The 69,241-nt window shown below is 44.1% G+C and overlaps 6 protein-coding genes across 7 annotated transcripts; 3 read left to right on the forward strand and 3 right to left on the reverse strand.

Moving 5' to 3' along the window:
• Window positions 1–9,458: 9,458 nt before the first annotated feature.
• tmcc3 (transmembrane and coiled-coil domain family 3) lies at window positions 9,459–12,714 on the forward strand. The gene is made up of 4 exons (XM_068755470.1): window positions 9,459–9,662; window positions 10,130–10,890; window positions 11,301–11,436; window positions 12,412–12,714. The coding sequence occupies exons 1-4, from the start codon at window positions 9,459–9,461 to the stop codon at window positions 12,712–12,714; spliced, it is 1,404 nt and encodes a 467-aa protein (XP_068611571.1).
• Window positions 12,715–16,448: 3,734 nt separating this feature from the next.
• On the forward strand, window positions 16,449–18,742 carry eri1 (exoribonuclease 1). Its single transcript, XM_068755370.1, has 7 exons — window positions 16,449–16,639; window positions 16,862–17,043; window positions 17,427–17,643; window positions 17,729–17,812; window positions 17,895–18,004; window positions 18,102–18,216; window positions 18,500–18,742. Exons 1-7 carry the CDS (start codon window positions 16,553–16,555, stop codon window positions 18,740–18,742), a joined length of 1,038 nt encoding a protein of 345 aa, XP_068611471.1. The 5' UTR covers window positions 16,449–16,552.
• A 1,171-nt stretch (window positions 18,743–19,913) lies between these two features.
• lamb1b (laminin, beta 1b) lies at window positions 19,914–37,444 on the reverse strand. The gene is given in 32 exon segments (XM_068754979.1): window positions 19,914–20,490; window positions 20,612–20,771; window positions 20,864–21,040; window positions 21,216–21,357; window positions 21,450–21,657; window positions 22,148–22,292; window positions 22,369–22,575; window positions 22,759–23,000; window positions 23,199–23,383; window positions 23,462–23,831; window positions 25,400–25,496; window positions 26,019–26,236; window positions 26,469–26,998; window positions 27,199–27,430; window positions 27,507–27,650; window positions 27,801–27,987; window positions 28,240–28,360; window positions 28,439–28,569; window positions 28,798–28,956; window positions 29,037–29,172; window positions 29,362–29,441; window positions 29,544–29,656; window positions 30,067–30,243; window positions 30,332–30,520; window positions 31,152–31,272; window positions 31,529–31,731; window positions 32,248–32,311; window positions 32,458–32,646; window positions 33,115–33,188; window positions 34,772–34,907; window positions 36,873–37,045; window positions 37,411–37,444. Coding segments are annotated over 32 exon segments (5,481 nt in total). The 3' UTR covers window positions 19,914–20,353.
• Window positions 37,445–37,804: 360 nt separating this feature from the next.
• On the reverse strand, window positions 37,805–43,260 carry dclre1c (DNA cross-link repair 1C, PSO2 homolog (S. cerevisiae)). The gene is made up of 15 exons (XM_068755231.1): window positions 43,152–43,260; window positions 43,010–43,061; window positions 42,572–42,656; window positions 42,406–42,465; window positions 41,979–42,034; window positions 41,639–41,740; window positions 41,191–41,263; window positions 40,907–41,047; window positions 40,724–40,825; window positions 40,339–40,475; window positions 40,150–40,204; window positions 39,881–39,969; window positions 39,453–39,547; window positions 39,105–39,191; window positions 37,805–38,997 (listed from the first exon to the last, which is right to left on the reverse strand). Exons 1-15 carry the CDS (start codon window positions 43,258–43,260, stop codon window positions 38,234–38,236), a joined length of 2,007 nt encoding a protein of 668 aa, XP_068611332.1. The 3' UTR covers window positions 37,805–38,233.
• Window positions 43,261–47,801: 4,541 nt separating this feature from the next.
• On the forward strand, window positions 47,802–49,821 carry tmem243b (transmembrane protein 243, mitochondrial b). Its single transcript, XM_068754992.1, has 4 exons — window positions 47,802–48,022; window positions 48,593–48,643; window positions 49,218–49,322; window positions 49,490–49,821. The coding sequence occupies exons 1-4, from the start codon at window positions 47,945–47,947 to the stop codon at window positions 49,607–49,609; spliced, it is 354 nt and encodes a 117-aa protein (XP_068611093.1). The 5' UTR covers window positions 47,802–47,944; the 3' UTR covers window positions 49,610–49,821.
• Window positions 49,822–51,887: 2,066 nt separating this feature from the next.
• On the reverse strand, window positions 51,888–63,056 carry LOC137910615 (CD9 antigen-like). 2 transcript variants are annotated; one of them, XM_068754990.1, is made up of 8 exons: window positions 62,924–63,056; window positions 56,644–56,746; window positions 54,083–54,180; window positions 53,538–53,612; window positions 53,307–53,408; window positions 52,780–52,869; window positions 52,604–52,687; window positions 51,888–52,468 (listed from the first exon to the last, which is right to left on the reverse strand). In XM_068754990.1, exons 1-8 carry the CDS (start codon window positions 62,990–62,992, stop codon window positions 52,403–52,405), a joined length of 687 nt encoding a protein of 228 aa, XP_068611091.1. In that variant the 5' UTR covers window positions 62,993–63,056; the 3' UTR covers window positions 51,888–52,402. The 2 variants fall into 2 exon arrangements, with proteins under 2 accessions (XP_068611091.1, XP_068611092.1); XM_068754991.1 differs by lacking the exon at window positions 62,924–63,056 and adding an exon at window positions 60,636–60,765.
• Between the last annotated feature and the right edge of the window lie 6,185 nt (window positions 63,057–69,241).

Below are 69,241 nucleotides of genomic sequence, written 5' to 3' on the forward strand. Positions count from 1 at the left end.
TTTACCGACTACGGCGAACAAAGCTTCTAACGAGGACAACAAACCGGGAGGTCCGTTTTTGGGATCATGTCCGGAGCCTTTTGTTCTGCGGCGGAGAAAAGTTCCTCAGAAGTAACGTCGGGGATTCGTTTACTCCGAAGGCGCTAATATGGTAAATATGAAAATGACTTTCTGCGACCACGAAGTTCGCTAATGTTAGCTGAGCAGCCTCAATAACAAACGGAGAGACGCGATTCATTCATTAAATGAACATTCCATGCGCTACTAGTTATGCCATTTGCCACGTCAATGTCCAACAACAAGTTTAATTAATATTTAATATTTATTTATTATTTATTTAATGGACCCTTTTTCCCATTATCATAAATTAAAAATGGGCAAATATAAATTCTAAGTTCTTATGCGTAGGTAATTCCACCGTTCCTGATTGGGCGTACGGAAGATTTGAATACAACGACGACTTGCACGGTAAAAACGGTGCTATTTTTCAAACAGCGATGAAGCACCTGCAATAAGTTTTTAGCAAATTGTAGCAATGGGTTGCTCTGAAACTACCTTCCATGCTCAGGTTCTTGTGACAAGGAGTGCAGAAGCACGGAGACCTCCTGGATAAATCATGCAGATTGTTTACAAAGCACGTTTTAGTTTTAGCACCCGCAGCCCAAAGCCAAGTGGCAAAGCGGGTTTGTCCACCCTGTCCACCCTGTCCACCCTGTCTCCTCCCCCCCCCCTCATCATGTCCATCCGTATCTGGATGCATCGCATGCTTACGATCAACAAACCTTTTGCTGGCGTGTTATTCTGCTTGCATACTTTAGGTGAGAGAAAAAAATAAATAATATTCTTCCTTGGCTTGCAGGAAGCTCACATGCAGCCCAGGAGGTTATACGAGAGCTTCCGAAGGGGGACGGGGGACGGGGGGACGGGGGGACGGGGGTGCACTGACATGCGTTTTGCTCTGCAATTCAAAGGTCTTGACTGAACCTTAATTTAAGTGAAATTGCTTTCATGATCATAATTTTCTTTGACATTTTTTTTGGAGAAATTCAACTAAAATCCTCTCTCAGGCTGCCACATCTTGGAGAACCAATCTGAACGGCGTCTCTTGCCAGCTGACACCCACATGGCACCCCCTGTGAACCGTGACCCCGTGGTGCTTTATCCTGCTGATGCCCATATCGCTAGCATTAGCATTGCTAGTCTTAAACATCTTGTTTGTGTCTGCTCCTGCTCTGTCTCTCTATCGCTTCCCGATCCATCTCCTTGTTTTTGACTCTCCTCCGACCTGCCGTTCTCTCTCTCTCTCTCTCTCTACCCAGCCGGTCAGACAGATGGGTAGATCCTTATAGGTGCGTCAACTGAGCTCTCCGGCTTCACATTCACACCTGGGAGCCTCTCGGGATGAGAGCGTCGCTAAAGGAGCCCCTCGGCGGGAGTTTTTCTGAAAGAATACAGCAGCATACGTCCTTTTCCTCAAGCGCATTTCCCCAGACACTCGTTGTAAGTCTGAGAGAGTGTAGCGTCCATTTATTGACTGACTGGGAGAAACACCGAAGCCCTGCAGCCTCCGTCTTTGTCAACTTTCATTATATCTCGCTTACTGCTGATTCTCAGCTGCTTCTGAAATGACAGTAAATTCAATCAAGGCTGCAACTTATTCATGCTTTTAGTTATTGATGATTCTGGCGAAAATTGCCAAAAAATGTTTTAGTCACCTGACCGGTTGCCATGGTAGCGTGCTGCTTGCTTTGATTTCGGTTTCGTTTTCGTTTTCAGAGGAGAAGGACGCTGTCCTGCAGCATCTGTCTGCTGGTTTGACCAAAGACTGTCTCACATATTTCATACACGTGCCTGAGAACTGCGTTAACTTGTGGGAAAAGCCCATAATATGTGACCTTTAAGCCCTTTTTGATCATTTCTGGTTCTCTTTCCAACTCTACCGTAAATTATTTGATGGATTTGAAGTGATCTGTGGTTTTTTTTCACTATAATTTAGAGAATATAATCTTATTATTCAGGTTGTGACACTTATGTTTTTTAAATCTTGTATCTTAATGCTATTTCTAAACCTTGATTTTTACTTGATGGGATATTCTTCCAAGGTTGGGGGGGGGGGGGGGGGGGGGCTACGTTATTTTACAGCAGGAAGCAAAACATGCTGCATGCTGAAACGTTTGGCATTTGTTTAGTTCAGAGGTAGTCGGGGTGTTCTGCGGTTTGTCATGTTAACTGGACACAGTGGACAGTTTGGACAGTTTGTCCTATCTCTCAGATACAGGAGACATTTACCTGTCCTGTGATGAAAAGCCCATTGTTGACTGGGTTTATTCAGCTATCAGTGGCTCTGTATGGTTCTAAAAGGTCATTCTCAGATGTGTGTGTGTGTGTGTGTGGGAGTGGGAGTGGGAGTGGTGGTCTGAAATCAGGCAACCCTTTCTCTTGCTTTGTTTACGACACTTTCAAAGGGGGGGGGGGGGGGAGATTTCATCCTGGACTTTTGTTTTCGTTCATCCGTAGGAAAGAGGATGTTTCCTTCTCTGAGCCTGAGACAGTAATTCCCTCAGGGGCAGTTTAAATTCTGTTTTGTGTGTCGAGAAGAAGGCGACCAACCTGCCCAAAGTCCACTCTCGCTTTCTTGACGGAGACATAAAAGGAATTCTTCATGACTGTTTCTCTGTATACTGATAAATACAGGGAGAAAAAGGATAATGTGATTGAAAGGAATTTTGCTTTGTCTAAATATATTGATTTTTACAGAGGACAAATAGGTGTGCTCTGACTATTCCTTCTCCAGATCAGTTCAGTTAGATGAAAGTTGACTTTTTTTTCCCCCACCATGTCTGACGATTTGCTTCTTCTGTCTCTTTCTTAATTCATAGGATTTCTGCAGAACATTCTTCATGAGCCAGTGCTTGATTGAGGGGAAATTGCTTTTGAATGTGTTTTCTGAATAAATGATTAATCAATTAATCAGCTCAAGCCGCATGTGAAAATGTTTGCGCACAACAGAAACACGAACCAAAGGGTGGAGCATTCTCCACTCGTCATCTTCTACGTTTGGTCTCGCTAGTGATCTTTTCTGCTGACGCCAGATCAGTCCCGCTGAATTCACACATTTCCTTTAAGCCCCCCCCCCCCTCAAATCACAGTGATGAACTGATCTGAGCCTATTGTTTGGCCATTGAGAGAGAGAGAACAAAACGGGAGGACTGAATGATGTTGAATGGGAGGTGACGGACTTCGCCTCGCCTCACTGGTTATCATGGAAAGGTGCAGTCTTACTCGGGCACATCTGTTGTCAGGGGCAACGGGCGGAATCTGTGCGGCATCCAGTAATAAAGGAAGCCTGACGAAAACGAAATGAAAACGAGACCGACCGACCGCGTGTTTGTGAGGATGGAGGGAGCGTGCAAGCGTCTGTGAAATGTAAATGAAGGAGGCGTCTTATCTCGCTGCCGCTGGATTAAGGGCTGTGCGCGCCAAACTGACAGCGAACAGACACACAGCAGCGGCGACGTGTGCGTAGCGCGGGGTGGATTAACGTGCACACAAATAAAATCAAAGAGACACTCTGTTGGCCTGACGCACACGAACAATGTTCACGTCTCTGTCTGCACCTAAATTCTTTCCTTCTGTCGGACCAGAGCGCTGAACACAGAATGGATGCGTTTCGGCACGAACCATCTTAAAGCATCTTGGTTAATTATAACACGTCTGGAATATCAAGACATGTGAATTTGGAGCGCTCAAAGGGGTTCGCTGGGCCACGGCGGCTGCTCTGTAATCTGTCTGCCTCTTTGCTGCTTTTTTTTTTTTTTTTTTTCCGTGAAATGGATTTGAAACCAAAGTCAGATGGAATTTAGATCATTTGTCCGTTTTATATAATACTTTTTAAAGGAAGCTAATTCAAACTAATCCAGCATCATCATCATCATCATCATCATCATACTAAGATGACGAACATGATAAATATTATACCTGCCGTGTGTTATTCATTTTCACTCTACTCCCACAATGCATTGGGCAAACAAACCGGAGAGGGGCGGCGGCTAATACGTTAATTAAACTGTTTAATTATAAGGGGAGAGCGAATAATGCGGGTTTTGTTCTACGTCTATTTTCCGTGTGCTCTTATTTATTCTCAAACGTCTTGGTTGTGCGAGTCCTTTTTCAAACCTGCAGAGACTTTCTGTGCGACGCTTAGATTTTCGGTTTTGCTTGTGTGTGTGTTTCTGCTCGTGCAGCTGCTGTGCTACCAAGTCATTAAATGATGCCATGCTCCAGAGATCCAAAATGGATTGCCAACAGCTCATTGATTTCTAACTCGATATACACTCACGCTCGCCCATGTGGGGTTTATTGATTGACTGTATTCCCTAGTTTCTCTGTGGTTTAATCAAATGAGGAAAATACGGACTAAATCACCTCAGAGTTCATCGCCCAAGACTGCCGCTCTTCGTTCCCGGAAAAACGCACTCTGTTCGGGCAAGACGCCGCTTAAATGCCCCCCCCCCCCCCCACAAAATGTTTCATATAAACACAACTCACAATGAAATAAACTTTCATTTGACTGACTTGAAATAAATTAGGTTATTAGGTTAAAACAAATAAGCAACAAATAAGGTTTTAAAACAAATCATGTTGAGCTAAAAAGCTCTATTCATTCCGCAGCGTGGGGGGGGGGGGGGGGGGGGGGGGCAGACACTCTGCAGCGTCCTCTTTGCTCCAGAGGCTATAATAGAGTTTGTGGTTTGAATGTTCCGCACGTACCTTATGTGAGAGATGTGGGTCGTGATGTTGGCTGCACTGCACAGCTTCGCATAACATTTTGGACATGCATTCCACATTGCTCGACAATGAGTGTGCTTTGCCCCCCCCCCCCCCCCCTTCCCCCTCTGACCGGTGCCACCGTGAGCTTGACAGCTTTGCTTGCCCCAGAGAACTCCAGTGGACGGAAGCCATGAGGCGCCACGTTGTCTCGTCTAGTGTGTCATCAAACCGTATTCATACCAGGACGGTTCTCCCATCCTGCCTGACTGTACTGGGATTGTCTTATTGCCTCCATGCAAGTGTGTCGGGTACGTTTCACAATGTTCTGGTGTTCTAGTGCAACACCTTAGCTGTCTAAAGACTTTCTTATTGCTGTCTTGCTGTGTTTTCCGACACTAGGAGTCCTCACGTTTCCCCTGGGCACGTCTTTGCTCGTCGTTGTTCAAATTAGCTGGGAGTATAAAGTGATGCGAGGATAAGAGTGTGCCCTCCTCCCTCTTCCCTCCATCTGTGGTTTGCTAATGGGGCTCTGGGGGGGGAGGGGGGGGTCTTTATGGGCCATCTTACTGCAGCACATTTTCATGCTGCATGGATATCTGAAAATATTCCACAGAGAATTGAAATCTTGTTCATGAAGTCGTGTGATGGACGAGGGACAAGATGCAACAGTCGCAGAATGTAGATCCGGTTAAATAGCCGTCAGTCACCAACAGGAGTTCGCCCAATTATCAGTATTGATCTGCTTTCAAATGAACCGGACCTTCAACGGCAGTAGAAACATTCTGTGTGTGAACAATCCTGGAACGTACTTATGCCCGAGTCATTTTGATGTTGTTTTTGGTGCGTTACTTCAAAGCTCAGGTGCATCAGGTGCATCAGGTGCATACATTTCAGAACAGAAGTGGCTCAGATGAGACAGAGAGACAACACAACTCGAGAGCTCTCCGACGGCTCCAGGAGCAGAGTGAACGACGACGCAAATGGAGTGCTGCTGTTCAACTCTGCACCAAAGTGATTCGTAAATGATTGTGGAAAAAGTGATAAGACGTAAAGCAGCTTGGTTCACATTCCGTCCAGCAATATGTTATCACTTCTTACTTCTTACTTAAGCCACGAGATATTTCGGCCTGCTGAGCTGTTGCATCGTGTGGGTGCGTGAGAGCGGCCTGTTGGAACTTGAAAACTGTTTTTCAGGCAGTGCAGTGATCGGTGACAATCTGTTTACTTCCTCTCTGCCCCACCTTGGGTTTGGCCTCCGAGTGTGTGTGTGTGTGTGTGTGTGTGTGTGTCTCAAGCTACATGTCGTACTAACATGGAGCCTCTTTGTGTTACTTGCTGCTTAAACCTGACAGCATGTGGATCCTCTTTCTCTGCGACAAAATAATTGGCATAAATATGCATAAAAATAGACACACGTTATGTACCGGCGCGAGTTCCTCTAATCGCTACCTTTGGTGTTGGTATGCTGTGTTTGCGCTCGCGGCGTTAAGCGCTTGTTTGCACGCGCCTTTGTTTGGACTAAATGTGGACGAACGTTAGTCGGATTGGGTGGAGGCATGTGGCTGGACATGACGTATTTTAAATTTTTTTCAAAGATAGTTCCTAAGCACGCACGTGTTTTTTTTCTTTTTTTCTTGGCCAGAAAAAACAAGCAGTCTGAATAAAGTTCAGTCATTCATCATCATCATCATCATCACGTTTTAGGGGTGTTTTTCCTCCGTATTTGTGAAGCTTTATGGAGCAGATTTGAGAAAGTAAAGGCTCCTTGTTGTTGCAGCTCTCGTAAACGTCATGTGAACACTTTCTCTGCATCCTTAAACGTCCAACATGTCTGTGAAACCCCACTTTGCAGTTTAATGCAGTCAAATGACTTTTATTGTTATGCAACAAAACTTTTCGTGAGGCAGAAACTTTTAGCCTCAGCCCTGGTTTGTATGCTGAATATGTCCTTCCCATGGGAAACGACGCTCGCCTGCAGCTTCTCTTTCCCCACAGGAGGCTCCTGTCTCCTGTTCACACCCGACTGACCCCCCCCCCCCCCCCCCCCAGGCAGGAGCCTCTGCAGTCAAATTCACAAGCCATACATCTCATTTCACTTCAAAGCAACCTGCTTTTTCATTGGTGACCTGAAAACTCTTTCGTGCTTCTGCGTGCGCTTCTGACACGCCTTATTTCTTTATTGGCACATATAGTTTCCGAAGTATTTGGTCTTAATCAAATATTCATTATGCTGTGCGATAATTTTACAGACTGAAAGTATATTCAGCGTCGCAAAGGGAGACTCGGAGGTTTCCATTTAATTCCATATGTGAATACAGAGTTTGATTATTGAAATAGATTTCACAGCTTGTGAGCTGAGGAGACGAGGAAGAAAATAAATGCAGATAAGAGAAGCTGTGCAGGAGGTGAAGCAGGAGGTGAAGCAGGAATGACGGAGGTAATGGAATAAAAACACGTGAGGATTATACAGGCTGCACAAATAAATAAATAAGAAACAGAACAGTTAGAGACCCAGTCTCTTTTATTCATGTACTGAATTGTACCCCTATATAAGTAAAATGGACGTCGGAGGGTCGTTCTGTCTCGGAGGAGGAGATCCAGCATGAAACCCAGAAAATGACCAGCTCCTATTTCATCTTCATCCCCACCTGGGATTGTGGCGGCTGTGTGAATGTCCTCTTGCTCTTTGTCTCCATATTACGTGTTTATATATGAGACAGATGCACATCCTGCTTCGGCTGTGTAGTTTCCTCTTGTTCATTGGTTTTAAACATCTCTTCTTCTAAATCTCTTGATCTGGTTTCACCCAAATCCCATTATTTCCTCCCCGACTCTCGAACAGACGTCGGTTTAATTCGGCCCACGCTAATCTGGTGCTGCTCCACGATGAGACGGAGCCGACTAATGGAGGACTAATGTGGTATAATCTCAGCGCTATAATCCCAGTTAAGTGTTTTCCAGCACAGAGCACCCCATTAAGAGTCACGGATGCCTGATACATTCTATCCTTTGCTTTTTATCGTTTTTTTCCTTTTCATTCAATCAATATCATTTTTATTTTGTCTTTATAGGCTAACAAAAAGCGTACAGCCTTGACCTTGATGGATCTTAGATCCTGACTCGCGTTAGCGGGGAAAATAGATTGATGGATTGGATGAGGGAATAAATATCTTGTGTCGGGAGGCGCACAAAAACGGTTTCCCGCTGTAATTTCCTGTGCTTGCGTCAGGCCGTCGTCTCCCTTCAGCGAGATCCGCACTCCCCAGCTCAATCGATGCGATGCCCTGATGAATTTGCTCTGGGGGGGGGGTTGGAGTTGGGGCGCCTGTGGGCCAGTCGCACGTGCACACCGCCAGCCAGCGAACATCACCGGTGCATCGGCCTCGTCTTCAGGGCTTACCTGCTGCTCTAGTTGTTTTTGCTGCAGTTTAGTCCTTTTTATTGATTGTTCCTTTCATCAAGCGCTAATCTATAGTTTTTTCGCCGTGCTAGCAGCCTGGCTCCAGGAAGGTCAGTCGGTGCGTCACTGGTTCGGGCTGGAACGTCCACACCAGATGTGTTGGCACACATTTTCAGCATTAATCCCAGTGGGCTGGATACCCCGTTGTGTTTTTGTGTGTGTCCACCTTCCCTATGATGGACCTCAGGGCCGGCCGGGGTCACGGGGTTACCGTGGCCCTTACGCCGGCTGCTATGTGAAAGCAGGCACGTGCGTCCTCATGCTAATAAGTCCCTCTCTCTCACCCACTCCCACTTTCCAGTCGATGTGTGCGGACTGTCCTGCAGCCAGCTGATTAATGGCCGAGCCTGATGTGATCTGGATTTGTTTCATAAAGCGCAACCTTGAATGTGAATTCAAGGTCCCAGAGCAGAAGGTGTACGTTACGCTGCTTCGTTTGAGCTTTTTCTTCTAAGTCGGCCTGCAAAAGCCGCTAATCACTTTTTAGATGATTATTTTACGGCACGCTCGTTGCATCATGTCATCGATTTAGCGTTGCTCCTGTGTCGTCATCAAACTGTCGGCTTAAAATGATCAAAACTGACGCAGAAATATTGTCCTACAACACCCACAAAGCGACGAGGCCGCTCTCACAGAACGTATTATATCAGCTCAAAGCAGAGGCGAGGGAGTGTCTGCGTCTGTTTAAAATCTCATCGCTAGCTGCAGGAGGGTGGATCCGCGCTCCAACCGTTAGTAACGGCGTCCTCCTTTTTTTAAAAGGAGAGGGAACTGAACACAACGCCGGTTCATTCCTGTGGTCAAAGCGATCTTCTAGCCATCTGTCAGGATTTCAAGAATTAGATGGAGGAAAAATAGAGGGAAAAAGGTCAGAGGTTACAGTTTATTTTGTGCTCATTATTCACGGCTGGGATGATGAACGTTGGCTCTGCAGGATTTTTCGTAGCTAAAAGACTCGACGCACGTTAAAAGCAAAAGGCGGCTCGAGGTCATGTCAGCTGTTTGCTTGTGTGTGTGTGTGTGTGTGTGTGTGTGCGTGTTTCATTGCTTTATCTGTGTGCACTTTGCTGACATGGCAACGAGAGTTTCCACGTACAAATGTCTTGTGTTGTCATACAGTGATCAGATTGTGTTTCTAAGAGGCACTGGAGGCCGTTTGGAGGCCTGAGCTGAACGAGTCCTCCTCTCACTGACCGTTGAGCGGCCTTCAGGGAATCCTCTCAAGACGATGCACTCGGTAACATTCCCTCTGTCTCTTGTTTCCTCAAAGGCCGACCGCAGCGGCAGCGATGTCAACATCCTCAGCATCCCGGTGCTTATTCGCCGCGGCGGCTCAGAGTCCAACCTGGACGTGGTGGACAGTCTTGGCCTGGACCTGGATTTCACCAAAGGAGCGCTGGGCATCGACAGCCTGCAGCAGAAGATCCTCAAGGTCAGAGCGGATGCGAGCCGCCTCGTGTGTTCCGCGGTATTTGACTTGCAAAGGGGCGGGGCTCGCACGCAATGATTCTCGGTTTGAGATACGACCAGGTAGCTGGTTCCGGTTCAGAGTTCAACTGTGGTAATGCAGATGCATGCCGATTGGATGAGCTTATTAAATCAATTTGTTGTTTAATAAGAAACTTGATTCCGCCTCATCTCCTTCACAGCCCTTGTTGTCTCGTATTACAAATGTCTTCCGAGAGTGGAATTATTTCCCACCTTAGGAAGATAAGGTATCGGCGCAATATTCTTTGATCACTCTCAGGCGATTCATTGTCTTATTCTCATTTGAGAAAGCAAATTTATGTCCGCAATTTAACACAAATAGAGAGACTATGACAAATTATGGCTCTCGGGTGCTAACGGGTTCCAAGCAGAAGCTCCAAGACTTTCTTCTCCCTCTTCTTTTGCCTGCAGGTGACGGAGCAGATAAAGGTCGAACAGACCGCTCGGGACCAGAACGTGGCCGAGTACCTGAAGCTGGTGAACAACGCCGACAAGCAGCAGGTGACGCGGATACGCCAGGTGTTCGAGAAGAAGAACCAGAAGTCGGCGCACAGCATCGACCGGCTGCAGCGGAAGCTGGAGCAGTACCACCGCCGCGTGAAAGAAAGCGAGGCCAACGGGAAGCAGAGCCAGAAGGACGGCGCCGGCAAGGAGTCTGAGGGTCACAGCAAGGAGGGCAGCCTGCGGGACGTCAGCGCCGCCGGGCGCCACCCTGCGCTCGACAAGGTGAAGACGATCGGACCCGGCGTGTCGCTGTCGCCGCCGTTTTTCTTCAACAAGTCGCGGGAGTTCGCCAACATCATCAGGAATAGGTTTGGCAGCGCAGACAACATAGCCCACCTCAAGAGCTCCATGGAGGCGGGGTCGGGGCTGCATGTGGACGGTGGGGGGAGGGGTCTGAGCGGGAGCGCCAACACCGTATCCAAGGCGACCAAGTACCAGAGCGACGACGAGTGCTCGACGGGGACGTCTGCGTCCGCCGACTCCAACGGGAACATGGCCGGCGGCCCGGGGAGGGCGGACCCCAGTGGGCGTCTGGGGGAGGTGCTGGACATGGTGCGGGACATCAGGGAGGCTCAGTCGCAGATGGCCGAGGATATGGACACTCTGAGTTCACAGTTCAAACGAGACTACAGCTACTTCACACGAATGATGCAGGAGGAGCGATACCGGTGGGTACGGCATCGGGAAGCGTGTGGGGGGGGGGGGGGAAGCCATCTTCTGTGAAACCTTCCCAGTTTCTGTCATCTGATTTTAAATAAAAACGGTTTAGTCGTTCATCCTCATGAAATCAGTCCTTTTCTCAGACTTGACTAATGTCTTCCAAACCCCACAGAATATGTTGAACTGTTTTCACCAGCTGAGTTAATTCAGATTAAAGAGCTGCAGGACAGGAAATCACGTTTATTTTTCTTCGGACTTGTCTTGCAACAAGCTTCAAGTATCGAATCCTTTAATCGCCCATCAAACAGACCATCCAGACGGAAAGCTGTACGGATCTGTGAGGGAGGGGGGTTCTTTCAGATCATCTGTTTCTCGCTGTGGTCGGTTCTTACTCCTACTCTCCCTCTTTGCTTGTCAGGTATGAGCGGTTGGAGGACCAGCTGAACGACCTGACGGAGCTCCACCAGCATGAGACCGGCAATCTGAAGCAGGATCTGGCCAGCATCGAGGAGAAGGTGGCCTACCAGGCCTACGAGAGGGCCAGGGACATACAGGTGAAGTGTTATCTGTAAAGTAGGGCTTATATAACACACTAGACACGCACGTTTAGCCTCTAATTCAGCTTTGAAAGTAATTTATTCAGGACGGCAAATTAAAATTTCTTGATTTCTAATTGTGAAGATTTGCGGAGTCTCAATTTGTCTTTACGTAAGTAAAGTGTTGTTTCAGACGCTCCTCCTCCTGGATATAAAGGTATGACTTTTATTTTTATTTTTTTGTGCCGCTGGAGACAGTTGAAGCAGTTTCCCCGCCCCTGATATGATTCGTAACTCACAGCTGAAGTATCACAAAAGTTCAGCTGTGGCAGAAATGATCTGCTGTTTGGGTAGGAGGAAGCGGAACATGACAGAAGTCAAGTAGGAATGCCTGAAGGACGTTTCTGTAAGAATTAGTCACAGACCGCAGAGCTTAGAATGAAAGTAGGAGTAGTTGAGTTCTGCAGAAATGGAGCAACGTTCAGATTCTGGGTCAGTTTCAATATTTCAGATCAATAATTAATGGAAATAATTGTAAATGTATCGCAAATTATACATGTATTATTTTCCTACTGGTAGCACAATGCCTGTTATTTCCTAGCTGGTTTAGCGTTGGCTGCTGACTGCAAAAATTAGGACATCTGCCCAGTGGAAGTATAGAAATATTCAAAATAAACCAATAAATGCGATTAAAATGAAATCCCATGAATGCAATCTGAACAGCAGCAATGCTAAGCTAACTCTCAGGAGCACGATCCCAAAAAAAAAGAGATGGTCATTTTGGCCCTTCCTGCAATCCACTCCACCAGAACAGGGCAAAGAGGCCAGAGTGACAAGTTAGGATGCGCTTGTTCAAAAAGAGGCCTGATCAAGCATATAACGATCTAAACACCTGCTGGCTTTGTCATCAGTTATTTTAGTTTCACTGGCCTTCCCTAATGACTCCTGTGTGTGTGTGTGTGTGTGTGTGTGTGTGTGTGTGCGTGTTTGCAGGAGGTCTTGGAGTCATGCCAGACGCGCGTGTCTAAGCTTGAGCTGCAGCAGCAGCAGCAGCAGACGGTTCAGTTGGAAAACACAGACGCCAAGGTGCTGCTGGGGAAGTGCATCAACATCATGCTGGCCATCGTCACCGTGATCTTGGTCTGTGTTTCCACGGCAGCCAAGTTCGCCGCCCCGTTGCTGCGGAGCCGGGTCCACCTGGCGCTCACCTGTGTGGGCGTGTCCCTGTTGGCATTGATGTGGAAGAACTGGGAGCATTTGCAGTGTGCTTTGGAGCGATTGATCCTCCCGCACTGAAGCTAAGAGACTTTTGGTTGGCCCTGGGGTCCACAAACACTGTGTGTGTGTGTGTGTGTGTGTGTGTGTCGCGGGGGGGTGTTTACATGTAGCTTTACACCAGCCCCCCCCCCCCCCCCCAGTTTTTTTTGGCGCCGTGGAAACTTGATTTATGGCTTCCGGCATGTCTAAAAAAGAGTCCTCGCAAATCCACAAGCCTTTCCCAGAATGCATTGCCACAGACGGAAGCTGACCACAGCTGTGATAACCCTCTCCAGAATGCTGGTGCCGACGTACAAGCACTGCCCATAGTAGTATCACTACAGTCCCCAAAGCATCGGAGCGGTCACAGACGATCAAGCTGCGATCGATCGATCGAATGATCCGTCACATCAATAGATTCTGAGGAAACTGAAATCTAAATACAGACGAGTTGGTTTTAGTGGGCCGTGGAAATCGGGCTATTATTTTCTGCCCTTAAAGGGAAGTATCGCGGTCAGAGCGCCACCTCGCTCCTCCGAACAAACACTCTGTGGCAACACAAAGACACCTGAAGGCTGACGCGTACAGGTGTGTCCGTCCCTTTAAATGTCCTGTCCTTTGACATCTTGACGTTTTTTGAAGCTGTTGTTTAAATCTGTGCGTTCCTGTGCTTTACACCTGCTTGTGTGCGTCTGTGGTTGTACGTCCTTAAAGACATCATTTCACATTTCGTGAAAGTGTATCTCTTGGTTCAGAGACGATTAGAGAACCATGTCTGAAACCAGAACCAGGAAACGAGAAGACTGGCCAAAATCCATTGACCCGGGACCAAATAAGATATTAAATTAACACTGTCGACATGAATTCATCGTTATTGTTTTGTAGGAAAATGTGACGTAAAGGAAGAGCCAGACTTTCTATTGATCCCTTACAGACATGGCAGCGATATCAACCTTCTAATTTTAAGTTAAGTTAAGTTAAGAAAGCTTTGCAGGAGATATTTCAGAGGCTCCAGCATCATGTAAACTGTTTCGTGCGGTTTTTTTTGGGGTCGCTTCTCGCTGGGAAAAGGCGCACGTGATCTGTGAGTTTGACGTGCTTGACGTGTTTCCAAAGACTTGCAGCTCTAGTCGGACACCAGGTAGCATGTGAACTGTGAAAGCTCTAAACGTGAGCATGCTTTGACTCGTACGTCATTATTTTACTGACTTATTTTTATATATATAATATATAATATATGTATAAGGTGAGCAGATCAAAAGAATGTGTGAAGCCTTTGGTTCCGCTCGGAAGGGAAGGGCAGAGCTGCAACGGCTCAGAGTCCTGACTTGAAAGGATTCCCACCTGTCGAAGCTCGTTCTAAAAGCCCGGCGAGACCGCGGGCGATCGCTGCTACTAACGTTTGAATCGCTCCTTCAGTGATTCCTTTCTGCCTTTCCACGCCTTTTCCCAAACTAGCAGGGAGAGCTCTGCTCTGCTTCTTTTTTTTTTTTTTTTAAAGCTTGGTAAATCCTTAATGACTCTGACGATGAAGATTTTAGTTTTACTTGAAGTAAGTCTGCTCTTGCACTAAACTTCTGAAAGTCAGCAGCGAGCTCCGTCGCCCCCCCCCACTTAAGGAATGCAGCATTCTACAGGGGGGGGCTGATCATTGTAGCTCCATGCTCCCCCCCCCCCTATCCTGTATCACTGTGATGAAAGGGATGAAATGGAACTGATGCCTTTTCAATGCAGATTATTTCTTCTGTGTAACTTTTTTTTTGTTTGTTTAAAAAAAAACAAATATTGACATTTTTAAGGCACCGTAGCCTTTTTTAAATCAAGTTACTATTTTGTTTTCTTAATATTGGTCTTTGATGTTTGTTTGTTTTTTTCCATATTGGCTCAAACTCTGTCTGTGTGCTTCTCAGGAGAGACAAAGCAGCTCCTCTCCAAAGCTGATTGTGTAACACGTAATGTACATTTTCACTTGTTTTTCAACTGAGAAAATAAATCATTGTTTTTCTAAGATTCTTCCTTCTTTTTAACATCTCATTCATTACACATTGTCCGTCTGTCAGACTGTGTGATGTGAGATCAAAGATCAAACCACTCTGCTCGAAGCAAAAAGGAGTTCATACAGGAATCGGTTGTAAATTATTTCGATACCGCCAGCTGCTGAGCTCGATATGGTTGAAAAGGAAAACCTCTGAAACGTGTTTGTTGTAGTATTACAAATAATATTACAGATATTTACTATTACAGAAACTCTAAAAGTTATGTATCTGTGTTTTGCTCATGTAAATTTTAGGGATCCTTAAACAGCCCAATCCAATTGCCTCTCTCCAATAGCTGTTGAAAAGACATATTATTGACCGTTAAATCAAATATTAGTAAACCCTCTCTTCTTATTGTACTTTGAAACAAAGTTTCAATTTTTTTTAAAACACAAGTAGTGGCGTAAACATTTATTTTATACTTGTTTATCTCTTTATGCTACTTTATACTTCTTTTTTTAAAGATTTGTGGAATTAATGTCACACTACAGGACCAATTATGAAATGAGCCTTTATTAGATTTGATAGCCAATCAAAACATAACAAACACTATCACAGCTGTTTATTGGATAATACATAATTCACACAGGTTAGCTGGCCTCATTCATTATTCAGGTGGTGCGTTTCTGCCAGCGTTTTCTTCAAAACACACGGCACTCCCAGGCATTTGGCCAGGTTTGGTTCAAACACACTGAGATTTCCTGTTTATTCAGCGCATGCCACAGAATGAAACAAGCAATCCACTGCCACCTAGCGGTCAATCAAGAGCAATGCGTCCAAAATTCTGCAACAGCTGTAACATTTCACTGATTTTAAATACAGTACTGTGTTAGTGTTAATAGTAGACGCCGATTGACATTTAAATACTGTCATTATACCAAAGCAGATAAAAGAAAATGTTTTTGCAAAATTACTTCATAATACACGACGAAAAAAAAGACCAACAGTGAGAACAGAAAGGAATGATATACTGTACGCGCTAGCTATCGTGTTAAATTCATAGCATGCACAACTGAAATATGCTGCTATTGCAATGTAGATAAGTTTCATAGTTTTTGTCCATTTCTTCCTATATAAAATATAAAATATTGATGGGTTATTTTTAGAGGTGTCATGTAATGCTCCTCATTAACAAATCCTATTTAACAATGTTATCTCCGTTTAGCCCTGTATTTTTACATTATTATTATCATTATTATTTATGGTCCGTGTGTGGTGTATCTTTTGTGTTCGTTTCAGAAACGGATATATATATATATATAAACGAGTAGTTGTTTGATTTTTTTTTTTTTATGTTTCAGATTTCAGCAACCAAAATTGAAAACAAAGTGTTTCTTTATAAAACGAAACATAAATAAGGACTTGTTTTTTTATTACGAAACTCGGATTAGCAAAAGACACGCGGACCCAAAGTCGCGTCGGCGTTGGATGACGTGCCTTGTTTCATCCACAACGCAAGGTGGCAGCAGCGAGCGGCGAGCTATTTTGGCGCAAAACGGAAATTGTCATAACTGTCTTCTTATGACGTTTAACTTTGCTGCGGGAAGATTGCGTTTGTACTGAAATAGAAACACTTTGGGTTACACGTGTTCGTTTTCAGTTGTGATATACGTAAAAAAAAATAACGTAACAAATTTCTATTGTTGTTGGCGGCTTCAAGAGTAACGCGCGAAGAAGTCGCCCAGGATGTTTACTATTGTTTTAGCGCGTGTTAGCACATAAACCTGCTAGGACCGCTAGCGCCACTTAGCTTGAGCTATTTCCATGGATGTGGTTGAATTAATTCATTTCGGGTTATTGTAAGATTTGGATATTAGTACCTGGACGAACCCCAATTTTAAATGGATGAACACAAGGAGAACTCAAATGCCAAAGACGTCAATGTGAAGATGTCTAGTTCAAAAGAAGAGGAAGATGAAGATGAAGAGGTATGTGTAACAATAGGCTTTTACTTCGATATTATTAAAGATGCTCGTACGAGATGTTTGGGAGGCATAGAATGTTCCCTGGACCCCCCCCCCCCCCAAAAAAAACAATAAACAAAGCCACTATTACAGTTTTCATTTGATCTGCTCATACTCATGATCTCTGTTTAAACACTCCATGTGCTGCACTCTATTATTTAATGACTGACATTCATTCCTCTTCAGACAAAGCCTGAGAGCAGAATTCGTGCTGCTGCAGAATCGGATCCTCCGGCGTCTCCTCCTCCGTCGAACGGTGACTTCAGTCATCCGGTCTACAAAGAGATCGCTTTGGCTAACGGACACATCAACCGCATGTCCAAGCTGGAGCTCCGGAGCAAGCTGTCCCAGCTGCAGCTCGACGCGGGGTAACGGAACCACGAGTTCTGCCTTTTTCTGCATAAATCAGACACAAAACAAACATTCCTCTCCGTTTGTAAATGTTACTTAATTGTTTTGATTGTTTTTTTCCATGACTAGTATCCCAACAGATAACAGTTGTATTATGGGGGTGGCATTTAATAAGTTTTCTTCTTCCCACTCCTTTTCAAGCACTACATAACGTATTACTTGCTATTCTTGTGTATTTATTGGGTTTTTGTTTCTTTGGTCGACATATGGTTTCTTGTACACGAAAAGGTATTATTTATTTTATTTTTCATTTTTTATTCTGCTTGAAACAAACAAATAATCAGTTTATTTAAAATGAGGAAATGCTGAACTTTTTTTTCCTTTTTCTTTGTATTTAAAGAGGTGTAAAGGATGTGATGAAGAGGAGGCTGAAGAACCACTATAAGAAGCAGAAGCTGCTGCAGGCCGCGACAGAAGGAGGCTCCACCGACACCTACTACGACTACATCTGCGTGGTGGACTTTGAAGCGACGTGCGAGGAGGACAACCCTCCCGACTTCCAACATGAGATCATCGAGTTCCCCATCGTCCTGATCGACACGCACACCTTGGAAATCGTAAGCGACTTTGCAGGCGTTTGCTTTTTTTTTTTCGCCTGCCAGCCCCGGGTTTTGTCTCGAAGGTGTTCCTATTTGTTTGCAGGTGGACACCTTTCAGGAATATGTGAAGCCAGAGATCAACCCGCGGCTTTCAGTCTTTTGTGTCGAGTTGACGGGGATCACGCAGGTTGGTTGGCAGACGATCGTTTTCTGGAGGATCAGGAATTTTTGTGAACCAAAAAAAAAACAAAAATGTTTTGGTTGGGCAGAAAATGGTCGATGAAGCAGATTTGTTTCCGGTGGTCCTCGAGAGGGTCGTCTCTTGGCTTCGTGAGAGGGAGCTCGGAACGAAGTACAAATACGCTTTTCTGACTGATGGGTAGGTGCCGTTTCTCTTGCCTGTGGAAGTGGATTTCATCTCTTGTGCTAGTGAGATTTACATTTGGAATTTTTATTTTATTTTTTTTTATCTTCAGGGCTTGGGATATGAGCAAGTTCCTAAACATCCAGTGCCAGATCAGCCGGATCGCGTATCCCCTGTTCGCAAAGAAGTGGATAAACATAAAGAAATCGTACGGAAACTTCTACAAGGTTTGAGTTTTTAATCATTTTAAGACGAGGGGCTTGATTTACATGTATTTTTTTTTTTTTTACAGTTCTTCTTCTTCCAGTATGACTCTGTGTATGAGTATTGTCTTTGTGGTAAAATAGTCCGTTATTATTTTTAACAAATTGCTGACATTTGTTATGTTAATCGGACTGACAGCCTCGGGACACTGTAATAACGAAGAGGTTTACGCTTTACAATGATGAGGATGGAAAAACCGTCCGAAATGTTTCTGCAGTAAGTTCCAGCTCTCCTCTCTTCCTCCAGGTCACCCGCACACAGACGAAGCTGAGCACCATGCTGGAGAAGCTGGGCCTGACCTACGAGGGCCGGCCCCACTGCGGCCTGGATGACTCGCGCAACATCGGCAGGATCGCCGTGCGCATGCTGCAGGACGGGTGCCAGCTGCGCGTCAACGAGCGCATATACGGCGGGCAGCTGCTGTCCGTTCCCAGCTCCGCTCCCATCGAAGGAGCCCCCGCACCTCGTAACCCCCGCAGCAAGGACTAGGCCGAGAACTGGCGCCACAGCAGTCTCCACTTTTTACCTTTTCACACTCTGCGTTTTGTTGTTAAAGCCGTAATTTGTGAAAGATACTTCCGGCTGACTCGTAAATGGAGGCAAAAGTTTTCATTCACATAAGAAGCGTGGGTTTCTGCCCCCCCCACCGACTGAGCAGAGATCCTTCCATTGTGTTGGAAGATGCTTTTCAATAGCTTCAGTAACGAACCTCCGTCGTTTTGCTTCATCGAGCCTCTAATAGCCATCGAATAATTGCTTTGACCCATGATCCGGTGACTTAGTTTTGTGTTGTGTCCAGAATATAAATCTGCAAATCACAAGATAATTTTATGGCCCTACAGTATTTATCTTTACATCAATAACATTATCAGGTTTGGGTTTCTAAATCTCATACCTACCTAACTGTAATATCCACAGGAATGTCGCCGCTGCTGTTGTCAAGGTTCTACATAATAAATCTAAACGTCACTGTTGTGGTGAGAAACAGTCCCGTAGACTCAAATGTTCTGTGGCTCCATTAGTAAGGAGAATAGCTCACATAGGAGTCTGACAAACCAGCTGAACAAGTACTACTGCAAAATAACCCTTTTGTATTTTTGCTTCAATGTTGAATTGATTTTATTTCTTTGAGGATCGTCTATTTTGACATGAACTATTCTGAATGCCAAATAAAATATTTCTTAGATCTTGTTTCTCATCTTCTTACTTTTTTTTTTTTTTTACATTTTGATGATTTCTTTTTTTATTTTGGTTGTCAGATTGAGACAAAAAAATTAATAAATACAACTTAAACAAAACTAAACATACATTACAACCAAAAAAGGAATAGGCAGAAGCAATGCTTTTTGAAGCCTATCCTATTTTCCTATTTCACAACAGCTATAGAGCTCTGGGCGGTGATTATTCAAGAGGTGCTGAGTCATGTTTAAGCGCATTAAACATGGATAAAGCTAGCAGGACAGAGCTGTGATAAGATGTTACTGACTTCTGCATTCAGAAATACGATTGATCCTTATTCACATTTCAGTCAGGTTCAATGGCAGCTTATAAATGTTGATTCTCCATGTAATAGTGAAAACCTGGAAGATGAAATGAAAATAAAAGCGAAGCTTTATAATCTTACAAAGAAAATAAGACCATATGGATGCTTCAGTAATTGTCCAATCAGATTTATTTATTTGCCACATAAAAATAGTTTTTAGGTCCAGATAGAGATTCGTATCTTTGTGCAATTTCAGTAAACGTCTACAAAAATGTTCATATATTTTCATGTCAAATGCTTAAATTATAGGTGAATAATTTCTTTGTAGTTTCTAGCGTTGAGGCCACTTTGACTTTCGTGGTTTCCTTTGATATTCATTCAGTACTTTAATGGTTTTTGACAACTTTACAAATACTTCTTGTCATATATGGGTGGGCGTTAACTTGTCTCCCACACTATTGAAAAACTTTGGTCAACGACAGTGTAAAATACTTCACAGGGGTTCGGTCCTGACAGCCGTAAAATACTCGAGGAAGCTCTCATGAAGCTCTGATAACACTCGCCCCCCCATTAAAACCCCGGCCGGCTCCCTCTAGGACGGCGTGACGCCTTTGCCATCACAGACAGGTGCTGTACAGCGTCACTTTGTAGCTGATCTCATCCAGGATCCGGCGGACCTTTTGCTCCAGCTCGGCCAGCTCTGCAGCTTTGGACTCAAGGATTTGCTGGTTCGACTCGTACGACCTCTCCAACTCTGCAAAAAAAAAACAGAAACTCAGGGAGTGATGTTTGACAGATGATGAATTTTCACATTTATCTTGCTTCATTCGTTAGAACGTCAACAAAAAAAAAAAACATGAATATTTTAGCCTCACCCCCGAGTCGCTGCAGCTTGCTGCTGCTCTGGGCGAGCAGCTCTTTGGCCTCCTGCTGCAGTTCATCCGCTCTCCTCCTCGCCTGCAGCACCACTTCCCCTTTATCCTCCACCAAGTCCTCCGCCTCCTCGAATTTATCTTTCACTTCTACATCAAACTCCTTCGCAGAAAGCAAAGCGTCACTGTCGATGAAAGCATTTCTCCAAAAGGGGCAAGCCTGCGTAAGCGGCGCCTGTTTGATGTTTGACAGACCTGCCGAGCCTCCTCTGCGTTCAGTCTGGCTTGGTCGGTGATCCAGTCGGCTGTGTCCGCCACGCGGCTCACCTCCAGGTTGTTCTGTCTCAGCAGCCCGACCTCCCTCTCCAGCTGAACCAGGCGGCCCGTGGTGTTGCTGAGCTTCTGTTCCGAGGTGGCCGTTTCCGATTCCACCTGATCGTAATTTAAAACCAGTGGTCAAAAAGAAGCTATAAATCCTCATTGGAAAAAAATATAAATAAAAATTTAATTTATGAAACCAGCACAATTTAAAGGCAGGAAGCCAAAAATAGACAACCCCAAATCAGAATCTGACTAAATCATTCCCACCAAATCTAAACTGACTTACAGAGACCAGCAGATCCAGGGTTCCCCTCGTGTTGTTCTGCGCCAGTTGAATGGCGTCCATTGCGATGTTCTGAGCGCGCTCAGTCTCATCCAGGGCTGCCTTCACTGCCTCTGCTCTCTCCGTCACGTTAGACGCGAGTTCACTGAGGGACAGGCGGTGTAAATGTTAGCCCATTTATCTTTATCCATTCACAAAATGAAATAAAAGCTAAACAAAGCAAAACACGGACGTTACCTGGCAGCCTTGGCTTCTCTCAGGAGATCCTCAGCTGCCTGGATGTCCTCAGCGCTTTGACCCAGGATCGATTCCACGCTGGTCAGGGTCCTGACCTTCTCCCTGATCTCCTTCGTCAGCTCCTGCAGCTTTTCTGCCGAGGTCGGCATCTCCAGAGTCAGCACCTCATTGGCCACCGCCTCAATCACGGAGACGTCCGCCTTGTCGTCTAGGTTATCAAAGACAAAACCGATTGATCTTTTTTCTTGCCGTCAATCTGACCTTAATTTTTTTTTATTGGATAAACTTCATTGAATATTGACAAATCTAAAAAGTAATTGTTGCGTGCGAATTGACAATAAACATTTCTTTAACCAACCCCCGTTGGGATTATGCATGCAGTTCTTTCATCTTTTCTTTTCTTTCTCATTCTTTTTTGGCCTCAGAATGGAAAGAACAACAAATACTTGTGTGTAAATAGTCATATATAAAATTTGGTATCCTAGAAAAAACAAGAAAGTAGCAAAAATAAGATTGTGCTACCGCAGCCGTCTGTTCTGATGGATAATCATTTGGACATTTGGAGTCCAGTTCTCCGTTGTTGTAAGATTTACCTGCAGCCTATTTTTTTCAGGCCTAATATTCAAAGATGGCCTTACGATTAAATCAAACTAAAATCGGTTAGAAACAAAGAGATGTCTGCGTCGTGCTGAACTTACTGGTGAGCAGGTCTCGTATCTCCCTGATGAGGTTGCGGAGCTGCTCGTTGCTCTGCTCCACTCTCTCCTTGCTCCGGTTGGATTTGATCAGAACCTCCATGGCGTTCGCTTTAGCCTCGCTTGCACGGCTGTTGGCCTCCCACACCTGACCGCAAACGGCATCGATGACTTGCTCCCATTCATTCGAAATTACCGCTAAAACAAACCGGATGTTCGCTCACCATCCTGGAGAGCTTGTCCACCTCCTGCATCGCTGCGAGGATTTCCTGGTCCAGGTCTTTGGCTGACTTGAGAGCCGTTTGGGAAGTGGTAGCGAGGCCTTTGCATCCTTCGCCACCGCATTGAGGGCCTCCACTTTCGCCAACGCAGCCTAAACCACCGCAGGGGGAGCCGGGGCAGTCGTCACCCTCAGCTGCGCCACCACAAATCTGCGGAGACGGAAGAAGCGTCATCACCAACGTACCGCACCTGAGGGTGTCGGGTTGAGCTTGGACTTCTGTCGTTGGGAAATAGTTTGTCAGTAATGATCCGCAATAAAGAAATAAGACATGGATTGAGTTTTACCTTTGATTTTTTTTTAAATCAAGCTGCACTCCTTCGGTGTTTCTCACCTGCTCACTCAGACCTGTCAGGTCAACTTGGTCCAGATCGGTGGACAGCTTGTCCAGCTTCTTTGTGTGTCTTTGGTGCTTGCGATCAAACTCCTTTTGATCAGAGCTCATTTTGTCCTCTGCGGCTTTCCGTACTGTGGCTGACTGCTCCACTGTGCTTCCAGGATCAGCGGTGGAGGCGTTGGCACGGAGCTCCGCCATTATGGACTCTGACTGTGCACCTGAAATGGTGTCCATGGCGCCTGAAAACACACATGCGTGCCTATCAGAGTTTGTTGTACTGAATTCTTGAGCGTAACTCGGATGTGAAGCGATATGCCGACGACACTCTGGTGTAATCCTGCAGTCAAAGCACTTCACAAGCAAACAAAACAAAAACAAAAACAAAAGCACTCAGATGACAACACAGCATCCTTGGCCGATAGCGAGCCGCGTCTCACCCTGGATGTTGATGTTCTTGGCATTGTAAACCTGCTGTCTCAGCTCCTGGATGCTCAGCTCCAGCCGGCTTGCTTCGTCAGTCAGCGCCTGCAGCTTTGCGTCGGTGGCGTTGGCGTCATCGTGGATGAAGCTCAGTGTCTCCTCCGTTGTGTTCAGATTTCCATTCAGGAAAGACATCACACCTCTGAGGACAAAACGTCACAATAATGAATTCAAAGAAGAAGTTATCGACGGCAGCTTGCTTGTTTCTTTCTGAACGTACGTGATCTGATGCAGCAGCTCCTGGATCTGCTCCAGCGTCGCCGCAGCAGGGTTCCCCGCTAAGATGTCGCCCACGGCTTTGGCGTTTCTCTCCAGGCTGCTGACTAGCTCTTTATACGGCGCCGTCACCCCGCTGTTCTGGAGCTCCTTCACTCGGCTCCCCAGGCGGCGCGTTTGATTGGTCAACTCGTCGACCACGTTGTCCCACACAGCAAAGCACTGGTGGCAGGGTTCACAAGCGGGGAACTCACCCTGGTAGCCTCTGGCGCACTTGTCACACCGCGGGCCAGAAACGGCCTCCGCACAGGTGCACTGGCCCGTCGCACGGTGGCACTGCTCGCTGGAGATTCCGCGAGGGTCACAGTCACAAGCTAGAAAACAACCAAGCGGGAAAGATCAAATGATTATACGAGAGGTTTTACAGATTTAAAAGGGGGAAAGAGCCACCTGGAACCGCAGTTCATTCCAACGCCAGCATGTCCGGTAAATAAACGTGGAGATGAACCCGACCTTGATGGTCACGATGAGACACACTGAGCTGCCCTCCCCAGAGGGGAAAATGAGGAGGAGGAGGAGGAGGTGCAAGTCAGAAAGAAGGAATGCAGCATATGAGATCAGGCTGCTGCATTTATTTGTGTTTTATGGAGCAGAAGAGGAGGGTTGTTTGTTTTAGTCAGGGTGAAATATTACACCTTTGGGTCGGAGTGTAAAAGGTGATTCTGAGCCATTTATCGGGTCACCTTGTTTGGTCCCCGTAAATCACATAAAGATCCCGACGGCGCCTAAACGGGGCATAAAAGCAGGACAGCCTCTAAAGGACGCTTTAATCATCATAGCTTTACTACCACACGTCTCAGGAGCAGTCACGGTGCTCAGATTCTCCATGGCGGTGCGTTAGTGTACATTCTGTGCTGATGGAAAGTGATGGTCCAGATGCTTTAAGAGCTTTAGGGAAAACCGAGGTCTCCCGGATCCTCTGGGCGTTGGTGCATGACCAAAATGGGATGCCTGGGAGTTCTGAGGAACATCTGGTTCTCATGAGCATGAAAGGAGAGGTCACCCTCAAATCCCCTCCTTCTCCTTGCCTCTTTTTTTTTTTATCCTACTCCCTCACTCTCATTCTCTCTCTCCCTCTCTGAGCCGCTGTGAGCTTGATAGTTCTGCAGATGGAATAGAACTGCTACAGACGTCTAATCACTGTCTGACAAAACATAATATTTCAAAAGACATCCTTCCTCGTCTTTCATCATATAATCCTCTTCAGACACAGACACCAAAAAAAAAAAAAAACCCCAGCAGAAACCATGTTAAAACAATATATGATTTTTTTTTATTCCAGCATACTGAATAAAAGAGCCCTCCTAGAGGAACTCTGCATCTGGATCTGTTCCTCTTATAAACATATAAACAGCACAGCGAAGGAGCTTTTATGGCATCGGCAATTAGAGGTCTGTTCTTGGTTGTTCATTTTTCACCTCACCTCAGGCAAACTTTAACCACCGTCAATGTAAAAAAAAAAAGGGAGGAGAATGTGGCTATACTCATTAAAAACCTCCATTTACTGGTTGTATTCATTCATGTATTTATTTATTATTGACTGGTGCAAGGGGAAATGAGCTGCAAACACGACACAAATATAATTGGCTTTTTTTGGGGGGGTCTGGCTGCCTCTGATGAGTTAATTTCGCAACTATGTGTGAAGCAAAACAGAAACAGAGCTAAAAAAATAAATAAAATAAAAAAGCTAAAAAGCTCCATAAAAAGACAATAGAAAATAGAGATTAGAGCACCTTTATAATGACGTCTTAATGGAACTTAATCATTTCCTGACATGGTTCAAATATTTCCGTTATGTTCATATCCACAAACTATGGAGGGATAGACGCGTGTAAGAACAGACTTGAGGGCTCCCCTAAGTGTGCCAGTGTTTTTGGCCTACCGTGACATTTGACCTCTGGATCCCCCCAGAAGAGCTCTCTGCACTCCCGACAAGTCTTGCCACCAAAACCAGGCTTACAAGAACACTGTCCTGTGACCTACGGAGATAACACAGCGTCAGAACAACAACAACAAAAGAAGATTTTATCAAGCGATAAGAACTTGATAAAATCAGTATTTTAACAGTGTGTTCTGAGACTTCTTTCCTTTGATGGAAAGCAGCCAGTAAACACAGAAACCAAATGTTTGCATGTGAAGAGAGAGTGTGTGCATGTGTGTGTGTGTGTGAGTGGGTGCATACACATACTCATTATGTTTCCATGTATACACATGCTAGTTAGAGTGCATGAGTGATGCAGAGCTGCAGGAACAGGGAGAGAGTAGTAATTCCCAAGCAGCTGCAGTTCATGCATCAAATACAAAGAGGCCTCAGTGATTAAAGAGGCTAATCACACCGAGTTCCTGCCACCTTTTCTTTCAATGGGAAATGTCGGCTGGTTCTGATGTGAGCAAAGCTTTGGTGACGATAGTCTAATGGGATTCAGTTATTCATCCTAACGAGGGAGGGCAGATCGCTGCAGGAATCCTCATGGAGGATGGGAGGGCATGGCCATTGGCACCTCATTGCACGAGGATCCATAGGAGTGGACGAGGTCACAGTCGCAGCTCTGGCAACCCGTCCCGCTGGCGATGTTCCACGTATCAGTAGCACAGCGGTCGCAGTTCTGGCCGACCACGTTCGGCCGGCAGGGACACTGGCCGCTCTGCTGACTGCACTGGCAGTCATCGGGGGAGGAGCAGGCCTGAGCTGCGGTCCCCACGGAGTAACACGTGCACTCTGCGGGGGAAAGAAATCAATCAATCCAGGCTTCCGTCAAAAAAAAGAGAGAGAAATGACAATTTGTTCTATTGGAGGGGGGGGGGGGGCTGTTCATTTATGAATTTTAGTAAAAACAATATGTGGGACCTCAAACATTAAATCTATTAAAAAAAAGGTTACAAACATGGAACAAGGAGTCAGAATAGTTTTTTTTTTAACATGATGGTGCCACACTGACAGTTGCACTCACTCCTGCAGCTCTGAGTGGCAGCGTTGCCATAGTAACCAAGTTTGCAGTGCTGACAGGCGTAACCCTCAGTGTGGTGCAGGCACTTCAGGCAGGCACCCGTCCGGGGATCACATGAGCCCGGGTCATGCATGTCTATGTTGTCGTTACACTGGCAGGGCAAGCAGCGCCCACCGGGCACCAGAGGGTTCCCAAAGTAACCGGGAGCACACCCGTCACACCTGGCACCTGGGCGAGGACAGGAAACAGGAAGCGCAGGAACGTCAGAGAGCTCTTCAATCCAGCAGATTGATTCGAGTGATGCTTATGTAAAATCTGTCATTACAGCATGTGTGTGTGTGTAGGTGTGTGTGTGTGTGTGTGTTATACCTTTGTAGCCAGGGCTGCACACACACATCAGCTGGTCAGTATTTGGCAGAAGGTAACAGCTGTCAGAAAACTGGCGTCCACTCTGCGGGCCATCAGGGCACATACAGGGGCGGCAGTGGTCACCTGAACCCAACTCTGGGTCACCATGGTAACCTTCCAAACACCTTAAGGGTGAAAGCAAGAGAGAGAGCTGTGTAAAGATCCTCTAACTCTAATCCTTTACCGCTTTAATACTTTAAAAGTCAGTCACTTTTTCAGTCCGAGGCTTTTTTTTTTTTTTTTTTTGTAATTGCTTTGATTTGTTTGTTCGAACAAAATTATTATCGACTTAACAAGTGACCATGAAACCTTCTGGTCATCTTACCGCTCACAGTGGTGTCCGGCGGTGAAACCGCTGCAGGCCTGACACTCTCCGGTCTGAGGATGGCAGTCCTCGCTGTGGCCGTTACAGTGGCACGGCCGGCATATCGGGAAGCCCCAGAAGCCCGGCAGGCAGTGGGAACACTGCCGCCCGGAGGCCCCCGGGACGCACTCGCACTGTCCCGTCGCCTCATGGCAGAAGACGCTCCCCGAGCCCCGAGGATCGCAGTCGCAAGCTGAAGGGGGGGGGGGAATCGCCGTCATTGCACTTCCTGCTCCTGGCATGAATGAGAATCATGCACCAGCACTGACCTCTGCAGCCGGAGGGGCTGAACAAGAAGGTAGCCGGGGCGCAGCCGTCGCAGTTCCTGCCCACGACGTTGGGTCGACAGCGGCATTGACCTCCGCTGGGCTCACACACAGCGCTGAGCGAACCCTGAGGGTCGCACTGGCATGCTGGGAAATAAGGCGAGGTAGAGAATGAAAGCATTTGGTGTGTGTTTCAATGTCTTAAAATTAACCCCCCCCCCCAAAAAAAAATAATATAAAGAACTCATATTTAGAAGTTTCTACCATTCAAACAAAAATATAGGGTGAAAAATGTACCCATGGCTCCTTTGTGCAGCAGAGCAGAGACGCTGAAGATGTAGTCATCGCAGATGTCCGTCATGGGGCTCTTAACCACGCTCTGGCTGCTCCCCAGACAGCGGTAGCGCTGGAACGTATCCCACGCTCCCTCACCGTCGATCCCATGGAACATGTCCAGCTCCCTGACCCGGGGTATCAGCACCAACTACAAAGGGAGGGAGGTGGATGAGGAGCGGCCAGTGTGAATGGGAGCCATAATGAAAACACACAGGGCGGAAGGAGCAGAGCTGAGGGGGTTATTTCAGATGTTCAGTAAAATGATCCAAAACGTCCCCGACAACGCTATATTTCGGTTTGTGGTCGCAACGTGACAAAATGTGGAAAGGTTCAAGGGCTAGGAATACTTTTGCAAACCCCTGTAATTCCGGATTATATAAACGGATAGAGTTTGACCTACGGAGTCGATGAGCGTGTACGGGCTCTGGATATTGCTGACTGGCTGGTAGAGAGGCAGACTGAGGCGGACGGTGTAGTTCAGTCCTTCCTCCAAACACATCGGCCTCAGCAGTAACACGTGCCTGCGAGACAGCAGAGAGTCAGTGCGTGTGTGTGTGTGTGTGTGTGTGTGTGGCGTAGATGTGGAGCTAACGCTTTACCTTGATCCCGGTGGAAGAGATGTGGTATGGTCGTCTCCACCCGGGACGGAGTTGCAGTGGCCGGTGTAGTCTGGAGGCTCGTAGACAGGCCGCTGCAGCCGGACGTCCACCTGCTCCCACTGCTGCGGCAGCTGCCCCACATACACACACACTCATGTTATTTATTAAGCCAGGGAGTCAGCTGAGACTGGGTTCTGTCATGAGGAGCCATGCCGATCGACCTTTTACGGAAAGCTAAAACGTGCTCCAGGGCTCTGTCTGTATTTTAATAGAATAATAAATGTCATTATTTCCCTGGAAAATATAAGGTTACATTTTCCGCACAAATACAACATTTGATTAAAGTCTTTGTGGCTCACCTGCGGCTCATATCGAATGAGGACGTCGTAGTCCATGGACTCGGGGATGTTGTTGATGATGAACTCTAAGTAGGCTCCCTCTGGCACATGAACAAAGCCCGCTCCGGTCCACGTGGGGCTGCGATCCAGAGGATAAGGCCTCTGTACCAGCGTCACACCCTGCCAGAGAGGAAGAGGTGAACAAAGCCACGCGTAAGAGCGCCGCTCCGTAGATGTGGTGGTGCAATAAATCCACTCACAGGGCCATGCTTGGCGTCCTCCGCCTCATAGGTGTAGTGGTCCAGAGCGATGAAATAGAAGCCAGACTCCACCTGATCACAGCGTCGCCCAAGCAGGTGCTCCCTGCACACACACTGTCCCGAGTGAGGATCACAGCTGTGGAGACAGAGAGGGGATTCAATTTGACATTTTACTTGTTTAAACAACAATGAAAGTTGTAAAACTCCTGTTTTATTTTGATTTTTTACTCTGCTGATGTTACATTTGGCAGCTGACATATAAACACAAAGAGATAATGTTCAATGAATCAACTATTTAATCAATAAACCTGGTCTTCGACCATACTTGTTGTTGACAGCTCCGCCCTGGTCGCAGTCACATGGCCTGCAGCCATCCATGTCATTGGACAGACCCCAGTACTGTGGCTACAGCGGAAATAATGACGTGTTCATAAATACTGCACACATATACAAGTACATAAAGTGTCGAATATCCAAAGTAGCCGATTGTTAGGTTTGGATCCGTACCAGACACTGATCGCAGTGGTGTCCTTCAACGAGCCGCTTGCAGAAGCAACGTCCTGTTTCTGAATCGCAAGAGTTTCCTCCCGGCAGCGTTCCCAACTGGTTGCAGGTACAAGCTGCCAAACGATACAAGCAGCACAATGAAGCAACAGTCTGGCTCGTTTGTAACACGGGCTTGGATGACTGTATGAGCATTATAAATGATTTTTAAAACAAAGTGGAAACCAAAGGAATGTCTTTTCAAATGAAGGATATTTGAAATGGTTCAAGTTTTGCAATTTTAGATTAATTTACAGATGGAAGGTTCTAAATGAACTCATATTCTAGATCATAGTGACTTACCTGCAATATATTCATAAATATCCACCCTCTGTCCTGTGATTAGTTTGCCCTCAGCAAATGTAACTACAACATTTAACTCTCACTTTTGTTTTCCTGAGTAAAAAGGTGACAATAGATATTCTAATGCAATATTTAAAACACATTAAAATTCAGAAACTGTTAAGTTTAACGTGTATGGACTTACACAGACAGCCATCAGGACCCTGTCCCAGTCCAAAGTGTCCCTGTCTGCAGCGGTCGCAGCGCGCGCCCTCCACGTTGACTTTGCATCGACACTGGCCTGAGATCAGTCCAGCTACCACATCGGTCCACGTGTCACACATTCCCCCCTGCAAGGACCCGGTCGGGTCACAGTTACACGCTGCGGAGACATGAACAATTTAATCGCATGACTGTCCGAAAGTTGGAGGTCACTCAGAGGTCAGAGGTTACGGAGGGGGGTGACTTACGCTCGCACACATTGGGGTCCCGCAGGTCTCGGTTCGGGTGCTGGTAGTAGAAGGCCGCACACTGCTCGCACTGTCGCCCCACGGTGTTGTGCTGACAGTCGTCGCACACGCCTCCACTGTTGTTGCCAGTCGTCATGTAAACAGCCAGGTCAAAGTGACACGATGGGGAGTGTTGGTTACACTCGCACTCTGAGGAAGGAGACAAAGTCGTATTTACCGTTTGAGGGTCCTTGACTTTAATTCTCTAGTTTTGAGTGCGTCTTTACAGATCAGTCTGTGCAACACAATCTTTGTTTCAGCCTCACATACAACTAAATGCATGTGTACTATGTTCACACTGAATCCTTTTATGTATAAAGCGAATAATGCTAATCAGAGTTAGCCAGATGTTTTATTGCATCTGAAGAAAAACGTTATCTTTTTTGGTTTACTGCGATCATTGCCAGAGAAAGCTGCACACCCTCACATTTGAGCAACTGGAATAGAAAAAGGCTCGCTTTATTTTTTTATTAATGTTAAAAACTGTTTATTAAATAATTCATTAGAATAATTCCATGTTTGGGATTGGGATAATGTCAATAAAATAAAACCTAAATGAGGCTAATGCCAATAACAGTTTGCTGTTTTTGGAAAAATAATTGTGTTCACCTCTCATATTTTACAAAGTGAACTTTGGAGCTGGTTGCAGATGTTTTGGAACTAGCCAAAAAAATATGGAGAAAAGTGTCATGGAAATATTCTCAGTGATCTTTGAGCTAGAAAGCTAACAGGCTTGAACTAGAAAAGCGAGTGATGAGTGAACTGCTCATTGGGTTCGTACCCTTGCATGCGTGGGTACTTTGCCCCTCTGCTGGTCTCCAAGGCGAATCATGGTAAAAGTCTTGACAGCGTTCACAGTTCAGTCCCTCGGTGTTGTGATTGCATACACAGCGGCCATGGACCTACTCGCAAAAAAAATAAAAATGATCACCAGTTGTAGCACCAGCTCTGTCGGATTGGGATCCGATAATTCAATCATACATCTAATCTTTTTTTTAGGACAGATAATCACCATGACACCATTCAGGTAATACTGTACTGGGTAATGTAAGTCAAGTATGGCCTTGAAAGCAGCATGCAAAACAAGATAAAACACAACATCCACTAAAAAGCTATTTGTTAAAAAATTAACAAAAAATAAATATCAGGTTGATGTACCATGCCCTCAGCGCCAGTTGGTGCTCCATCAACCGGGGCGCACTCGGAGGCGTGGCCGTAGCAGAAGCAGTTACCGCGTACTACCATGTCGTAGAGGGCGTAGTAGTACTTCTCCGTCACCTCTTCACGGGAATCGAGCAGGTTGTCGCCCAGCGTGTGGAGCATCATGAAATTCAGCCGAAGGTTTGTGATCTTAAGCATGTCTGAAAACACGTAGGAGATCAGGGTTATAATCACACAGGTAATGTGTGTGTGTAACCAGGAACGGTTCAGCACCTTTGTCATTGGCAGCTTTAAAAAAAGGCTTCTATAAAGCTAAAGGATGTCACTTCTGTCCCTCACACACCCCATACTTTGCATAATGTGCCTCAGTCTGGACTTATGTGAGCGCACAAAGGCCGAGTCACATCCGAGTATGAAATTCCCTGCTGCCCTCTTCCTGTCTGACTTCTGAGCACTGCATGAATGTTCCAGGTGGGCGTTGCCTGGACTACAGATCACTGAAAGTTACCAGAAATCATCGGAATATGCATGAACAAGGACAATATCCTGCAAACTGAAGTGAAAATAAATCCTGGATCCACCCCTGTATTTTGATCCACAATAAAACTTAATAGATTATAGGATTCAAAGGAAAAAAATATATAGGATGGAGGGCTGAAATCCATTTCCTTTCACTGTTTTACATGTGTCAAAGAAGCTTTTATTTTGAAGCTTACTCTGTATCTTCAAGCTGTAGGGGTCGTCTATCTCAAAGGCGGGGTCCAGCACCCGAAATATCACCTACAATAGAAGGACGAGACTTCTGTGGACCATTTTCTATTAAATGTGCTAATGTCCCTACATAATCCACATAATCTGACGAGTATGAATCAAAGATTATAAAGAAAATAAATAAGTGAAAAAATAAAAATAAAAGTCCGAGTCACCTCTCCCTCGGTGGATGGCTCGATGTCTGAGTAATGGGAGTCACAGATGATTTCGTCCACTTTAACCAGCGGTCCGGGCGACACGCCCGGGAAGGAAGACTCGCAGCCGTAGGCGAAGTAACGATAAACCTGCCACGTCTTCCCAAAGTCCATTGAGCGCTCGATCACCATGGCAGCTGGCCGAAAGGTCTGTCAACGGGGATGGACAAAGATGTCGCTGACTCACGAGTAACAATCATCTCTAATGCTACTAGTTCGAACGTGATGGTATTCATTTACTGTCAGGGTGGAGGCTGTCAGAGGCGTTTCCTGTTATCTGGTTCCAGAACAGGATGGGGCCGGACGCACATGGAAAGTATCTATTTCAGTGTGATGTCGAGTTTAAAATGTCAAAACGCACGCATGCAGCTGGCTGCCATCATGGACGACCATGTGACGGCTGTAATGGTTGTTGTTGGGTTTTTTTTTTGGTTTTTTTACTGCTCAGACCTCGTCATCCTTCAAGACCTCCAGCTCTTTCCACCGCTCTCTAGAGACAGAAATCATTTCCCACATTCCTCTGCCACAGCTGTCTGACGCCGTGCCAGCGAACACCCGGAGTATTTCATCCGATGCATGTGTCTGTCTGTCTGTCTGTGTGAGAGAGAGAGCAGGCACCTTGAAGGTCATGATAAGGTGTGTGAAATGAAACTCGGCCTCCAAGTCCAGCTGGATGGTCACATTCTCCACTCCTGCAGAAAACACACAGGAAATGAAGCATTAAGTCTCTTTCTCTCTATTAGCATTCATAAAATCGCATTTTTATCTTTCAGCAGACCTCCTCGCACACTCGAACGTACCTCCTTTTAAATATTTACAGACTCAGAGCATATGTTTATGCAGCTGAACTTCTACCATGCTCACAAATGTCGATGATGTGTGTACGAAGGACTTTCAATGGAAACAAGACCGCAAGGGCTTTTTTTAAATGCTCCTCTTAGACAGGATGTGTGACTGTACTTGTACTGTAATACATGCTACTGTTTGACTGTACTTGTATTCTAAAATCCTCGCAAATCTCACAAATCATCGCCCCAACATGTCAGTTAGTTATTCCAGATGTTTGTTTTTTTTTTGGGGGGGGGGGGGGTACAACAATTGCCATTATTGTGGAATTTATTTATTTATTTTTATGTAATTTTATGTTTAAATTATGTTTATGTTTAAATACATATTTTGACAGCATTTTGTGTCCAGTTTCATCTCAGACATTTCATTCACTTTTAATGCTGCATTCATGACACACTGGAAATGAGGAAAATACAAGCTCAAACTAAAAAAAAATACAAAAATGTATGAATGTATTTTAATCATTAACAAAAGAAATAGCAGCTTCTTGCACATGAATTTGGTCAATAGTAATTTATGTTTTATTTATCTCTTCAGAAGAACTCATTTCAATTTGATCATCTACACATACAACTGGCCTAACTTGAACTTGGAAAGAAAAAAGAAAACAGCTGGTTCATGGAAAGCCACGGAATGCTGGGGAATTAGGAAATCCCAAGCAAACCTGTTGCGTATCTGCGGCTTCCTGCCTTTTCGAAGCCATCTGCAGCGCTGGCTGTCAGTCCCTGCATGACTCACGCCACTGACAGTTTCCCACCACTGAGAAGGAACTCCGCATTAATATAGGCGTAGGGTTTGCTAGTATGGGAACCTGCTATACCTTTCAGTCATGCAATGGTTGTATGTGTTAGTTCAATGCATTACTATTATGTAAGTACAGTATATGTGTATTTATGTGGGTACATTTACACTGGCTGATCCATTGACAGAAATGACATGAACTTGAATTGATATGCTACTTATGTTATAGTCAGCATAAAATTATTCTCTAACCTTGTACAGTAAAATTATGATTCATGCAGACTTTGGTGGCAAAAAAGGCGAATGGCCTCTATGAAGAAGAGTAAAACAGCATCTAGAGTTTTATCGTTCTCCAGAACAGTTTTATAAGTAAAACTGTATGTAAAACTATAAGTATGACTCATTACACACTTAAAGATCCACCTAAGGCCTGTGTTTGTTTAAGCGATGGCACATCTGTTTCCTATGCACACATCTGTTTTCCTCAGCACACCTGTGAGCCCCGCCCCACAGGCCTGCTGTGATTGGCTGCAGTGACTGGGCCCTGTCATCTACTCTCTCGTCATTACTGAGCCAGGTTCCCGTGAGAACAGTGTGATCGCTGCTCTTCATTCATGTAGTCTGTGAACAGGACCCTTTTATTCATGAACACCAAAACCTCTTGTGTATATTTTCTCTTCCTCACCGTTCTCCGACTGCCACCAGGTCTTGAGACGGTTGTGGGCAAAGGTGGTGACCAGGTTCTCGATGGTATGGCTGCTGGGGTTACTGTCCTCGTCGTATAACTCTTTGGAGTCGCAAGTAAAACATTTCTTCTCCTCCTGATGACAGGACAACAAAAATGTTCAAGTGTCAGCTACGCTCTATTTGAGTTAAGTGGTGTCTGGGAAAAAAATACGCAAAGTGGATCCAAATCACGGATGCATGGTTGAGTCGCCTGGCTGGGCTGCGACTGTTATATATTATCATGCTATAATGCATTCACTATGTTTGTCGGAAGAGGCCTCGCCTGCACAGCAGATGGTTTGGCACGCACCCCGTTTCACACGCATACCCACATACGCCTAAATCTCACAGTCGATGCAGCGTGTGAACAGACAACGCGGGATTCTCAATTTTCAAGCTCTCGCTGAGATTGTGTGTGGAAATGCGAGCTTAGGAGAGAAATGTTTGCCACTAGAGGCCCACTTCCTCCCCTATTTTTTTTTTTTTTTTTGTGCAGCTCATACTCGAGGGTCGTGCTCATCCTCAGGAAGCTCTGTGTGGCCGTGACTTCATAAGGACACCATTCACACTGCCAACTCGCCAAAAGGGTATGTGATAAAGAGAATACCCCCCCCCCCCCCCCCCGCCTCGCCCCTGGACCACAGCGAAGTTATTGTGAGGCACACAGCAGTTTTATTGTTGAGAGGAATGTCTGAACTCCCACTCGATAAGACAGAAAGCAGGAGTTGCTGCACATGTAGCCGTCTGGGAGACAATAAATCTGCAACTATCTGAATTCTCAGTTACTCCTTTCGCCATTTTCTAGCACAAACGTGCCAAAACCTTCAACATCGCGACTGCGTTCGTCTCATCTACAAGAAAATGGATGGATAGATGGGCGGCGGATTCTGAGACTGGATCAGCTGAACCTTTTCTCATGTAAGAATTAACAAGCAATAAGTTAGAACCATAAACCCGCCGCGAATGAGGCTCGCCCTGCTTCACTTTAACGAGTTCTGTGAAGAACAAAGCGAATCCACACTATATTACAGGGGACGTGGCATAATTAGTACATTTTAAAATCAAAGACAGTGTTTAAATGATTTGCTTGTTTATGTAAAAATGTCAGTGCTGATAATATTATAATAAAAGGCTTTTTCTTTCAGGGTAACTACACTGTGGGAGGAACAGAAGGTCGGCAGCGCTGGTGCATAATCAATGATTCCAGGCTGCCTGTCATCCAAATTAAATGAAAACTTCATATCAATCTATTGTGAGCATGCAGACAAGACATTTAGAAGAATAAATGGCACAGACACAAATAAATACAACGTTTAAAATACTGTGTATATACAGGACATGTGTATATAAAGTCAGATTGTGTACTGTACAGTCTGAATATATACTGTATGTACTGGGATGTGGTGCACATGGTGCAGAGTATATTTACAGTATTGTATATACAAATGTTTGAGCATAAACTGAGAGTACAGTCTGCTTACTCTGACAGTGAATGCTATTGTGCAATAAGCAGTTAAATTAAGTTTGCAGTGCAGTATTATTGTTTCTGACTTTAATTATGGTGAGGGTATTAATTTATTGTTACATTGCCCTTCTTTTATAATTACTTGTTCAATTGCAATGCTCTACTTTTTTATATTAAGGTTGCTTAGCTTTCTCTGCACATGTGATCATACGACATGTGCGAAAGGATTCATGAAGTATGAATGTAATGGATCTCTATCTTTGCAGTGGGGAACCCTGATCTTCAGACAATCATACACTTTGTTTTATATCTCTTTTATTTTCCCTGCAACTCCAAAACGTTATATTTATAACTAAGTGTGAATAAAATGTGCCTTCTTGGTTGCACTGACAAGGAACGCGGTAAAAGCAAAAAGTAAATGACGCCGATTTTCAAAGTTTCTCCAAGATAATTACCAAATTATCTTTTTCACTATGTTTTTGAAGTTTTATTATGATTATTTATATAGAAAGAAAACGGTTGTATTTAATTATATGCCCCCCCCCCCCCCCCCACCCGGCTCCCCCATCGGAGCCTGTTCTCCGCTGCTTCTTACCTCCAGATGTCCCACGATGCAGAAGCGCTCCGGCTGCTCCAGGCCGCAGGTGGAGGAGACGGAGAGCTTGTGCGCGCGGCCGATCAGCAGGTCACCTGTCGCCGGGTAGCAGCTGCCTTCGGTGCAAACATCGGCAAACTCCGGCAGCTGTGCCCAGACGGGACACCACAGGGCTGGGGGGGGGGGGGGATACAGCTGTCAGATGATGCCCGAACAGCTGGATAATCTAAAAACAGCTCAACTGGTCTTATTTTGATTTCAATAAGAACCCTCAGACTTTTTATTTTATTTTATTTATTTGTTTGTTTTAATGTATCCGGTTGCTCCTGATTCAAACCCACGATGAAGAGAAAGCTAGAGGTCGGATCGTTTCGGTTAGAGATGGTCTCTTCCTGGGAAAACAGCGGATAATAGTTTTCATATGGCTTTCATTACATGCTGAACATCTGATCTAACGCATTGAGTTCCTCCCTGTGAGCGGACAACAACGGGACCAGTTTTAACACAGGCAGCATTTAAAAAATAAAAAAAAACTCACCCAAAGTCGTTATAAAGTGGATTGCGAGCGACATATCCGCGCTCAGATCATTGACAGCAGGTTATTGATGGGTCCCGCCGCTGAGAGCGTGTTTGCGTGTATGAAGTGAGAAGTCAGAAACAGTGGGAGTTTATTGTGGAAGTGCGCCCCCTATGCCATGTAGACAGTGTCAATCGACGGATCACCCGCTATGAAGTGTTATTAGTGCCACTGATCAAGCTATAGGTGGATCGATCAAACTTCAGCTTTGATCGGGTAATCCAGATGTTTGTCATTGTCCGCATGTGGAATGCAAAAAATTCATTCCATTTGATGTTTCATATATTTGTCAAGAGGATTTGAGAAATAAGACTTCCATATTCATTGAAAATATTTTTATTGCAATTTGTGGAAAAACTTGAACAAAAATGAAATTGTTAGATTTGTTTTTGTTGCTGAATATTTGCACATTTTCCTGACAAGGCGGAGTAACCGAATAAGTATTCATTTGCGTGATAAAACAAATATATTTATAACTAGTTTATCTTAACTTTCAACGGTTGGAATTAATGTCAGAACGGACCACTGACGCCTCTACGCACGCCGGCCACAGGTGGAGCGCTGGAATGAAATGAAATGAAAGATGCAGGGGAAATGTTTCACTTCGGAATGTGAGGTAATAAAGAAGCTCTTTTTGTGTCCATCACACATATGAATCCAGAATTATAGGCCGTAACGGAGGTTAAGGTTTTTAAGTTTAGATCTTGCAGTGAGGATTTCAGCTCACTAAAAAGTGAAAATCTTTGCAAATGAGATGCAGATCTGCCGGTACCTATTTTTCAAATCAGAATCCTTGCAGTGGACCCTTTACAGTGTCCAGGTCCTCTCCTGATGCCAGTTTCCTGTACATCAGCAATAGCTCATCTGCTTGTGGCATTTCGGACTCCGGTGTGCCGGGAATATCAAAGTCTGAAGAGCTCTGAGAGTCAGGGAGCTCCCCGATGTTTGATTGGACATTTTGCCCATTGCTGTCCTTCTCCTGAGAGACACGATTGGCCCCGGCGTCTCCTTTTCCCCACCCAGCTTGCTCTGGATGAAGAATCAGGGTGTCGGGTAAGCATGACTCCGGGTTCTGGGAGGAATGACTCGACAGAGAGGCGGACAGGGTCAGGTTGAAGTTTCCGTCGATGTTGGGGGTGTCTTCTTCGTCACCGAGTCGATCCGGGGTCTGTGAGCCAGCCACCCGCGAGGCAGAGGGACTCGGGACAGAGCAACAGGATTGGCTGTTCAGGCTGCTCTGGCTGTCGGGCAGCGTTTCCGTGGTGAAGAAGTCTTCCCATTTCGGAGGATTAGAAGAATCGCGTCCGACATCCTCGGTCTGATTTCTGTCAGTTTCTTTATTGATCTCGTTTTTCTTTATAAACCTTTTCAGCCCCTCCTCCATCAGCTTTGCATCCTCTATTCCCTCAGTCTCTTCATCCTCTTCATCATTGGACTCAGTGCAGTCCATGTAGTTGTATGCGATGCGCCGCTTGTCCGAGGCCTCCGCAGGTAAAGACTCCTCCAGGAACACAGGGGGCGCTGTCTTCTGAGGACTGTGAGCTTTCACTGAAATCAACAAAGATCGAAAAGAATACAAAACATTTTCCCAAATAAACAACAGTAATAACTAACAATATCAAATAAAAAAAACAACACAAATGACTTTTGTTCACCATTTCCTATTTCTAGGCTCAGCCCGATCTTCTTCCTCACTGGTGCCAGATCCAGACTGTCAAACAGCTCGTCATCACTGCCCGAATCTGAGCAGAGAAAGAGAGTGGGATATAAAAAGCCGAATATCTCCCACCAAAATAATTATTTTCCATACAATCTTACATTCTTGACCTCAGTTTTTGTTGTAAAGATTTTTTTTTTTTAAAGAAATAAATGTAATGGTTTTAAATACAAGCAAAATAAAACATCAACATGGCCATTAAAAGTTTGGGAACATTCAGTTGATGTATTTTTCAGATACAGAGGCAGCCGCGTTATTTTGCAGAGCACCTGCGTGGTCGTCTCACCGTATGTAGGTCGCGCCGCCCTGCTGCGTTTGAGCTCTCCGAGAGGTTTGTATATGAACACTTGATCCGACTGTTTCCTACACATCATATTCAACCTGTTCAAAAACAGATATGGTTACATTTGAGAACGTTTTTTTTAAGAATTATAGAGCATTCAATGTTCCCTGAACGTTTCTGATGCTTTAATCTTTATTAATCATTTTGTTAAAATAACTACAGAATACGGACAAATCCAATCCCTGCAACCATAAGGATTTATAAAAATCAATTTGGGTTTCAGGATTTAATTCAGGCCACAAAGAAAGCCATTATTTTAATTACACATGAATCTACCAATTATTTTCTCTTTTAAATAATAGTTTGGTCTGTAATGCAAGAAAATAATGAAAAGGTCTCGTATTTTAACTTTAATTTTAAACTTGACTCACATCTGTGTGACCTCACTCAGCGTCTGGCCGATCGGGACGACGCTGGGGTAAATGTTGACTGGCTGGAGGTAGGAGAGGAAGTCTTTCAGCTGAAATGACAGGAAAACCACGAGTATCAATGTTTGTGCTCAGAGACGAGAGGAATCACGAACACTGACTCGTCATCAAATGTCCTGCCAGACTAATGGGATGTAAGACACGACACGGTGTTGACGTCTCACCACAATAACATAACCTTATTCGATTCACTTCAACAAACACTGAAGCACCTCTGAGTAGGAGGAGTGGAAACTGAAGCAGGCTCTGAAAGAACTGGCTCCTGTCCTGGGAGAAAAAAAACACACGCACGTACACAAACGCGTATTCAGCTCTCATACGGTAATCCATAATGCCTTCTTCTATTAGAGCCGAACAAGCCTGTAATCTGGATTATCGTAGACGACCTTTGAGCCTCTTACTGTACTACGACGTTGGGTTTCTTCGTTCTATCTCCGAACCACATGGTGGACGGTTTGATACTGATGATACGAAGAGGCGTTCCATCGGGGGCTGTGCAGCCGCACGGCAGCCGGCTTCCATGGAAAAACTCTTCTGCCTACGCACGCACGCGCACGCACACGCACACGCACACGCACACGCACACGCACACGCACACGCACACGCACACACACACACACACACCTACCAAATGAATTAACTGAAAATAAAATAAAGATGAAACCAGAACTGCAGCTATGAAGCAAATAAAGTACATCCTAACAGATCAATAACCTGATCATTGATACAATTTACATTCGGATTTGAGTGTTATATTATTCTCAACATAAAAAGTGCGTGCGGGACCTTAGGGTGCCGGCAGGCGTGGATTTGCGTTCGCCGGTCGGTCGTCACGTAGCTCAGGATCTCCGGCATCTTCTTGAACATCTCCAGACTGTTGACGTGAATCTGGAAGCAGAAGCAAACCGTGGGAACATTCAACGCCATTTTAGCACATGGTTCATCAACTCGTGTGCGAGCTCGTGTTACCTGCGAGTTGAGCTCCTCCCCCAGGTTGGTGAAAAGGTATTCGTATCCAAACGCAGCTTTACAGTTGAGCCACGCGACGTGGTGAGAACTCTGACTGATCCAGTCGCCGATGAGCTTCGAGATGCCGTTCAGACAGACCTCCTGCACGCACGCGCACACACACACACACACACACACCTCTCAAAGCTACATTCTGCTGCTGGAGTCAGCCTGATGAGCGTTAAGTAGGCGTAAACATGGACGGTCCGAAGCCGCTGAATCCCTCTCCCTTTCCAACGACTTACCCGAGAAGGAATTTGGTAGAATTGTGGATCATAGAAAGTTGAGTCCAGATAAATACTCTGAATATCCTTCACTCTATATGTATAGAGGGGGGGGGGAGAAAAAAAACTTCATCAGTTGGGAAAACTGTGAAATAAAGCAAAGTCATCAAGTACTAATGACTGACATGCAGTAAAGTAATGAACGCAGCAGTAAAAAGTTAAATACTCGGTGAGTTTCTTTAACTTGATTTGCTGTGATCAGTAAAGGTCGCTGGACCAGGTAGATCAATTTAAGGAGGTTAATATTGGAATTAAAACTACATTTAGATTTGTAGTTTCACCGTCATTTCATGCATTGATTAGATTAGAGCTTAGACTTTCACTCGAGAAGTCAGAAGTCTGACTTTTAGCAGAACTTCTGCTGCTATTTGCTGAACCGATGACACTGCAGACGCTCAAGAGGCCCAACCTGCTGCCGGCGTGCAGGAGCTCCATCCTCGAGGCGTCGCCAGCAGCCAACCGGAAGTCTCCGGTGTACAACACGTTACCATGGGAACCTTCAAACAGGAACCTACACAAAGATATGCAACAGTTCACACCAACTTGTTTCGATATGATGATTATTCTTCAATTTGTTATTATGTTCCCCCCTTTTAGTCTTTGACGTTTACCTGTTACTGTTGTTATTTTGTGATCAATAACTTTTCACATTTCAACCCGGAGTCAATTCTATAAAATGGCAAGATCAGTTATTTCTCCTGTATCTTGTGTTGTGAGGACATTCGTAAAAAAAAAATGGTTCGACTTGCATGACAGAGCCGGGACAGTGGCCTGCAGGAAGCAGCGTGACGACAACATCTTCTTTCTGCCCCCCCCCCCCCCCCCCCACCAAAAAAAAAACAGAGTGAAAAGAAATTACTCAGACACGTTTTTTTCCTCCACATAATCCATTTTCTGTCTCAGACGAGGATATATAAAATAAGTTATAAACAAACATTCAAAAGCCGATACTGTTTTTCATTCTGAATACTAACTTGAAAAAAATGTAAAATATTAAGAGAATATTAAGATTGACAGTTTGTTTCCTGCGATGTCATTAGTAGTTATTTATTCAGCGTTCAGGGAAGCTGACCAAAGGAGGAAAAGAAACCACAACAACAAGAACAACACTGACCAGCCGAAAGCTACAAGGATGACTGGATTGAACCGGAAATGAGGGGAAACGGCATTCTTTACCTCTCCAGACGCTTCATCAACGAGAGAAATTTGTGTCGGGCTCTCCAGCTCTAAGGGAACCTACACCGTCCATCAGAAGAAGAAGAAAATGTCTGAAATTCAGTGAACTTTACGTAAGTTCAGTTCAATCTCCCGACACGCAGCCGCTGCGGTAGAAACGACTTACGATGTATTCCTCCCAGAAAGCGTACTTAGGATTGCTCAGGAGCAGCTCTTTGGTGACAAACGAGCAGTAGAGCCTCACGGTGCGACTGGAGAGACATGACGACGCAGAATCAGGTCAAACGTCTTGCTAACAGAGACGGACACCAGCGATTAACAGCAATAAGCTATCCATATTTTATTTGTTTACAACTATGCAATTGCATATGTAATGTTTGTAACTTAATAGTTATTTAACAGCATGTTAAGGAGTAGTTACATTACATTTACACTGTTTTACAGTTACAACTGGCCCTTTGAGGTCAACCATAATGCTGTAGATGATTTATGTTCTATTACTTTAATGTTATTGTGCCATCCTTCAGTCAGTAACGTTACAGATTAGTATATAAAGTAAATTACAGTCAATTAAAGCCTCCACAACTCCCCATAATATCCTCACCTGAACCGCAGTTTTGTCCTCAGCAGCGGTCCGCTCAGTCCTTTCATATGATCTGTTAAAAGATACAGAAATGTCGTCGTGAATTAGCATTTTAGCTCCAGAAAACACGGGCCGGTGATGCCAGCTTCACTTCCGGGCTCACCTTTGTGACAGTGCGAGAGGAAATAAGCCCGGGCATGTAAATTCTCCCGGTCGAACCGGTCCAGAGAGATCGTGGGATACTCCTTCATTCGACCTGCAAATGAACTCATCTTTGCGACAAAGCTTTGGGGGGGAATTGCCTAAAATCTATGAAACAACCTTTTCCTCTTTGATGGCATATTTAGTAAACATCGCCGGCTTTTGCTTTCGTCCCTCCCACCAAATTTCCGTTTTCTTCTTCGCCTTTCCTTTTACCGTGATTCAGCTGCTCTTGCTGGGCGCCACCGCCATCTGCTGTCTAGTCATGGATCTGCAATTCTTTTCTTGAACCCCGTTATATCACACTTGTTTTAAACTTCGCAGAACATTTCCATTTTTTTTACTTTCGCCAAAAATATTCAGATGAACGGACATTCACGAATACTACTTCCGATGAGGCAGTTTGTTTTATAATGCCATTTTTGCTTAGTCTTTTGGCGCCGCCTTGTGGTTGGTCCTCCAACACAGAAGAAGAAAGTTCACTGCATCTAGGCAACCAAAAATAACATCGTATGTGGAGCCGGCGTCAGGAAGTAACTAACTGGGTGAACAAATTCACACCAATGTGAGTAAACTATTAAAAAAAACTACTAAAAAAATCATATAAATAAAATGTTTATTCGAATTTGCCAATACATGTATACGGGTATAATTAATTAAATTTACAGTTCATGTCTTTGCTGTCGTTTCAGAAGACGAGCGGATGGTTACATGTGAATGCTTTTAAATTGGTTTAATTGTGCACTTTAACGACATCTTTCAGCACCTCCGCCATGGCCTCCGCTGCCAGCAACAACGCCGAGCCCAAGTCGATGAACAGAGCCGGAGGATGGTCTGCAGAAGTGGAGAATCTGTTCCGATTCCAGCAGGCAGGATACAGAGATGAGCTGGAGTACACGCGGGTCAAACAAGGGGTCTCGGTAAATACCGCAATCTCAGCGTGTAACTGTATCATACATATTATGGACAAAACACTACATTCATTGAAAAACTCTACTGAATCCCAGACATGTGATCCGTTTGTGTTTCAGAGATTGTCACACTCCCGTTAAAATGGTTACACGGAACCTTTTCTTAGAGAACTCAGATTAGTTGTAGTAGAAATAGTCGGTCACAAACTACCCAGATATTTTTTTCTTTTTGTTCCCACATGGTCACTCCTATTGTTTAACGCCACACCTTATGAGTTTGTTGCATTCAGGGCTAAGACTCCAGTCCTAAATTATAGACAGCGGTCCAAAGTACGTATTAGCTGTCTTAAATAGTTTAAAAAGGTGTAATATCATAGCAACTTCTCTCTGTTTCCCTCTTAGATCAGCAGATGGCCGGAGACTGGCTTTGTGAAGAAGCTCCAACGTCGAGATGATACATTTTTTTACTACAGTAAGAACAGGGAGTGCCAGCAGAAGGATATCCTCAAAGTTAAAATCTACAAGTATTAAAGCAATCTGCTCTCAACCTCATTATTTAGTATCATCTGTGAGTACAGACACAGCATATACCCCCCCCCCCCCCCCCCGTGGTAAGAAAAAAAAATGAATCTTTTATTTTAAATAAAGGAAATTTTAAATTCATGGACCTGAAAGCGTGATCATGTTTCCTTTGTTCCAATTAATCTAATCGCCAGGAGGGTATACATGTTTGTTTTTTTCTGAAATATAATTCATGAATGAATGAATATACTGCGTTTTATAGTTTGGTGTAACATCCATGACCAGCTAAAATGCGACTGAAGTTTTCTGTTGCTGGGATTAACCGCTAGGCCCGTCACACTCTCCTCATGTGACGGTAACATGAGGGGTGAGGCGACACGACTGGAGCTCAGATTGGAGAGTTTTGCCCAGATGAAGACATAGTGCTTTCATTTTCGGCCTGGGGAGTTAGATATTTATTGTTTATTAGCTTTTTTAGTACATCACACATGCAGAAATGTACAGACTGATACTCCGCTTTACTACAGTTAGCCCTGGACAGCAAGGCAGGTGAGTAATATACACTAATACTCAATATGTATTGTATAAAAACAACAAATTATTATCATTAGAACAGTTTGCTTTAAATTTACAGTCTTTCTATTTATTATTCAATTCTAAACAGCAAAATAATTCGACTTAAAGTTGTTTACAGATAATGTATATCCAGAGAGCTTCACACTAAACCCATTCAGAAATGACAGACTATAGACCCTGAAGAGTTCTTTTTTTTTACGTATGCCATTTCTGCTTTCTTTTCTAGAAAACAGCAACTGGTTGAACTAATAACACTAAATAAAAGATGGATTATAAAGTTATTTGTGTTATGGTGCACTGTCAAAAAATATCACAGCAAAGTTCTTATGCCAAACTTTGTTTAAAATCTTCACAGAGCCCAAAAGTAGCACTTTAAAAATAAAAATAAAAGGTCAGATAAATAACAATAAGGACGATAAAAAGTCGCATAGTACACACATTACAACTACAGTATTACCACAGCTGCTGTAACTACTAGCAGTAATACACATAATAATATTGAGAAAAAGAAAAAGGAAAAAATAAGTCTTATAAAGCATAATAAAATATTAAAATACAAATAACATTTAATAGAACGCACAGAATAAAAGGTTTCGAGTTGCGCGCGCATCTCGACCTCCCGCGGTCGGCCCAAAGGTGACGGACTTCCCCTTTAATGGCGTGAGCGGCGGCTACCGGGTTTGTTCCCTTTAAACTTATGCTCGACGCGACTCTGTTTTTCCTGAAGTCACGATGGCTCCGCTTCACCGCGCTGTAAGGCGAGTGTGTTCGTAACCCGGTTAGGCGGCAGAACCGGGTCGCGAACCTTCTGACTGGACCTTTAATATAAAGGGGGTTCTTCTTACCTTCCAGGGACCGCTTGCGTGGGTTAGCTTAGCTCGGTTAGCAACCTGCTCTAGAGTTGGCCCTGAAGCTCAGGTCGGCTCGGAGAGGAGAATGAAGCTATTTTATCAATCAAAGAGGCTTCATTCAGTATTATGTACACACGGAGATGCACGTGGACGTGGATGGAGCGTTCGTGCGCGCTTTTGGCTTAGATGTAGCGTTAGCATATGGCTGGTTTAGGGAGCGATCAGAGGCTAACAAGCTGTTTTGTGTGTATAACTTGCTTTGGTGTGTAACAAACAGAACTTTGTGATCTGATCTGTGAAGGAATGGCGTTCAGTTCTCTTGTTTGCAGACGTCAGGTGCTTTGCTGCAGCCCCCCCCCCCCCCCCCCCCTTCAAAACATGATGACGACGTATTGAGTAAAGTATTTTAGAGGAAGGTATACTTTTTGGTATCGATTTTCTTGCTGTAAAATGTTATTTTCATTCCTCCCAGCTATTTAACGCTTTGATCTCTTTCATCTCGAGCTTATCGCAGATTTTATTCTCCAGTTGAACGTATCGATTAATAATGCATCAAAAGAAAACACGCCTTGAAAGTAGACCGATCAATCAGTAACGACGGTCTGAATCGATCCGGGGTCCCGGGCTGAGTCGCTTCCTGTCACGCTTTTCTACACGTTGCCCCCGTAGCTGTTTTTGTTTCTGTTTTACGGTGTCAAAGGTTTTCTATCGAGGTGTTGACCTGCAAAGGAAGACGGAAGGAATGCGATGCATCTCCTCAGCTCGGGGACGTTCAGCGAATCACAAGGCTCTGCAGGAAGGCAGCTTTAAGCCTGCTTATAAATACGCCGTTGTGTGAGTTCTGCTGAGAAAGCTCTGCGAGGGTTTGATTTCCTCTCCTGCTGCCTCCCGACCCAGACGGGAAGCTGGAGCCGCGGTCGCCGTTCAGCCCGGCGGCGGGCCATTGTTTGTGACTTTTAAAACCTGTCTCGCACTTCCTCCTTTCAAACTTCGTCGTCATCATTGCTGCTTGTTCTTCTTGTTGAAAGACAATCTTGCAACGGCTGAATGTGGAATAAGTGAAGCGGAAAGAAGGAGGAGCAATAGGAATGTCTTCTAGTTCTGTTTTTGAGCAGCTGGTTAACTTCTGAGAGAAAACCGCCCAACTTCCTGTAGAAATCACCGATCTGGATGTGCTTGGATGCTTTTTATGTCACAAGTTCTGTCACTAAAATAGATGTGATGCTTTTTTTTATTATATATATATATATTTGAATAGTCCAGGTGCTTTTTAAAGGGTGCAAGCTCAGCTGACTTTTACGAAGTATTTTTTTTGTCAGACCAACGATCCAAAGCAGAGAGATTCAGCAACAAACTCCTGTTTGGTGTTTTTATCTATTATTTAATTTAGTTTATTTTGCTGTGAAAGTTTCAGCTCTCATTAAAACGAACTTTCAGTCGCTACCAGTGAAACTAGAAAACAAAGAATGATATCAGAAAGCGTTATATTACATGATTGACAATGAAAACGGATGGAAAAGTAAATCAGCAAATGTTTCTAGCAGGAAAACAAAATTTAGTGATTTCTGAGTTTGTCACGTATAACTAAAGTGCATTAAAAGGATATACATTTAATGTTGTTCCGCTTCGTGGTGAAAACGTTGCTTTCTGGAGAAATGTTGTGTTTGCTGCAGGACGCCCGGATGCCGTTTCCTCTGTGACCGTTTTTCTTTTCATTTTTCCCACAGGTAAACTAAACCGGCCGTCGTAATGACCCCATCGGGCCGTTGATGTCGACGGCTTCCCTGACACAGTTGGAAGCTCGCTAGCTAGCTAGCTGGCTATGCAGCACGGGGGTGGGGGCTGGAAGTCACAGGAGGCGGTACCGCTGAGAGGCTGAGTGCCCAAAACAGGCCATGGATGACTTCACCACCAGGACGTACGGCACCAGCGGCCTGGACAACAGGCCGCTGTTCGGGGAGACCTCCGCGAGGGTAGGAGCCCCCCCCCCGAGTGCGGCGTCTGTGGTGGGATTCAATCCATGCGAAACCGGCTCGGAGTTCTTTTGTTTTTATGTAAAAAAAAAAAAAAAAAAAAAGACTGGATTTATACAAATTCCATTTCAAGATGAACTTGCAAAAGTTTTCACGAATAAATTCAACCTCTGAGAGAGGAGTTGGGGATTTTCAAATTGGCAGGGGGGGGGTGGGGATGTACCAGGCCAAAAATAAAACATCAATATACCTCATTAAAATATACACCAAGTGCATAGAGTATAATTCAGACGGAATAGCCCTTTAATGCCTTGCACGGACAACATTTCAGTTCCGAAAGGGGGGAATGAATAATAAGTAACAAAAAAAAAAAAAAGTGTACTTACCGGTAATCAAACTGGGTGTGGCGCAGCGGGCAGCGCTGTTGCGTCACAGCAAGGAGATCCTTGGTTCTATTCCCACCTGGGGCCTTCCTGTCCCGTAACCAGCCGAAGACGCGAGATGGTTGCCGACGAATGAGACCGGAGGCGTTTTATTCCACGCGCTGACTTGGAGCTCTTTTCCCTGCAGGATCGAATCGTCAACCTGGCGGTGGGAGGATTCACGTCGGTGGTTGTTCTAGTAAGTACGGATTTCCTTTCCCTTTCATGCTTCCGTCTCGTTGGAGGCGAGTTATCGTCTTTGTTGAAGTCATCGTGCAGTAAAATTAAATGCTGCAGTTACTGTGGCACAAAAGTGTTTCAGTTCAGATTGTGTCCTTATGCAAAAAAATAAAAAATGAAATTCTCTTCATAAAAGTTGAATCCAGTTTCTGTTCTAAAGTGAATTCTAGCTGTCGGATTGTAGCTGCACTTAGAACAAGCGAGGGTTGATTCTGGGCACGCAGAGTCGCTGAGCTGCTCTGGAGGCGTTTCTGGGATGCGCTCCATTATTAACATCAGACGGGGCGCGCTGGAGTCCCTTTTAACTTTAGACTGGCGATTTGTAGTCGTCATAGACTGTAGCTTATGTGCTAAACATTTAATGTTTAATAGTAAGTTCATGCGTTTTGTGTCATTTAGCTTTCTTATAGTTTGAGATCGTAGATTAGTCAGTATGGAAAAAAAAAAAACACAAACGTGTTTTTTCATGTCTTTGGAAGCCGTTTATGAAATTGAACCCGATCCTTTCTAACTTGTCCCGTTTTGTCTTCCAGCTGACTGTTATCAGTTCATTTGTCTTCCCCTCGTTGCCTCCACGGCCGCTTAATGTCTTCTTTGCCGTGTGCATACTGCTCGCCTGCGGATCCACCATCGTGCTGGTAATAACACTTGACATACTAGTTGTACGACTGACCGACACTACGCGGCGACGCTTCTTCTTTAAGCCTCAGCAGGAATCAAATATTTCCCTAAAGACAGAGCAAGAAGAGTTTTTTTAATATCAAATTTCAATCCCTAAAAAATCCTCCTTGTTTGTCTTCATCAGATATTCTGGTACCGGCAGGGCGATCTGGAGCCTAAGTTCAGGAATCTGATCTACTATATGCTGGCGTCCATTGTGCTGCTCTGTCTATGTGCCAACCTCTACTTCCATGATGTCAAGTAAGGCCGGCGGGGGGGAGGAAGAGGAGGAAGAGGAAGAAGGGACGACATGGCCTAAAGACTGCAGGGATGGACCAACGAGCCACTAAATAAAAATGCATCTCCCCCCTAACCTCGGACCAAAACCAGTGAAACTTGATGGTTCTGGGTGGACGAAAACTGTCAAACTTGATGGCGCCACACACACACACACACACGCGCAGCGTAGAAAACGTATTGTACTGTTAAATGACATAAGACTGCCTAGAGTTGAATCGAGTGTGTTTATACGCACATAAATGTCCTTTTGGGTCAGAATGAAACGACAGAACGAGGAGAAGCCGTCAGTCATCCTATCGCTGTAGGTCCCGTCTCGTCTGTTTCGTTCTCAGTCGATGCTCCTTTTTAAAATGTCCTTCTCTTTGCCCGTAATTTGCAGGTGAACTCTGTTCTCATCTACCAAAAAAATGGGGATAACATCGATTCATTACATTACAGGAGGTTCTTGTTGCATCTTCAAGAAGCGAGTCTGCCGCCTTTTAGCGTTTTTTTTTTTTTTTTGAAAAACCAAATTTCATTCTACCAAACTATGCGATCAATGTTTAAATGTATCCTGTGTATCAGCAGGATTTCATCAACCAGCAAGAAAAATGTCTTCCCCAGACACCTTTTTTGAAAGCTGCACTTTAAAGTTATTGAGCATCCCACCTTTTGCAGACTGCAGTGGGAACGGTCATGCCGTGCTGATATATCGCCATGCGGTAATGTGGAAGATCTATAAGGTCACTTAAATTCGATCAGCAATTCCTGCAAACTGATTCAGAGTTTTTTTTCTCTTCATACATCTAAAACAAACGAGTAACACATTCTCACAAGTTACTGGAACCAGAGCGTGGTTAGGTTTTTTTTTTCCTACCTTGAAGAATCCATTATCTGAATAGTGGCTGACTAAATTTGTTTGTGCAAGTCCTTCAAAAGTGTTTTTTTTTTTTCCTTTCACGTCGAATTTTTGTCTGTTCCAACTTTTATTGGGTGGCTGTTTTTCCCTTTAACCAGGATGTCGATTCTGAGGATGCAAAGAGCAGCATCGGGGTTCTGTCACAGATACAGCAGCTTTTCTCTGCCGATTCTCTGCTGTCAGACTGAATTAGTGACTGCCAGGTCTCGCACTACGCAATTTCTTTTTTTCAAAGCTTGTCAAAGCCATATAAACACAAAAAAAACACACATTCAGCTGCAGTGCCAGTGAAAATAACTAATAATCCACGTCTTTTATTGACGCTCAACAGAGCAGTTGTCAATATGCTAAATATTCCTGTTTTTCATGAATGAGAATTATAAAGACATGTAAACATTTGGTAGTTGTCTGTTCTCTGCTCAGCACACTTAACTGGCTGGCAGACATCACAACACACTAGCAAAGCTGGACTGTTCGTAGACGCACTTTTTATACCAAAGTCGCGGGTCCGTGTGGGAGGACGAAGCCCTTTTAAATTAATCCGGTTTATCTACTCGCACTCTGCGAAATGGTGGAAGTTAACGGAAGTTCTCGTTCATCTCGTCGAACCACATTTGTTCCGGCTTGTGCACACAAACACTTTATTTCAGAGTTCACATACGGAAGTGCTTCCATCGCGTGCGCTGAAAGGAATCGTTTTCTTTTACACGTTAAAACAAGTTGAATTCTGGAAAATGCTGGCGACAAGGTGCGAGTAGATAATGACAGACGCTCCATTTTTTAGTGAACTGGTCCTTTAAGATTGAATTATGCAGCCATTAAAGTGTTTTTGTTTGACCCAGAAGCGTTCAATGTACTCTGAAAACAGGATTTTTTTTTTTTTTTGTAACCTTATTCAAGATGTGAGTTGATCCGTCTGTCGTCAGCTGACCGTTCAAGCTCTCAGCCCGAGCAGGAGCAGAGCTGCATCAGAGAGATGCTTTCCTCCTCAAGTCACTGACGCCATGCACGTCATTTTAATTCTGTTAATGTTTGTTATCCTTCAGTAGAAATCAGTCGGGTTGGTACAGCCCATGTCTGCCTCCTGCAAGCTTTGAGTTCTGGCATTTGTGTCCCTCGTCTTGCAAGCTGTGGCTTCGTTTACAGCACTTCTGCGAGCACGGCGAGAAACTGAAGAGCAAACCCAACATTTCTCCAGAAGGGTTGTCACAGCCATGTTTTTATTTTCTAACATGTCATGGAATGAATGAGTGTGTTATTAAATCTCTCTCTAGTCTGTCAGTTCTTTTTTTGAAAGCCATCCAGATTCAAAAGGAGAGACAAATATAAAGGCTCGGCACAAATCAACGTTCATTAGTTCATTTATTTGGCATTTTAGAATTAATTGAGTTGCGTCCTTCAAAATATTTGAAGAAAAACTTCAAAGTTCTGCTTTTAAAAAAACAAACAAAAGCATTTAATGTATAACTTCAGGAACAAGCAAAATTATCGCACTAAAATTCAGGAAGCGGAGCCCGATTAGAAGCAGCTTCAGGCAAACTTAAAATTTTACATAAACTGCAGCTGACGTCAGTCGAGAGCTATGGCGCTAGTAAAGAGCGATCTTAAACATCCTCCAGGGGGCAGCACAGTCCAACATCTCCTTTTCCTACAAGCCAACTTGATCAATGTGTTGAAGAAAAAAAAAGAACACTATACTATACAACTATATAAGATCATTTTTAAACTCAAACTGGAAACGGCTCCGTACTTTCACAGGTCGACTTGGCCATCCTGTATGGAGCCAAACTAAGGGATGACTGTTAGGATTATTTAAACAACGTAAATCTCAAGCAGACGTAAATGTAAGCGTTCTTTTGTTCAAACAAAGTCCCTGGACCTCTTAATGGCACAGCAGAGCATCATGCTGAAGATCATCCCAAATATCTGTGGGGAGGAGACAGGAAAAAAACAACAACAGTGACGCTACGTAAATATTAAATTAATTTGGAACGGACGTTTCAAGAACCTGCAACAAATGTGTGAGAATGTAAAAAACTTGGCTTCAGGATTCGGACATACCATGATGACACCGATCCCGATTCCAACCCCGCCGATGATGTGCAGCTTGCTGTTGAACACCTCGTCGATGGCGTTCGGACAGCTCTGAAGGACGAGCAAAGAGAAACAGGATTTCCACACCACGGTATTCAATAGGATGCTTTCCGTACGAATCCGACAGGAATCCCATCAGTTACCGTGGTGACGAGGACCTCCAGTCCCTCCTTCTTGGGGCAGATATCTTTGGCAGAATCAATGACGGTTCCTGTAGGTCCGCAGCAGTTCAGCTGGGCGGAGGAAACAGGAATGCCACAGTATTAAATGTTTATCATTATGAATTTAAACATCAAAGAATAAATTAAGATCTGCCTCTATCAGGATACAAATGGTATTGGTATGATGGTATTCATGGATCTTATATCAAGATCCATCTTAAAATCTTAGGAGTTCCACGCCACCAAGTTCACGGAACTCCAACAAGCAGTTTTTTTTATGTCGTTCAGACAGCAGACTGTCCTGAAAACAAAATGTCTTAGAAAGGTCGACCTTAAGATGGTGCTAGAGGTCAAGTTGCACGATATGATCGCAGACTGAATGTTGCAGAAACCCGGCGTGCAAAACGATCGGATAACTACAGTAACTAGTCGTTCCTGGCCTCGCGTGACTCCAGAAGAATTCAAGAAGCCGTCTGAGGCGACGATAAACAGGATGGGCGTGTTCTCACCCCAAAGTGGATGAGGCGCAGCGTCTCCTTCAGGGCCTCCTGTCTGGTGTCTCTGTAGTTGTTGTAGGTCTGCTTGTAGAATTCGGTAACCTCCTCCACCACCTGAAGACGCGCACACACACACACACACACACACACACGCCCTATCAACACCATACACTTCCCTGATGGGTTTAGTTAATGGCTGGCAGACATGATAAGACGACGCCATCTAAAGAGTTCACTCTGTACCCTGTCCTTGTTGGAGAGGCCCCAAATCCCAGCAGCCACTTCCACAGCGAAGATGAGGAGCAGGAAGAGGAAGAACTAAAGAAAATAAAATGTTATATCAGCTCGTTTAGGCAGCTCCAGGTGATTTACAAACACCCGAGCAGCTGCAGTGCAGATTATGAACTACATTTCCCCTCTCATCATATGCACCGGAGCATCGAGTGGTCTGTAATCGTCTGATGAAAAATGAATTAGAGAATCTTAAAGTGGGAAACTTTAAGATTAATCCAGCCGCACCTTAGATCAAACCATCTCCCCCGCTCCAAGGGAAATCGTGCCAAAAATAGGAAGGCTGGTTAAATACTTTAAGGTTCATCGTTTCCAAGATTGTGTACAAATCTATACTGCAAAGTTCCAGGAGAAGTTAAACTCCAGGAAGTTATCATCACAAGTTTCTTCTTAATGGAAAGACCTCACTTCTGCTTCAGCACTTAAGAGAAGCGTTTCTCCGCCTACTTTCAGGCACCAGACTGTGCTCTTGACATGAAACGGAAAGCTTCCCTCACCAATCCCAGCATGCACGGCGACTCTTTGATAGCTCCGCAGCATCCCAGGAAGCCCACAACCATCATTAGAGCTCCAGCCGCAATCAGGATGTAGACGCCTGCAGAACAAGTCGCATGTTAGGGGAAACTAAGAGTTGCTATTTCATAAGTCTGATCAGAATCCAGTCGATAACAGCGCTTGTAAGCATCTTTAGAATACGACAGTAGATCAACGTGGGGCGTCGCTTCCCCCCCAGCAGAATGCATGAGAGCAGAGGCATTGTTGCTGCTCCTCTGGATGTAGTTATGAAGCATGGCGACCCTTGCATAAACAAGCCATAAATAACTGAACAAATTAATTTCCCCCAAACGCAGCCATCACTGCGTCGGCGTCGCCCGGCTGCCCACTTCAGCGATCAGTCTGATGGAATTCAGAGAGAAGGGCGGGAGCGGGCCCGTCTTTCTAAGAGAACACAAAAGTGCAGAGACAAAGACAGCTCTGTCAACCAGAGAAGAATGAACGCTATGCGCCCGGCTGGTGGAGCCGCCTCGCCGCGGACCCACGATGGCCTTAGTTACCCTCAGCGCGCCCTGAATCGGGTCGTTCCTGATAATAAAGCAACAGCCACAACGTCGCGTCAGAAAAATACATAAACGCTTTTGCATTTCCCCCCTCATAACTGGATTCACACCGTCCACATGGCGATCTGGATCATCATCAAAAGTTTAGGAATTGTTCTTGGTGTCTTTATACACCAACCATGGAAAGTAAAAGTGAATCAGAGTTGATATATTTTTTTTTAACTGATTTTTGAATCCGTAAATGGGATTTTCAATGTTAAAATGTAATGTTTTTTACTGATGTCATTCTGGGTCCGATCCGGATGAAATTCGGCGGCGTGATAGAGATCCCGCCCTTACATGACTGTCAAATTCCATAAGCATCAATCAATAATTAACAGAGGCATCGAGGTAATCAAAAGCAAGAACTTAAGAAACTGAGGATCCTAAAATGTATTTGAAATATAAATAGCATTAAAAAAAAGATTGAGGCAAATACAAGGCCAGTAGATCTATTAGGTATTTAATTACTGTTGCATTTGTCATATTGTGTTGCAGCTATAACCAGTTGCTGGTACGAGTCTACAGATCGTCCTACAGAGCTACACAAATGTTGAGTCTGACAAAATGAGTAACGTTTTACGTGCCAGAATGTCGTCAGCTCTTCTTTGCCTTGTGTTTTTAAGCCTACCTCATGCAGTCATGGTAACATGCACCACCATCTGACTTCCTCTGACCCTAGAATTGCCCTTGGCGAGGGGCTCATACCTGAAATTCCCAAAGAGAAATGACATTTCTTGGCAAAGGAGGTAAAGTTTTCACGACGTCTGCTGAACGAAGAGCAGGATTGCGACTAGACTGATAGAGCGCATCATGTTTAGATGTAGATAATGGGGGTCAGGCCAGGAACAAATTAAAAGCACCTCCATTTCCTTTAATGAGTCATACATGTCGGTGGAATGCTAGGCTGGGCCAGGTTGTCATTGTAAATGAAAACTGGTTCTCAACCGACTCCGTGTGCTTAAATAAATAAAGGAAAACTAAAAGCTGAAGTTTCTCAGCCCACAAAACATTTTGTGTGTGCATACAGGTCACGCCAGACAAGATGAAGAACGACAATCTTTGCATACTTTCACAGTCGCACAAAGAAAGTGTAGTTCTATTGTGCGCGGTGCGACTGGCTGGTAGGTAAACGCCGAGGTATGCAGAACTCACAGGTTCATCGAGCTCATCTAGTGGCGCAATAGAAATCCGGTCCCCATGACGACGCATTCACTTTAAACTGAACTGAAGGCTGCATTAAGGTTAGGTGATCTCTTAAGAGAGCTTCCTGCCTGTTGTATTGACTTCGCTGTGCATCACTTTAAGTTGAATATCTCCAGCCCGAGGTCATTTGAAGAATGTCTAAAAAAAATTAATTAGTTGTTTCAGAAAAACTGAACAGTAAGAATTAATCTTCCTTAGGGTGATGTTTGGAAAGCCTGGATTCTGGATTGTAGGCAAACGGGAGCCCCACGTCGGTATTATAAAAACAGTCACATGACAATCAGTGCAATATATCTCACGTTCATCCCGAAAATATTTCACCTACTACCGGTACTTGTTTTACTTGTTAAAGTGCAGGGGGTAGGCGACTTACAACTATAATTATTTCCGAGGGTTTTGTCGTGTTAAAGTATATTACGCTGCGTCACGATCCTGTAAATGAGTAGAAAGAGACAATTTCCTCCTGGTAGACATCGTGGGCGAGACTCCAGAAACTGTCGTACACTCGATTCACTCGCTTTCCGGCATGTCGTAAAAACACCCTGCAAAACGGGCAAAAAGCAACGGACGAGTGCGGTCGTAAAGTGGAACAGTCGCGCAGGTTGGAAGGCGAACGACCCCCTGTATACGGTATGCAAAAACAATTATTTAAAAGCCCGTTTGACAAGAATTTATGATGAAATAAAGAAGGTAAAATTTAAATCAAGGGTCAAAGGTCCAACTGCGCAGACCAGCTGTCTGATGTCAGGCCTCACCTGTGAAGAAGACTGTAGGTGAATCCTCTCCCTCAAACAGTCCGGCTGTCCTGGAGTCAAAACGCAGCCAAAGGCCCACAGCCAGCACGCCGGAGCCCGCCAACTAAACAGGAAACAAAGACAGCGAAAGCGGGTCAGACTCCAAAAAAACAGACCAATGAGATGCCTGGTCCACGGGCTCGGTCTGAAAAGTTTGAGCTAAATGCTAACAATGACTGAAGCCCAGTGAAAACACCAAGTCTTTAGTTTCACCTCAAATCCATACAACGTGAACGTGAGTTTTGTATAAATGTATCCACAAAATAGTAAATATGCATGCTCAAATAAATATGCAGAATTCTCCCACAATCCATTGCAAAAGGATGCACGTTTTATCATTGCTTTACATTGGGAATCATATCATGTTTAGGCTACCATGTTATTTAAATATGAAAACCACCATACTGGACAGACTAATATAATTATCAGCCGATGACGTCAGGCAGATTCATCCCGCCTGCTGATGGCGCTGGAGGAAGGACTGCAGGCGGATTATCTATTTCATTCTGTACCAAAGACGACGACGGTAAACACCTCTGGGACAGACTGCAGCGTCGACGAACAGAGAGCTACGAGTCGAAAAGTGAAGTCAAGCCGTCGACCACATTCTCCCAATTACCCCACCCACCCCGAAGAACCTGAACAACAAGAATCTCATCCGTGGTTTAAAAAAAAAATACATAATTAGATCACTTTCCACAGTTAACGCGATCTGTGATGTCAGACCTGACTTTAGGCGTTCCCACATTACTGGTATTTTCCAGTGACACACACGCGCGCCATTTCGTCCTCGTGTGGAACGCGCATGACATCCGTTGCACGTCTGCCCACCGAGTCTTGGAGCAACTTTTTCCTTATGCAAAATGATAGAGGGTGACGCAAAGGGGGCAAGTTGTTGGTCACACCGGGCAACATTAAAAATATTAAAAAGCTTGAGGCATATATCAAGTTGTGATTTTTAACCCGATCATTATAAACATGACAAATGACAGTCTGTGTTTTTCTTAGCGACAGCAGCAATTCACTAGAACCGTTCAGTATGCCCCTCAGCGACCGCACAAGTCTACGTAACTCGGTCCGAAACCGCAGCCGAACGCTGATGTCCATGTTGTTGTGCAACTGGGAGGCGGGAGTGACGCATCGACCTTCTGCGCTAACTGGTGGCGTTGTGCCTCAACACGTCCCTCAGGATTCTTTCTGCTACAGCCCGATGACCATGAATCAGTGGGTCAACGCCGCCAATGTTCACCCTGCAGGCCTCCAGAGGAAGAGCAAGTTCATTCAAACACGGAGGGGTCAAAACTGCCACCTACACAGGCAGAAGGGGCAGAAGTCTCCCTCTTGAATTACCTGGCGGGGCAATTTCAATATGTTTGTGTTTCAATTTAACTTCAGCCATAAAAAAATGAGAATTTACATGCACGTGCGGCTTTGGTCAGTTACACTGGAGTTTAAAGACAAAAAAAATAACTAAAACACCCAACCACAAACTTCCTGTGCTGCCAACGGTAATATAAAATTCACACTAAATCTGGCTACTTTTTTGGATTTGCGAAGATTTTTCTTGTAATTATTGCAAGAGCGCAGTACTAATGTCCGACTTATGCAACCCTGACGCGATCAGCGCGTTCTACCTCACAATACGCGCTTGTGTTCTGCAGAAACTCGTTTAAGTTCTTTTAATTAAACATAAAAGCCATTTCGGCGGCTCGGTGGCGCAGTGGTAAGCACTGTTGCCTCACAGCGAGATGGTCGCAGGTTCGTCTCCGGCCTGTGGCCATTCTGTGTGGAGTTTGCATGTTCTCCCCGTGTCTGCGTGGGTTCTCTCCGGGTTCTCCGGCTTCCTCCCACCACCAAAAACATGCTGCCTAGGCTGATTGGTGACACTAAATTGCCCGTAGGTGTGAGTGTGTGTGAGTGTGTGTGTGTGTGTGTGTGTGTGTGTGTGTGGCTGGTTGTCTGTCTCTGTGTTGCCCTGCGATGAACTGGCGGCTTGTCCAGGGTGTCTCCTGCCTCTCGCCCATTGCCTGCTGGGGTTGGCTCCAGCTTGGCCCGCGACCCGATAGCGGAATAAGCGGTTAGAAAATGAAAAAAAAAATGAAAAATGAAAAGCCATTTCCTCATTCTCTCTCTTATTACTTCATTATCTCCACCAAGGCAGTTCTATTTTGGACGGGACTTGTTTGCTTGATTGTCAGCAGGAATATAGGTGTTAACGTACAGTAACCGTGATCAGGGGAGTTGTGGTTGCTCATGTAGCCGTAGCAACAGGCCTTTCCCTCGAGTTTCACATTTGCCCTCTTTAACCACAGAGCCATTAAAAGAGACACGGCAACAACAGCAAACATGAATTATAGCTGAAACGCTTGGAAGCTTTGACAAACACACCGTCTTCACTCACAAGATAGTGAAGGCGAATGCCATGGTCTAATGTCGGGTACAGGAAACCTCCTCCAGGATAAGAAACAATGTGGAAAATGTTGCCTTAATTTCCTGAAACGCAGTCAGACTTGTTCGGCATCTGCTGTTGAAAACTTAATAGCTTCTTATCGAAGAGCTTCGATGAAACTAATAAAGAAGCCAGTTTTAGCCAAGGCTTGTTTTTGTTTTCGGAGGTGGTCGTTCATCTGTGCCACCGTCATGAGGCCCGGACAGTCAAGCGTGTGCTCATCTGATGCTGCCAACATCAGATCACAGCAGAGGAGGAGCAAATATCCTGAATTCTTTTCACACTGAACACTGTTTAGTTTCACACATCCTCAACATCTGCCAAATTATTTAATCTTATTTCCTACAGTTATGCCAAAAACGCAGGAGGAGGGATCACACAGAATGGGAAGACGGACAACTGTCAGTTACTAGCGAGAAAATGGATATCTAGGCCAGCAGGGCGTGTCTTTGAAGTATTCAGACTGCCGTACGTGGGTCGTTTATTCGTTAACTTGTATTTTAGAAACATTTTCTAGAATGAGGGAGCTCTCAAATCATGAGACCTTTGTTTGGCGATTGAGTGAAGATAAAACCTGGGTAGGGGACACCATAAAGTACACAGAAAATACAGTATATTATGTGTTGTAGTATAGTGAGAGATATAATACGGCTAAAAATGTATGTGCAATGTTTGTTAATTCATAATGTCCAGTATCTCATACAGACAAGGATTCGAAAATGATATTCTAAATGTGCAAATCAGATCAGAGCAAACTTTTTATTGCTCGTTTTTGCAAATCGTTTTACGTTTGTGGAACATAGTACTCAAGGAGCAGTTTCCAAACCACAGTATTAATACACTGATTTTCAAGGATTACCTTCTCCAAAACATGAAAGATAGCTTTTGTAAGCAAGTTCCTTCAAACAGTATTAGAGCACGAGTGGAGCGATTCCCATGTTTGTAGTTCACAATGTCTGCACCGCTCACCTGTGATTTGAGTGCGACTAGTAACTAGACTAGTAACCAGACTAGTAACCAGACGGTTGGTTGTGATGAAGCGTGGATGGTGCAGCTGATTCCAATTACCCAAAGCAGGTGCAACAAACAGCGCTCCATTATTCTACATCAGCAGCCCACGGACAACAAGCAACCTTTACAACGAGAAGATGCTTGTGCATATTTTAGAAGCTTTACCAGAACATTTGTCAGACTGTAAGAATACCTAAATGCATTAGTAAGCATTCCTGCTTTACATTTCTCATGGTCACAAACGAACTTCCAGAAGGAAGCTGTTCCACATTTTCAATTTTGTTCCAAAGTATTATTGGAGCATCTTTTTTTTTCTTTTTAATTGCCTGAAGGCACAACTAAATTAAGCACGCTCCAACAGGAAACAAGTCGATTCACTTAAATGAGCTTTTCCAGTTTTCAATACGTTTTGAAGAACAATTTCCTGCAACCAAAAAACAAACCGGTGTGACGTATAAACCACGTCCAAGATTGTTTAAGTCACTCTACATACCCAGAAGAGAAAGTTGAACACAAACATGAGGTATTTGATGCATTGTATTCCACCCATGGCTCCAAGATCAGGACGAACGAAAGGAAAATGTTCTCTGTCTGACTCAAAGCGTCTTCTAAGTCAATGTGGGAAGAACACAAGGGCAGGAAGGAGGGAAGGAAGATGAAGGGAGGATATTTCTGCGAGCCACACCCATGCTTTGCTCACCTGGGTATAAAAAGGAAGTCTGGGGGCGGGACAAAGGGGAGGGGGTGGAGTCATAGGGGTGAGGGGGGTTGAAATCAGGGCAGGTAAAGTGCACAATACTTTATTTAGAGTTTGTTTTTGTGTCTCTTCTACACATTTATTATGACAAAATAAATGGGTTTTAAATTCTATTGGATTTTACTTTGTAATTGTTTTTCATTAAATGTAAATATTTTACTCAAGCTTTCATATAGCAATATAATTTTATCATTTTTTTATTTGTAATTTATAATTCCTGATAAATCTGATTACAACCATAAAAAAAATACATCATCAAATTAATAAAACAATAAGACATTGCTATTATTACATAAAAGCAGCAAATCCTCAGACTTCTGAGGCAGGAAAGAATAAATTATTCACACTTTGCATGATGGTAAAACAACTACTCAGTTATGAAGATGATGAAGATGACAAAGTGTCTGGAAAGCTGAGACTGACCAGCTAACAATTAGAAGAAGAAGAAATAAACGGCAGAGAAGACAAATATTTAGAGAAAGCCTGAGTTACTGAATGAAAGATTAATAATAAGATAAGAAAACAAGAGTAGAAACAATATTCTGCTTAAACGAAGGCCAAGGCCGAACGATCGTGGACGTGGCGTGTGTTTAACGTGTTTATCTTCCCATCCATCTACAATATTTAACAAATCCAACCAGGAGTGTTTGCATAAGCCTGATGACAAACAAACAGGTGAAAGCCGCTTGGTGGAGGCGACGCCAAGCAACCACCCACCCACCCACCCACCCACACACACACACACACACACACACACACACACACACACACACACCTCCTGTGACTGGGGGTTCACTGTTGTGTGCTGAGGTAACTCGAGCTGCTTCCCTCTCCCAGTAGACCCAGTGATACCAACAACACCAGCTTTGTTTCCAAGCCGCTGAAGCCTCCGGCATGGCTCGCCCTGCTTCTCCTCTCTCCCTCTCTCTCTCTCTTTCTCGCTCTCTCTCTGCCATGAGTGACAAATTATTTTATTTGTCAAGCATTCCAGATTTGTGTGCATCACCAGAATAGCTCTTTGTTTCAGAAAATTCCGTAAAAGTCAGGATCCTAAGAGGAAACCCCCCCACACACAAAAGGGGGTGAAAGAAGAAGGATGAGTTCAAGACTCAAGATAAGGATGGGATTTTAAACCGTCTTCCCTTTTCATGACAGAGTTGTCTCAATCTCGCCACCTGTTGGAATTTATCAGCAGTCTTCTGAAGTCGGCGAGCCCAAGAAGACTCCACCATCAGATGTTATTAAAGATCCCATGTTATACTCTTTTTCCACAAGTTATCGCAGTCCCCAGATACTTATATGAAATATCTGTGAAGGTTATTGTGAAAATAGCAAACAGATGCTGCAGGACAAGCATCCCTCTTTACTGTCAGAAAAGCCTCTGAAAACGACACTGAAACTAAGTTCATCGCGTGCATGCAATAAATGTGCATGCATGTGCGCGTTCGCCCCCTGTGATGTCATCAGGGGGCGAACGCGTTTCAGTAGGTGATAACAGAACTACGGAAACTATGCAGGATTGACGTGATGGTTTATTTTGCTGTTTGTGGGGATGATAATGACCCAAAAACAGCAAAATATTCGTGTAGAAACATGAGAAACGTGAGTTTTTCGATATGTCTCCTTTAATACCGCATGTTGCATTCTTTTTTGAAAGTTCACAAGTAAATATACTGTTGATTTATTTATTTTTAATGGAAACAATATGTACATGTCAAAACCATTTCAGCCCACGTATAAAACAAAAATAAAACTATTAAATGCCTTCATCTTCTTCATCTTCTTCCGGACATCACTATTGCCAAGTACGGCTTGCAGTACGAGATACAGAGAACTGATCGCCATCTATATTTTCACTAAGACAATACACAATCTTTCTTTGATGCAACAATAAACATTTATTGCAGCCTGTTATTTCGTGACTTTCATTTAAATAAAAAGCAGCTTAAACTTTATTCGTTATTTTTCAAATGACACCCTGCAGCATGGTGATCAGCATGTTGCGCATCATTTTTAGGACTTACCCAAAAGACGAAATTAAAGATGAAGAGGGCGTACTTGACGCACAGCTCCCAGCTGCTGAGGGCCGTCATCCCTGATTGTGTCTGTTGCTGTTAGCCGGTAGGTACAGACGGGGTGTTTGTGTCAGTGGGCTCGGTCCGGTCCGGTTTGGCCAATTCTGTCTGTGGTTGTTTGGTTTGTGATGGACTGAGCGTGCGCGCCTGATCTGGAAGAAAACAGATGATCAGCTGCTCTGCTCAACACCCACAGAAAGAGATTTCTGTGCGCCCTCGCTGCTCCCACTGTGCTTTTTTTTTTGTTTGTTTGTTTTTTTGGCCCTTCTCTACAGATTTTTCTGCTTTTCTATAGAATTTAATTAATAAAAAAAAGTCAAAATTTTTAAAAGAAGTCAAAAGAAGAGAAGGACAAAATAAAGCCTGAAACGATGACATAAAAAAAAAAAGTTTACCAGGGATGTTACAGTTTGCTTGTACAACATTTACTCTACCTCTAAGCAGGACTGCCACTGCATGAAATACACCATAGATTCAACTGCTGCACATTTCTGTTCTGAATGTCACAATTATAGTCGTGAATACAAACTGTCAGACCAAAGACAACATTTAGCAAATGGTAATTTTATGACCTAAGTGTACAATTACTAAAAAATAACTTAACATGTGACTAAAAGGATACAGTGTGTTCAGACAACTACAGATTTGTGTTTAATTTTAGTCAGCGCAGACACGCCTTCAGTGGAATAAATGAATAGTACAACTTTGCAGAAATATTTTTTTTGATAATCACCATAAGCTAAGTTTAATGACACATATGAAAAATATTAAAGCCATGATTATGGCACTTCAAACATAATGGAAGAGTCTGAACCGAAATACTGAGCTTCAAAATGTCACAGCGGTCCACACCAACCCGAGTCAGTTGGTGTGTGTGTAGCTATGTTCTCTCTCTCTGGTGGAAATGGGACTGATTTTCATCAGAACAATGACAACAGTGTGACGGCTCAGCCCACAACCTTTGTTTGCTGCTGTACGCAAACACACGCTGATGATGGTGAGGATGATGAAGATGCAGTGCAGTGCAACCCAGCTGATTAAATCCCACAGCTATGGAAGTAATCTTTCAACACATGACAGCTTTAACAAGGGTACAATCATCCAGAAGCACTGATATCTAAGTCAGATATCATGTTATGTCCATATTAATCTATACTGTATTCCTATTAACCATGCAGCTATAAAGTGTTCAATAGCATTTCATGTACTCAGTTACTGCAGCCACAATTACTGTACTGTACTGTACTGTACTGTAATCTTACTTTGCTTCTTATTATGTAATCTTCCTACTCCACAGCATCTAAAAGCATCTTAATGCATTTTATACCTTCCATAAGTTTGTTTGCATATTCTGGCGAATATTACTGAATATGATTTTTAAAAAATTAGAATGTATGAATAGAAGTTAGATTCTAAAATTTGCCGTACTGCGTGTGTACTTTAATATTTTCTTTAATACTGAATGCATATTTTAATAAAACATTTGTACTTTACAGATCTGTGTTTGAATGACTTGTCCCCTTTCATTCCTTTATTAAGTCAAACCAATGACTGCCTGCAAGATTCCAAAGCTATATGCATGTGTCCGTTATTAAAATTGACATTTATTTAATTTGCATACCATTGGGAGACTTGTTTTGCTAAGCGTGTAATAATAATAATAATCATTTTTAACGCATTATCAATAACCTCAGCTTCAAACCAGAGTCTTACAGAAGTTGGAGCCCGGTCTGTGTGTCTGTAGTGTCTCAGTCTTCTAACTGAGCTATATAAAAGAGCGAGTGTGTTCCTCTGCCGAACAACACGGCCTTCATCTCCCTCATGATGTGTGTGCGTGTGTGTGCGTGTGTGTGTGTGACTTTTGGTTCCTGAAACAGCTCCTCGTTCATCCATGCAGCCATTTACAAAGCTCCCGTTCAAAAGGCTGCAGCCACCGCCTGTGTGTGTCAGAGGGGTTACAGAGAGGAAGATGAGGCAGAGAAGGAGGATGAAGAAGATGGCATTTTCAACATTTTTCGAGAATTGCATCAAACCTCAAAGACTCAGATTGACACATTTATCTATTTCATGGACTTACCCAAAAATGTATTTTCAGTTTATAAATTTGTTAAGTTTCCTTCGTGACTTACCAGCATGAAGAAAATTATATTCTTATGACAATTTTTATTACAATTAAATGTGAATCTTTGAAATCACAGCTTTGGTCTGCTTCATCAGAGGGCATGCTGGCCAGGTACTTTAGAGGCTATCACCCTCTAGTGGCATCTTTCAGAACCTACAGCAACATACATTTACTTCTGAACAGACATCCCTCATTCTAGAAGCCCCACTTCCAGCATCTTAATTTTGAAAGGCATTATGAATATAAATATAACACATCGTTCGTTCATGGCATGGTTAAAGGCATTCTAGTCCTGTGAGAATAGAACTCACCATTTTGTGCATTTGACATAGAATACGAAGCCCTGCAGTGTGGCGAGAAGGGCGGTTGGATCTGGTGTCCGGCGTCGGGGTATTGCAGGCTGGTCAGCAGGTGTTCCTTCCCTGTTGCCTTCATCCTTCGGAAGAGCTGAGGGTAAAATGATGAATCCGTATAGAACAGATTTCATATCAGCCTTTATTTTTCATTTTGATGATTTGAATCAATAAAAAAAAAATATATATATATTGAACTTTAAGGTAAATATGTGTGAAAGATTTGCAAATCATTTTAACCAAAATCAGTTGAAGCAAAGAGATTAAGTTCCCTTGTTTTCATGAATACACACTCATTGTGAATTTGATGCCTGCAACACCTCTGGAAAGATTCGGGACCGGTGCATCACAGTGCTGAGAGCAGATCCGCTCTGCAGACAGACCGTGTGTTTACATAAATCAACAAGGTTTCTGTCTTTGAATGACTTTAATTGACCTGAAGATCACAAAACGGATCAGGAAATGATCCCATTCTGTTTTATTTATTCATTTTTCCATGTGTACCAACCTTTTATGACAATAAGGTTACATTTCTGGATTAAGAATAATGCTAGAAGCATCCCTAACATTGTGTTTTTAATCTTTGAGCTAAAAATGTGTGTCATTTTTATAGGAAAATGCCGATTGGTCATTTATCTTTTACTAGTTGCAGATGTTATTGCTGATGACCTCCTGTCCTGGGTGACATCAGAGGAGTCAGACGTTGTTATCAGTTGTTGCCGATGCATTTTCCAGATGTGGACGAGTGTTCCCAGACAGAGTCCGGATGCACCGAGGAGCATCAAGGGTGTTATAACACCGCAGGAAGCTTCGTGTGCCTCTGCTCGACAGGCTACGAGATGCAAGACGGCAAATGTGTGCAAATGGTCCTGCCAGGTAAAGTTAAAATGTTTCGACTGAAACTTTGCTAGAGTTTCACAATAGTATTACGTGTATTAAAAGTATTTGTTACGCTTTCATTCCTATCAGAAAAAGACGAGACGGAAGTATTGGAGACAAATCAAAGTCCGCACGAGGAGCTTTGATGTAGCCGAGGGGAGCGCTCCATTCACCAGCTGCTCCAGCAGTGGATCACAGACCAAAGGACAGAGACATTTTTTATGCTCTACGTTTGCGAGTCATTGTCACTTTTTCTCCGATGTGTTCCAAATACCGCTCGATGTCTCTATTTGTTGTATGTGGGGTTTTTAATCGAAGAACATGGTTTCAATAAAGGTCATTCGTGTTAATAAGTGTTTAAGAAGTCTGCATATTGTCTTCAATTTGTCAAGTCTGGTGACATTAGATGGGAAATTAGATCACATTTACAGTGATCATAAATCTGCATGGGGGGGCATGCTACCGAATTGAAGCGAGAATGCCCATGGGTGTAAAGAAAAAAGTCTTACTCAAATAATAGAGGCATTGTTTGACCATCAGAAATAATTTGTTTATTTTTATATCTACATTCTCTATATCTTCCATCCAGAGAAAAGGACAGTTCTCCATCGCAAGCAGAAGAAACCAAGATCATGATAAAGAGAAATAAAGCTTTGCAGCATTAACAATCAAATGTTGATATGGTATCATATGCATGCTTTTAATTGTTAATCATAAGGTCTTTAAAAAAATGAATATGTTAACCATCAACAAACCATTCCCACCGCATAAACTGAACCAGCTGTGTGTGTGTGTGTGTGTGTGTGCTTTGCTGCCAGTATCCTTTTTTACCGTTTGATTTATGTGGTGTATTTGTACTAATTCAACCATTTGTCGAATGTATTCTTTCCCGCCACCTTGTACCATTTACTCATTAATTCATCTTCATTTATTGCGGGCTCGGTGAGCCTATTTCAGTTGTCTACAGGCGAGAGGCGGGGGGGTACACCCCGGATGAGACGCCAGCTCACACACCGTATAGGCACTTTGAGATGACCAATTCGGAACCAAACCAAACAGTCACCACGTCAGCCTGCATTCCCGATATTCCCTTTGACTCCCAGACAAGTCCTGTAAACTCCTCCATCCTATTAGACAGCGATCTCACGTTGTCCATGGTGACTGTTGTCCCTCCGGCTTCAGCTCCACCAGCTGATCCCGAGACGGAGTCGTTGCGCTCGGCTGACTGAAGAGTGAAAGAATTTCAGAAGAAACAAAAAAGGTTTAAAAATAGCCCCCCTCCATATATGTGTGTGGATTAAAAAAAATAGCAATATTAACAGTTATATAAAGAAAGAAATAAGTAAGTAAGAGCAAAGGGGGAAAAAAGTAAAAAGGGGCGGAGCCACTGTCAACTGTCAACAATTTTGCTTTCATCTTCAAAGGATGAGCACAACACCCAGGTGTATATAAGCCTGCTGGAACTTGTCTCTTGTGTTAGTCTAGTTTGATAATTATTGTTGAGATACATTAATTATTTGCTGTAGACAGAGTTGGGAGAAAATGGTTTCAAGATCGAACAACTTCAACTTTTCTCGTTGCTCAGAGAGTGATTCAGGTGAGTTGAAAGTCCTGGTCACCTGGGGCTGTTTGACCAAGTGATTTTATTTTTTTCATCTGAATATTATTGACAAATAAATCCAGTTTAACAAGATCATGGTTTACATTATTTTCAGACATCACCACTAAGCGAAAGGCCAGAAATGACCATCAATCATCTGGCGAACCAGCCAGTCAGCCACCCAGTAAGAGACGTAGAACCATCATCGATCTCACTGGGGAGGACTCCACGGATTCTGTGGACGACTTTGGGCTGACTGAGGAGCAGAATCCCAGGTGGAAGAGAAAGGCAGGATCCTGTAACTGGTCTCTTCAAAATTCATCAGGAGAGTCGATCCAGCCGCCCAGTAAGCGGCAGAAAACCATCATCGATCTCACTGGTGAGGACTCCACGGATTCTGTGGCCGACGTCAGGCTGATTGAGGAGAATTCGGGAAAGCCAGACCCGAACGCAGAACCCGTCGAGTCCTCCTCAAGCATTTCCAGGAGAGGTGAGCTGACAGTTGAAAAGCTAACAGTTTTTATTTGGATGTGAACGCACAGACTAGCTCTGAACTTACACATTTACCACGTTTAACAACACTTGCTCTGCCCGACAATGTCAAACCACCTGTTTCTCTGTTCCAAGTAAAAGTTTTCTTTTTTACAACTAAGAAGAAAACTGCAATTAAATTATTAAAATCTTTCACACTTCCTGAATGCAAAACAGTCGTCAGTTAATAAAATATGAATTGAACACAATCCAGCGGTTTCAGCAGTGGAGTGAATGAGATGATGATGATTTGTTCTCCACACTTTGTGTGTCTAGAAGACTTCGAGTCAAAATATCTGGAGCTGCAGCCACTCGGTTGTGGAGGGTTTGGCTGTGTCTATGCTGGTTATCGCCGGTCCGATAATTTACCAGTAAGTATGAACAGACACACACACACACACACACACACACGCACACAGATAGATATTAATCCTCCCTCTGTTTACCAGTTTAACAAACTGTTCATCCTGTCTCTTAGGTGGCCATCAAGTACATCCGGCGGGACAGGGTACGGTTTCGAAAAGTCGTAAGTCATTTTAAATGTCTTTATACTGTTAACAACAATAAATTAATTATTTCAGTACTAAGTGGTTCTTATCTATTCTAAATTCTAACTTCTCTCTGTACCTTAAACCTGAGGAGTGTTCAGTGTTTTGTAGCCTGAAAGTCTCCTGTAGCAGCAGCTAAAGCTAACAATAGCTAACAATGTCCAGCAGCGCTGCATTTGTTCATGTCGAACAGAACCATCCCTCTGTGATGCATTATTGATGATGATGATGATG

The sequence above is a fragment of the Brachionichthys hirsutus genome, chromosome 22, assembly GCF_040956055.1.
Source record: "Brachionichthys hirsutus isolate HB-005 chromosome 22, CSIRO-AGI_Bhir_v1, whole genome shotgun sequence".
Taxonomy (NCBI): domain Eukaryota; kingdom Metazoa; phylum Chordata; class Actinopteri; order Lophiiformes; family Brachionichthyidae; genus Brachionichthys; species Brachionichthys hirsutus.

Excerpts from the sequence above, each read along its gene's own strand:
- tmcc3 (XM_068755470.1), top strand. The coding sequence starts at position 9,459 with ATGCACTCGGTAACATTCCCTCTGTCTCTTGTTTCCTCAAAGGCCGAC. Across the intron at positions 9,663-10,129 it reads TGCAGCAGAAGATCCTCAAG|GTGACGGAGCAGATAAAGGT; the intron begins GTCAGAGCGGAT and ends TTTTGCCTGCAG. Across the intron at positions 11,437-12,411 it reads AGAGGGCCAGGGACATACAG|GAGGTCTTGGAGTCATGCCA; the intron begins GTGAAGTGTTAT and ends GCGTGTTTGCAG.
- eri1 (XM_068755370.1), top strand. The coding sequence starts at position 16,553 with ATGGATGAACACAAGGAGAACTCAAATGCCAAAGACGTCAATGTGAAG. Across the intron at positions 16,640-16,861 it reads AGGAAGATGAAGATGAAGAG|ACAAAGCCTGAGAGCAGAAT; the intron begins GTATGTGTAACA and ends ATTCCTCTTCAG. Across the intron at positions 18,005-18,101 it reads TACGCTTTTCTGACTGATGG|GGCTTGGGATATGAGCAAGT; the intron begins GTAGGTGCCGTT and ends TTTTATCTTCAG.
- dclre1c (XM_068755231.1), bottom strand. The coding sequence starts at position 43,260 with ATGAGTTCATTTGCAGGTCGAATGAAGGAGTATCCCACGATCTCTCTG. Across the intron at positions 41,741-41,978 it reads CACTGTCCCGGCTCTGTCAT|GTTCCTGTTTGAAGGTTCCC; the intron begins GCAAGTCGAACC and ends ATCTTTGTGTAG. Across the intron at positions 38,998-39,104 it reads GAGCCTAGAAATAGGAAATG|TGAAAGCTCACAGTCCTCAG; the intron begins GTGAACAAAAGT and ends TGTTGATTTCAG.
- tmem243b (XM_068754992.1), top strand. The coding sequence starts at position 47,945 with ATGGATGACTTCACCACCAGGACGTACGGCACCAGCGGCCTGGACAAC. Across the intron at positions 48,644-49,217 it reads TCACGTCGGTGGTTGTTCTA|CTGACTGTTATCAGTTCATT; the intron begins GTAAGTACGGAT and ends TTTGTCTTCCAG. Across the intron at positions 49,323-49,489 it reads GCGGATCCACCATCGTGCTG|ATATTCTGGTACCGGCAGGG; the intron begins GTAATAACACTT and ends TGTCTTCATCAG.
- LOC137910615 (XM_068754990.1), bottom strand. The coding sequence starts at position 62,992 with ATGACGGCCCTCAGCAGCTGGGAGCTGTGCGTCAAGTACGCCCTCTTC. Across the intron at positions 53,613-54,082 it reads CGCCGTGCATGCTGGGATTG|TTCTTCCTCTTCCTGCTCCT; the intron begins GTGAGGGAAGCT and ends TATTTTCTTTAG. Across the intron at positions 52,469-52,603 it reads TCGGGATCGGTGTCATCATG|ATATTTGGGATGATCTTCAG; the intron begins GTATGTCCGAAT and ends TCCTCCCCACAG.